Source organism: Thunnus maccoyii, chromosome 20 (genome assembly GCF_910596095.1).
Source record: "Thunnus maccoyii chromosome 20, fThuMac1.1, whole genome shotgun sequence".
NCBI lineage: Eukaryota > Metazoa > Chordata > Actinopteri > Scombriformes > Scombridae > Thunnus > Thunnus maccoyii.
The window spans coordinates 15,388,984-15,442,294 of NC_056552.1; the positions used below are offsets into that span (position 1 = coordinate 15,388,984).

Consider the following 53,311-nt stretch of genomic DNA (forward strand, 5'->3'; position numbering starts at 1 on the left):
ACTAGATATCAGGTTATTTATTTTTTACAAGAAACATTTCTTGTAATGACAACATATCACTTTATCTGATTAGAACACAAAACTTTCTCATCATTTCACAAAATGAATGTATCTCATTAAACATCTCTAGTTATAAGTTTGCAAGTTGTTTATAACAAGAAATTTCCATATGTCATTAAAACAAGAAAACAAGCCAGTTGGTGCCTAAAGAGACAATATTTTAGCCTACATGTGCTAGGTAAAGTGAAAATTACTGGCGATATAACAAGATTCTAACATAAGCATGCAAACATGCTCACAAAAACATGCTAACATACTAAAGTTTAGCAGGAACAATGTTTACCATGTTTGGCATCTTAGTTTAACGTGTTAGCATGCTAACATTTGCTAATTAGCACTCAAGAAAGTATTAAGGCTGATAGGAATGTCATTAATTTGACAAGTGTTTGGTCATAAACCAAAATATTGGATGGACAAATTAAAAATGTGACCTGATAATGGCACTAAGGCTAATGGATCACAAAAAGTTACAATGCATCCTGAAGTTAATACGAATGTGTGTACCAAATGTAATTGCCATTAGAGCCATACTACTAGCATGCATGCTCTGATTTAAGCTTATAACCAATTTGGTAAGTGTAGCGAAGGAGGGTTTCCACAATAGGTCACAACCGTGGTCTCCCAGACTTTGGACAACTGCACCAACCCTTCAGCCAAAGCCTCAACCCACTAGCCAAGGGCTGGAGCATCTAGTCATCCATGGTTATTACTCTCTAGAGGGCACGGGCCTGCACCATGACAGTAAGACAGTAAATGTCACATTGTCTTCACAGGAACATAAAACTAGCAATTCAATGCAAATACAATTATTACATCAAGTATTATTCTACTCATCCCTTTGACTGCCAATCAACACACTGTAGGAGACTGTCTGCATCTAGCACAAACATACTTGTTAAAGCATCATTGTCCCATAAGGATTTCTTTAATGTCCTAAATAAAGGATGATTGAAAATATTTCCAAGAGATCAGAAGCTGAAAGAGCAGCGAGGAAGTGAAAGACAGATTTGTTGCCATGTGGTGAAAAGTTAGCCAGATGGTTTGTCAGAGGTATTGACTGAGTTTGTTGAGAAGCCAAGTATGTGAGAGGTCTGGGTGGGCTGGGAGGTGAGATGTTAACCTCTCCTTGACCCTATAAGAAGAGGATTTGGACTTTAGGTGAGGAATCTATGTGAAAGGTGAGATATCTTTCTCTTTTTACCCGCTTTTTTCTTTAAATATACAAGGGGCCTCTCACCCATCAACAGTATGTGTGTGCTGAGACCATGGAGACTTTATGGACCTAAAGAGCCCACTAACAGTTTCCATCATATCACTCATTGCACAGACTACTCTGCGTCTTGAGCTGATGTAATTTCTGTCGTAAAGTCCATTCATAAATAAGAGTATAGTTCAGTCAGGATGCATGTTGAGCTCTCTGTAAAGTACATATTTACTCTTTACCAGACAGCTAATACTGAGTTTTTTGTTTTAATGTACTGAAGCATTTGACCAAAGTGCCTTTAAAAAATATTCTTAAAACCAAATACTGAACTAAACTGTGGCCTATTCAGAACTTTACATGTGCAATTTTATTTTTGTTGTGCTCTGTCATTGAGTTACAGTCATTTGAGTGATTTATTGCTGAAAGTATTTAAAGTATATTTACTTTAACCTGTCTGCAGTATATGTCTTTCCATAGTCTGGACTGTTCAGATGATTATTTTTCCTGTTTAAGGTTGTTTTCTTTGGATTACAGTGTGTTTGATGTTCTTATGTGAAGGTTATATATGTCATCCTCTCCTCTCCTCATCCTCTTATATTTGAGCCCATTTGAATAAATCAAAGTCTGTTTTTAGAACACATTTTATGCTTTGTGTTAGCCAACATCATCATAGCAAACTCCTTGATTTAAAATAATACATCGATTAATAAGCTGTATCAAATGTTTGAAGAATATATTTGTGAAAAGATGCTTTTATGGTGTGTGCAAACAATTTAAACTATGAGTGCAAAGCAGCTGTATCATCCTTTAATCCAGTTTGCGTGATGATGCACCGTTCCAGACTTCATCAGTCAACGTCCAATCTGATGAACTCCCTCTCTTTGCTTCTCTATCTCTCCCTTAAGTGTTAATGTACTTTAAGTGCCCAATTATTCAGTTAGTGTGTGTACACCTCGGGTGTCCCCTAACAAGGGGGGGTAGGATCTGGAGAACAGGAGCATCTACAGGACAACATGAGGTGGTAAGAGGAGGGGCGCCTCAGACCAGAGTGTATATTAGACCCTCACAATCAGGGTTCATTGCCCACTCCAGAACATCTGCTTCGCCCTCCTCATTCTCCTGCTGGGTCTAAAACATTCAGGTCCACTATGTTGGGACAATTACTACTTCGGAGTGCAGTGGTCCTTTGGCTGGCGCAGACGGCACACACAGGGGGTGAGTGTGAAGTGCGGATGTGAAGGCCACTGCTGAGAATCAGTCAAATATATCTAAAATAATGTGATAGCCATCAGCTCAGTGGTCAAATTAAGTTGTTTAAACTGGATTTACATTCATTTGTGAGACCACATTGTGTAAAAGAAGGGCAATTATGTGTTTTATTAGAATGAATGTAAATATATCAGGTGATAGAAAATTAGGATAGTTCACATAGGAATTGGATTTTTTGTTGTAATTCAGTATTTACCTGAAGTACTGGTACCTCATAGTTTACTGTGTAGGATACTATATCCTCTATGTTCTGCGGCATCTTTATGGTCAGTTATGTGTCTGCATGGTCTGCTGTTGGAAGAAAAGGTGAGATGCGATTGAGTTATAAGCTGACATGATGCGTAACAAGTGTGATGATGCTGTTGTCTGGCGCAGAGGAACTGCTTTCTGCAAAGAGATCTGTAATTCGAAGTCTTAACACTTGTAAAGCAACATATTTCATGATTTGATGTTCACAACAGAAATATTTTCTAGTTCAGTGAAAAATTGTGAGACAAAATAGTACAAAATAACCAAAAATACAGAATATCTAAACCTGAGACTGCTGTAATTTGATATTTTCTTTCTTTTTACATCTAGACAATATCTCAGGTCTATGTACCTTAGTGTGAGTAAAATATTTTGTCTTGAGTGATGGTTTCTAACATGTGGCTTTTGAATACTTTGAAATTAAACATGATCTAGATTTAAACCTATCCTCTAATAACAGATCAGAATTATTCAAGGTGCAGCCAGAATTTTAATGATTTGAACAGAGAAAAATGTGAAATTATTAAACATCTCCATGAATATATATAGAGTCTACTTGTATTTGTATATTCTGTATATTGTTGGCATTCTTGCATTCATCAAAGAATCCCAAACTATGTTAAAATGATGCATACTCCAGTCTGGCAGTGAAGAGTACAACCTGCTCCTGAAGAGATGAAGAGATGAAACAAATGTCTTTCAGGTGCTCGGGTTTGCCTGTCAAATTTCAAACGATCATGTTAAACTGAAGTCTCGGCAACCCTCCCTGTGTAGTTCTGAAGTTGTTCGGCCCTCTTCCAAGTTTTCTTGCAATGACGCGAAGCAGCTATATATTCTGTTTTCTCTTTACCAGCTGTCTCAGTTTTGTGAAATCAAAGGCAGCTCGGCTTTGGTGGCATCAGCAGTCTAAATTTAACATCCCTCTGTGAGAAGGGAAGAGAATAGTTTTACTACTTGTACACAGTCACTCCATTGAATTTCTGTTGAATCTAGACTCACAACTTCCCAAAAATGTTTCTGACTCACAAGACTGGATTTAATAAAATTTAGTGTGTAATTCTAATTTAGGGACTGTACAAAAAATATTGGAGTGGGGAGGGGTGTGAATCTTATGTTTAAATTTCTTTTTGTTTTTTTGACTCTGCCTTTGACTTAGAAAAAAAAGAGAGAAAAAAAAATATATATATATCAAAAAAATATAACTGAATTGGTACAATTAATTTCATAATAAATAATTAGAAAATGGTCAAGTGGAAGAATTTGTAATTGTAATTGTAAGACTGTATGCCCCAATTTAACCCTTTGTGGATAGAAAATTCACTTTAGCCACCAGAATAAAGCCCCTTATATAAACAGTTATTATTGTCACTGAATAAACTGTCAATCAACAGCTCTGTGCCTGCTCCAAACAATAAAATAATCAAAAAGCTTCTACCAATTAGTGGAGGCTGGTGTATAAACAGATTATGAATGAGAATATAAAGAAGTAAACACCATAAAATATCTCTTCATGGAAGAAGTTATAATTGTTGACAAATACTGTACATTAATAAACACTTAAAATGTTCCTCTATCCACTTATAACTACATTATAGTGTGTTATAATATATATATATATAATATATATATATATATATATGCCAAATAGGGCGACTTAAACTAAAGTATTACCAAAAAAATACATAAACCCCCAATTCTGATCCCCCCCATAGTTTTCATGCAGTCCCTTACAAACTCATGATGATGCAGGTTTCTAAATTGAAATGAGCATTTTTGTCAATCAGATGTTAAACCTGCAGTGCGGAACTTTTACATATAAATGAATGTCTGTTACATTCAAGCCCTTGACAAACAAGTTCACCACCAGATTAATTTGTCTGTATTTCACAGTACACAGAGTTTTTAAATCTCATGTTGGGCGCGACACTCCGTGCTGGCCATTTGGCTGTTAATCATGCGGTTCCTCTGGACTTTCCAAATGTTATCGGACCAAGTAGATCAAATTCTGAGAGTGAAACGAGCCACAACAGGTTACAGTCAGTGTATACTGGCCAGCAGGCATACTGGGACAAATCCTGATGGGCCAGTGGGCCGTCAAAATATCCGTTTTTATTTGGGGTGCACATAGAAGCATGCTGCATACCTGTGTCAGGCCGAGTGCCCCCCTTTAACTCTCACTGCCGGAGGGGGGAGACACTCCAGCTTTAATAAAAGCTATTGTGGTGGCCTCCAGGTGGATTCTATTCTTTGATATAAAACTGAAAAAGTATGGAGTTATTTGGTGTCAAGAGTCAGTTCAGTGGTTCAGTACCCACACACTTAATATCTTTTCCCCTCTTGATATGTTTGATATCATCTTGGACATTTGCATCTAAATAGACAGCTGTATTAAGTTATGTGAGATGATTGTTAGATAATTTTGTGAGGACTACAGATTTAACATCAGTGTTTTGATTCAAAGTCTGATTCTTAATCTGTGGAGTAAGACTTGATATGTCTTGTGGATATGTTGCTAAGCCAGATGATGATTTTGTTACTGAGAATTGCTGAAATCAAAGCATACCTTTACATTAAACGTGTTGTGTTCAAGGTTATGGTCCTGCACCTGGAGTATCCAATGGACAAGGGCCACAACCTAATGGTGAATCCATCACATTTTGTACACTTGTTAAACATGTAAATCATTGCATGTATGATAGTTTCAAACAAGCCAAAGCCTTTGTCACAGTTATGTCCTTTTTTTCTAGGAAAGAAACCTCAGAACGGTGGAGGTGTGGGAAGAATGCTCATACCATCAAAAGGTAAACTAACAGAAAATTTCTCCAGCCATGAATTTCTTTGTTTCTGAGAATTTTATATTTAGTCTTACTATTATTTTTTCTAAGGTGTGGGTCCAGTAATGGGTGCACAGAATGGATACGGTGGATACCCCACAAAAGGAGTAGGTCAGTGACTACAGGATGTGAATATGAAATAAATTTGCATGACTGGTTAACATGATTTTCAGTAATTTTCCTGACGTTTACACTCAGGCAATGGGCCAGCAGCTGGTGTTTCAACTGCAAATGGAGGAAAATCTAACGGTAAATCTCTTTCCACACTATTGAATACAAATTTAGAGCTTATTCTCATTACATACAACATTTCTTACCACATATATAATCTATTTAAGGCTATGGTGCAGCTGCTGGTGTGACCACTGGAGTAGGGATGAAAGGTAAATTCACCATGTACCTTTATTCATGATATTTAAACAAATCTTGTAGTTTATCACTGTGAAATCAAAGCTGATTAATATAAGAAATATGCAAATATCTTGTTATTTTTATGTTTTTCCATTTTGTCATTTAAGGCTATGGAGCAGCAGCTGGTGCAACCAATGGACAAGGTGGGAAACCACAAGGTAGGTATTCCAATGTGGACCAATCACAGCTAAAACGCTTTCAGCATATCAACATTTTTAGGTGAGTGAAATTCACACAGACACAGTGTGTCAATTTCTTAACAGCTTACATTCAGAACTCTGTGAGTTGACATGATGATGGTCTGACAGTCGTGAAAACTTCAATCAATAGATGGCAGCAAAAGCAAGATTTTAAGTCTCTGTTTGACCACTAAACTGATGCACAACAAATGGTCTTAAAAATAGGATGTTAAAAGTTAGTTGCTTTCCTCATTCATAGAGAGAAGTGGCTGTCATCAGCTTGGATTATATCAGTCATAATGTTCATAAAGAAACCACTCCAAACCAATCCCAAATCCTCAAATATGGTTTAATTATCCTAAATAGTTGAACACACTGCCTCTGGTAGAGCTTCAAAGGTAATTAAAGTTGAATATACTGCAAGAATTGAAATCTCTCTCATTCCCTTTATATGAAGGTCACTAACTCACCAGCAGCAATCAATGAGCAATGCAAAATGCCCTTAAAGGACAGGTTCACAATTTTTCAAGATTTTTTATGAAGGGATCCTCTAATGGTTTGTGTGAACAGGAAGGATTATTATGGCAAGAAAAACCTCTTTCAATGTTCATTTGGGCACCTGACTGTCAAGACAGACTTGAAAAATGGTGAACCTGTCCTTTAAACTTTGTCATTGAGTCCTGTACTTTATTTTAAAAAAAAACCCAACAGCATTAAGTTGTATTAGTGATGAACTATTGTTTTTGAAATTAACAACACAGAATGTTTAAACTCTGTATCAGGTCACTGCTTTCCACTAACCATCTTCCAATCTCCATATGCATTGTGTTTCTGATAGGAGGTAATCCAGCAGTTTTGCCCAGTGGAAATGGAGCTAAATCTAATGGTAAATGTCATGTCTTATGGTTTGCCTTCATGGTAGAAATAATTCTAATGTGACTTAATGATTGATTGTTATAATATAATAACATTGTGATCATTGTTGATATGGTGTTCAAGCCGGCCCGACCAATGGACAACAAATGAAAGGCAATGGTATGACACAAGTCTTCTCGATGAGGACACATGCATACTCTCACACACATTCACTGAGCAATAAAACCATTTAGTTTAAACTGTCTTTATGTTGCAGGTTACAGTGCTCAAGCTGGTGCATACGGTGGACAAGGAACTAAAGGCAATGGTATTTCAGATGTGATGATGTGATCATATTTGGGGTTGATATGCATATGTGTTCAATTGAATCATATACATCATAATTTCTATGCTATAAAAGCATCAAATTATACATTTAACCTCTAGGTTATGGAGCTCCTGCTGCTGTAGCACCCAACGGAAACAGAGGACATTTGAATGGTGAGTTGTCATCTTTTTTATTAGTTTGTATACAATTTGGTCCTCTAGAAAAATGCCAAATGTACAGAGAGATAAGAGTTAGTGCTGAAGTAGAATCTTATATTAATGCTAGCGATACAGTGAATCTGTTTGAGGTCATTTTGTAGTACTGCTGCAGTCCCAAACAGCAAAGCTAATGAGTCTCTTGTTTGATTCTGTTATCGGCTTTTAGGTTATGGTGCAGCAGCTGGTGGTCTAGGTGGAAATGGAGCTAAACCCAATGGTGAGTGAACATTGATAATGCTTTTTGTTCAATATCAAATGCCAGTGTTACAGTTCTTCATGTATTTATGTCAGAAACAGTATGATGCAGATTTTACATGAGATAAACTTCAATTTAGGTTTGCAATCAACAATTATGTCTCATTATAGATTATTTTTCTGATTAATAGATGAATCACTATAAAATGTAAATTAACAAAATTTTTAAAAAATATACTAGAGCCCAAAGTAATGTCTCAAAATGACAAGCAGCAAAAATAAGTAATTTTATGATAATTTCTGAAGCTGTAAGAGAATGGTTGATATTTTTCACCTGATAACAAAAGCAGTTATGACCAACTAAAGGCTCAGCTAATGATGGCATAAAATTGAATGTTTTTGCTTTTTAATGTTATGAACAAGGATAAAGTTTTGTATGTGTTTGTAGGTGGTGCTGCTGCACATGATGGATTTGCAACCAAAGGCAACGGTATGGCAGCTCTTACAGCATTGTTATTAAGTGTTCATGTTAAATGACTGGATGTTCACTATGCAGTCTAGTTGTGTGTGTGATGAAAACTCACATGTATACTAAGTTACACTGACTAAATGTTGGCACACAGACTTGCTAAAGGCCATACTAGTTCAGAGTTTTTTCTATCAGAGAAAACATGCAAACTCCACACAGAAAGCGTGACTTCAGTTTTCTCTGTTCAGAATCAAACCCAGAATGGAGACAACTAACCACCCAGCTTTAATCACAGAGTTGCTGTGAGTCTGGGGTGGAGTAGTCATACCCACCATGTACTTGAAGCATTCAAATAAAAACTATTATAAAATCTAAAAGGATTAAAATTCTAAAGAATCAACAGATTCTTATGTATAAACAGTTAAAGGAAACAACCACAAGGAGCTAAAAGTGATCTTGTTACAGCACCAACATGTTGCAAAGAGTTCAAATACTACTTTATGCTAAATAAATGAAGTTTAATTCCTCTGTTTGCCAGGATATGGTGCTACATCTGGTGTACCAAATGGAAATGGGGCTAAAACCAACGGTAATGTCTGCAAAAGCAGAACTTTTAACATATTTAGATTAAATTATTTAGTACAGAAGAAGGTGTTACATATTTGAATGTAAGTAATTGTTTTTTTGGTCTTTAGGTCAAAAAGCCACAGCAGGTCCTTCTGGTGGAAATGGGGCAAGGCCCAATGGTGAGAGATGTAAAATGGTCAAATAGGAATAGACGGCATGATATTTTTCTGAGTTTCTGTTTGTTTGTTTGTTCTTTAACTTGAACATGTCTCTGTATTTAACAGGCCAGGGGGGAGCTGGAAGTAAACCCATGAAAGGATATGGCCGACCACCTTATGGGGCAGGTAATTAATGTTCTGCCACCTTGTTGTTCAGATCGTAACATTCACTTTCACACCACATTGTTTCATCTGTATTTCTTTGATAAAAGGTCCAAGTGTGGGGATGGGAGCCTCCAGAGGTCTGGGAGTACCTCAGCTTGCCAGGAACCAAGGGACAGGTGAGTGAAGGCCATTACACAGAACTGAGGTCACCACCTAATACATCAGTAACAATGTCTTTATTTGTTCTTCCAGCATATGGCAGTAATGGTTATAATGGTTATGGCACTCAGCCAATGGGAGGTGAGTCATACACCAGTTAGTCCTTACTGAATACAATGATGAATATAATATAAAGTGTATTTTTAATATATACGTGTATTCTGTATTTACAAGGCTACAACGGTGGTTATGGCAATGCTGGTTTTGCTCTGGGACCTCGGTTTGGAAATGGAGGAATGAAGGGACCGAAGCAAGGTAGGAATATCCTCACTGTTTAGTGAAAATTATATATCTACAATTTTGATGATCTTCGTGTTTTTAGATTCCATGTTCAACAAGCACAATTCCCTGAGCTCATGATATAATATTACAACTTCAGGCTATGGTACCTCAGCTGGTGTGCCCAATGGACAAGGTGCAAAACCCAGTGGTAAACCTATAAATGATATCTAATGCAATGTATCACATCCAGTAAAAACAATTGTCAGACATCTTTTAAATCACTGTGTTTTAAAATTAAGGTTATGCTGGAGCCAGAGCACCTAACGGGAATGGAGCTGTGCCAAATGGTGGGTCAGCATACTATATATTTGTTATTCTTAATCTTATTACATATACAGTACAAGGTTAATTATTTTTTTCTGTTTCTGATACTATTTAGGTTATGGATACCCCAATGGTGGAGCCACTAGACCAGCAAAACCAGGTATCTGTGTGGCCACATTTCTGGATATACATACAGTATTCACTTCCTAGCACTTTGCCAAGATTCATAGTCAGGTGAGGTCATTAGTTTTGAAGAATATTTAAAGCAGAAACCACTTTTTGAACCAAGAGGGAATGTTTGTCTGAGATGGAAAAACAAAAAAACATAATTTCACTAAATAATTTTAGTTCAAATTGTACATTGTTGGAGTCATACATCACTCAAACATGTGGCATAGGCGTACAGGATGCAGGACATGTACTATTATGTTCTCAGAGCCATGAGACTTGAGTAAAATTTAATATTTAATAAAATATTTAATTTAAATATTTAATAAATCAAATAATCTTAGTTCAGTGCTTGTAGGCACAGATATTAGTCTTAGTCATGTTGCATACTTGCCTGGAAATGTTAGAAAATTACTATGTTGTTGGATAAGTGTTGTTATTAATGTGTTAACAGAATTTTATTGTATGTTTAGTATATTTTAGTCAGCAAACTAACTCACTAACTATCAGTGGATCTCTTTAGATGAAGCACAAAATAAGGTCTCTTTACTCTGATTTATTATTTTCAGGGTATGGTGGTATTCCAAATGGATATGGTGCCAAACCCAACGGTAAAACTGTCACTGCTTTTTTCAAATCTATTTATAATTCAAAATACTGTTTTATGTTGATGACATCTCCATCAGATTATAAAGTAATTTGCTTCCATGAATCCTTAACAGGATATGGACCCACCAGAGGAGGTGCTATGAGACCCCAACCAGGTACAACTTGTACTGTAAAAATGTGTCACAAAATTTAGTTCTAACACAATGAAAAGTTCAGATATAAAATGGATCTTTTCGTCATGATGTATTTTTAATCTGAAGGTTATGGAAATGGAGCTGTTCCCAACGGATATGGAGCTAAACCCAATGGTAAATGATCATATTTAGTGTTACAGTGCTACAAATGTTCCTCATACACAAGAATTTCCCTCTGGTTCAGTGTGATGGTGCATTCATGTGGTTGTTATGTTTGACCCGAGGCTATGGAGCTGCAGCTGGAGCCGGAGCTCCCAAAGGATACGGAGCCAAACCCAATGGTGACATCCTATTAATATGCACCCTACACAGTAAAACATAGTTTACTGCTATTACCAGCTTTGCTTATTTCTTGTTACATTTTCTCACAAGGTCATGAAGTTAGAAATGGTGCTGCACTTGGTGGATATGGAGGTAAACTGAATGGTACGCTCCAGCTATCCAATGTCAAATTTATTTTTGAAATTTAAGAAGAGTTATTCATGAATGAGCTCTGAATCTAATTTGTCAAAGTTGATGTTGTGAGTTTTTTTGTGATGTGTCATTGTAATCACATTGTGAAATTTATAAACTGTGCAGGATACGGAGGGCCAAGCAGAGGTTCAAAACCTCCATCTACCAAAGGAGTTGGAGCAGTTTCCCCCGGAGAAGGTGCAAAATCACTTGGCAATGGTGAGAATTCTTCACTGTGTATTAAATACAATTCATTGAATGTTTTTGATACACAAACTGGAGCAAACTGAGCTGAAAAACTTTCCGCAATGTGCAGAAACCAAATTATTTTTTCTCCAGTTTCCCTTTTTTGTATAACTCAGACATTCTGCAGTGGTAATGTGATTTATAAATTACAATTGTTACAACAATTGTTTTTGAAAATGTTGTGTTTCACAGGCTATGGTGGTCCTGCTGCTGTACCAAATGGACAGCCTAAAGTAGCCAATACTGGTAAATACTTGTTTGTCCTAACCTAAATGATAATACTGAAACATGCGTTCTTCAGTAGACAAATGTACATGTGATGATTTAATGATTTTTGAGAGTGTTTTCGCCTCTGCATGTGCATTTTATGTTTTAGGTTTAACTGTATGTTGTTTGAAGTCTAGTTCCATCTTTCAAATGATGAGTGGTTCAAATGATGTTTGGGTTTGGTTTTTGCCCACATATATATCTCTATTTGGTTCTCAGGTTACGGCATGATGCCAAATGGGAAGGGTACAAAGAGTGCAGGTGCGTCCAATGGAAAGGGCCTTAAAGGTGAAGTTCTCGCTCCCGAACAGCCGAGTGCAGCACCAGAGCAAGAGGTTGCGATTACTCAAGGCGTAGCACCTGCTGCCCCGGAGCCGACCAGCGGTATCCTTGTTATGGTGACACAAGAGAAATATCAAAAACTGCCCCCACCTGTACCTCAAGGAAAAAGCTACAAACCAGTGCCTCAAGCTACGCCAGAACCATTACCAGTGTTACCTCAAGGCCAAGACCCAACGCCTGCACCTGAACCCACACCTGAACCAGCATTCATGGATCCACAGGGCAAGAGTCCAAAGGTAGTCACATCTGAACCTGCACCAGTTGTTCCCCAGAGTAACCCAGCACCAGAGCCGGCACCGGTCCTTCCTCAAGGCAAGTACCCTAAACCAGTACCCTAAACCAGAGCTTCTGTGGAGGGAAAAATCCAGAACACATCATTGGCTCCACAGTTAGCGGCATCACTGATTTCACTGTTAGCGTATTCTAACAACTATTAAAAGTATCGGTGGAGCTTTGATCTCATCGTGTTACTTAAAGTCATTTTTTCCAACAAAATCAAAAAATAATTTTTGAATCATTTTTGGATTGACATTATTCTCAAGTGATTGCCTTCATATAGAAGCACAGAAACATAATTGGCTTTGTTAGATAAAGCCATATATTGTATTTTACTGTATATTAAACCAGACATGTCAATGAGTGTACCATAGTTACTATAATAGTATTAAAAAAACAAACAAACAAAAAAAACAACTAAAAATGTAGTAAATACAAACAACAATGAAATCTTTGTTGCCAATGGTGCAATTTATTATTATTACCTGGTCTTCACAGCAATGTAACCTCCAGAATAAACTGTGTATAATGATATTTTTCCAGCTTTGTATTCCCATATAAACATGCATGTTCTGAGTTACTTCTGTGCTTAATATTATAACATACAGTAAAATTACAGTACAAACGATTGTATGTTCAACTGTTTTATATAAAATTGTTGTTAAGATTGCACTTTTGATGGATTTTATAGTTCTCAGTGTCTTAGATGATCATTTTAAAGGACATCTGAAGTCACTTGAATTTGTTTATTTATTTTAAGCAGAGTTGTAAAGTTTAAAAAAAAGTCTGCTATAATTGCTTTGTATCCAAGAAACTGTTGCAGTAATATTTACCTTTGATATCCACTTATTGAGTAACTACCATTAGTATCGGGCTTGCATTGCTACGCATGTTTTGGAAAAATGAATTGTCTTTTGTTTTGCTACCTCAGGTTTGTCAGTACACTGTCACCAAGTGTGCAACTAATGGAATTACATAGTACACATATATATTTACTGGTAACAATAAGAATATATAATAAGAAAGCACACTGATGACTCTGTCGTCTGCTGCTGAAGGGGATGTGCCCTGTGGACAAAAGCCCAACTTGCCAATATTAAGATTTGGTAATTTGGGAGGAATAAATAGGCAAAGATACATGTATATATAGATATAGTTCTGAAAACATACAACAAATGATGTTATGGCTACCATAATTTCCATAATGACTACCATAATTAATCTTTGGAAAATTACAAGTACAAGCTGGTGCCGTTGACTGTACGCCAGCAGTTTTCAGTCAATTGCAACTAAAACTGTCATCAACAGCATTTAGCTCTGTCTGTTTCCAATGCAAGAATTTGAAGTAGCCTCTCATATGAGTCAATATGTCAATTTACTGTTTCTTAATAGGTTGCTTTTGAATTTGTACTTTGTAGTTTCACTGTATATGCATACTGTAAATGCAACTAAAATATTGTTAGTGAGAACAAAGATATTTCATTTGAAGGCTTTTAATGTTGTTTTTCTATAGATGTGTGTATTCTGTGTTTATTCATGTACAGCAAGGGGATATTAACAGTAATGATTTAACAAAATAATATATATAACAATTGATGAAATGTATGGCCTCTAGGTTATGTGACTGGAAGTGCTGTGCCTGAGCAAAAAAGTGCAGAGGCAGACGTTCTTTTGGGGGAAGGCGGCAACAGTGAAGGGGATGCTGCCCCTGAAAGCACCAAACCCCTGAAAACCAAAGCTGTTCCTGAAACAGTGGCAGCTAAAAGTACAGGGAGCATCGCCCCTGAAGAAACACTGACTGTGGGTGTACCTGAGATTGTACCTGAGGAAGCAAACATCAGGAGTCAGCCTGAGGCAGGACCCGACAGGCTTGGGGTCAAAGGTCTCCCTGCAGGGGAGAGTGGGGCAACTGGTAAACTAAATCTTGATTTGGGCGTGTTTACTGGTGTGTTTACTAGTGTATTGCGTGTGTAAATGTTGACTGACTCCCGTGTTTGTCCTAAGTCTGTTGATGACAATCACTCTAAGTGTCTTTTGTCACCCTGCAAAATTTGTGTTGTTTTAATGGCTTGGATTCAGTCTAAATGGCACTCTAAATATACATATTTACAGAATATCTAGAACCATAAATGTGATTTTTTTTTAAAAATAAAATAGTACATGACATGTACAGATAGAGAAATGTTACAGTATTAACTTGAGAGTGAATCCTAGCCAGTGCTCATGGTTATGTATTATATTGTATTTCTGTGTTGCATGCAATCTTCAAAGTCATCTCAGCATATTTCCAATAGCATATGTGTTTATCTCTAATGTTTCACTGTTGAAACCTTATCCAACTTTGTCATATTTAAATAATCACGTGTCACCCTTAAAACAATAGTTTGACATTTTCGTAAATACGCAAATACGATGAGAAAATTGATACTGCTCTTATAAAACTCCAATCGGTCATTCTTCTCATCTGACTCTTGACAAGAAAGTGAACCAGTGTATTTCCCAAAATGTCCAAACTATACCTTTAACATTTAGGGCAGGTTCAGAATTAACCAATTTACAACACTGTATGTGTATTAGTAGACTAAAAGTGTGATGTGTGTTACTTTGTTGTCTGTTCCTTGTGATATTTTTACATTTTGTTTCAAACAGTTTCAATTGGGTGCATTCTGTACATGATGTGAATTTTAAGTTTGTCACACTGATTACCATTGTTGTTTAATGATGTTGCAATCATAACAGTTAAAGAGGAGATTGTAGAAAGATCATTTCCAGCCACATGTAAGCCCTGATCTGTCTATCTGTCCCTCTAACTTTCAGAGAATGGAGGAGGAGCTTCGATCTCCAAGGGGCAGGGCACTAAACCAGCCAAACCTGGTAAACATTTGTCTACTTTCTGGGATTAATATGCTGTTACATAAAGTACACATTACATTACAGTTTGGTGGTTAATTGCTTGGGTATATGTACATATCTCTGTGTGTGTTTTGCCTTAAATTTTAGGATTATGTTTGTAATACCTCTTTACATGGTTATTCTAGACTGTGGACCATCAGGAGTACCAAACGGACAATGGATGAAAATACCTAGACCTGGTAAACATATACGTATCATTTTATTAATACTGGTGATATGTATGGCTTTTAAGAAACATATGAGGTAATTACCATAGCGGTCTAATGGTGCTTGCATGTTCATATGTGTATTTTTTCCTTTTACCACGTGTACAATGTATTTAAGTTAATTGGGATAGTTTTTTAAGTGGTTTAGTGAAATATTAGAGGAGTTAGACTATCTGTACACCAAGCTGATTAGCACATATTTAAAACACTACATTTGCTTGGTCACTACCTTCAATTGAATATTAAACACTGAGAGTCAAACTGATGATGAAAACTAAGTGTACACATTGTTTTCTCATTGTCATTTAATTTAAGGTTATAATGCAGGTGCTGGAGCTTCAGCTGGCACAAAAACCAAAGGTACTTGTACAAATTGACTCAGTTAATGGCATAATACAGTGTAGTTTTTCTCGAAACAAGATTTAATTATAAACTATTTTGATATTTTTCAGTTCATATGAGTTATTCTTCACACTCTAAAATGATGCTCTGTTTTGCTCTCAGGTTATGGAGCAGGAGCAGGTGCTCCAAACAGATTTGGGGCTAAATCCAACGGTAAATTGACTTTATTCTTCATTCTCAATACTCATGTGTATAAAATGTTCACAATGGAGCACTTTGCTTATAATAATTGAAGCCTGCTGCAGGTTTGATCATTATATAAATGTAGAAATGACAGATAATAGTGATATTGTGTCTTTGTTCAGGATATGGTGCCGGTGCAGCAGGATATTTAAATGGAGGAGGCGCTAAAGCATCTGAACCAAGTAAGGAATCTAAGTCCAAGATTTTGTAACAAATACATAAAAAATTAAAAAATGTTACCCTCTTGATTTTTGGACTGTGTTTTTTGTGTCTCAAAAACAACTTCAAAACATTGTTCAGAGTTTGGATGAGGTCTTCTTTTATCGTAGGTGATGACGATCTTGATGAAATTTTTTGTTTTAAAAACGTTCTGAGAATGTTACATGTAATGTTATAATAATGTTTTCAGCGGGTAGTTTTTTTTTGGTTCCAGGAATGTTCTAGGATAACATTCTCTAGAAACATCCTAATAATGTAAATTGATAACATTGTCAGAGCATTATGCCCAAATGTTCCTTAAAACATTTTCAGTAGGAAGTTTTTTTTTGGTTCTCAGGATGTTCTAGGATAACGTTCTCTAAAAACATCCTAAAAATGTTTGGTGACAACCTTCTTAAAATGTTTAGTGATAACATTATTAGAACATTATGCCCTAACATTCTCAAAACATTTTCCGAATGTTTTAGTCAGAATGTTCTTCCTTTGGTATCATGTAACATTGTGGGAATGTTTTATAAAAGACCATTCTATAATATGTTACCTCAACATCATCCTCAAAACATCCTCAGAAGAGCAGTTAAAACATTATGTCATTTTAGCTGTAGGAACACTATTTGAAATGATAAACATCCGCAAAACGTTCTTTGAACATTACATTAAAACGTTTTCTTTAAAACATTATTAGAACTTGTAGGTAATGTTAGTCAATGTTGTGGGAACATTATTGTCACATTTAAGAGACATGTCAATCTCAACAAGATGCAGAGCAGACGATGATGTCTTTTTGACCTAATTGGACTGTAAGGTGTTCATAGATTTTGAGACAAGGGTCAGCACCTTCATGTTTCAGGTCTTAGTTATTCCCTGCACATTGTGGACTGGTCCATTCAGATAAAAATTACAGAAATTGCCCTAAGTGGAGTTCATATCCAAGAGATTAATTTGACATTTTAGCAAATATGCTTATTGGCTTTCTTGATTACAGTTAGATGCAAGATTGAAACCACTCTCATGTCTGCAGCGGGTTAGCTTATCTTAGCATGTGTGTATCTCAATAAAGTTTTGTTTATCCAAAGGTTATGGAGCAGGAGGCTATACTGCCCCTGGACACAGCAATGGATATGGAGCTGGTAATATTTACTGTCAATATACAAAAACAGTAAAGAATGTGCTTGTCCAGCCTTATTCTTTGATTTTCTTTCTTGGTTTTCTGTTTCACTTCGAGTAAAATTAGACATGATTCATAGAGGTACTTTTGGTTTTCTCTGTGCAGGCCTTGGATATCCTTATGCAGGGAAACCTAAACAACCTGGTGAGTGAAAATATCTAATTAGCCAAAAGCAATTAATTGCACTGATTACAACTACAGAGGACATAGGAATAATTATAATCTGAAGAGTGGAATGCATTTTGATAATTGTTCTGTGTCTTCTCAGGTTATGGACAAGGAGCTTATCTTGGAGCTGGATATGGAAATGGAAATTCCTATGGAGGTGCACTTTCAAAGGATAAGCTTTAAACATTAGCTTTTAATTCAACCTGTATGTTGATGATAAGTTAGGCCTACAGTAGCTTTATAAACTGACGCTGAATTTGGACCTCTGAGTTGTTCTAGTGCACAGTTCAGACAAACAGATTTTTGCTTAAATTCTGACATTTTTCTCAGGAAATGCCGGTTTGGGTCAAGCAAAGTCTAAATCAGGTATGCTTCAATGTTAACATTAATTTTGTTTAAGCACTGAATCCATGTGTTATTGCAGACCTTTAAACTTAGACTTCTAGTCTGTTCTGTACACTGAGGTAGTTTCTGATATCTTTTTTGCAGGGTATGGAAATGGCTATGGTGCTGGTGTACAGCCTGACTATGCAAGTAGGTAACATTAGATGTTCTACTTTTTCAGATAGAAAAAGTAGAGAAATGTATTTTGGTTGGCTACATAACTAGACAATTTGTTTAAAATCGATTGCTTTCTGTGTGGATTACAGCAAAAGTCAATATTTCTCTTTTTTTCCAGGTCTTGGCCAAGGTGTACCTACTGCTGATGGCAAATCAGGTATGACATGATTGGCAAGTGAGGATTCAGTTGAAGATGAGTCTAACATAAGACTGAAGTAAATTAGTTCTACAATGACTCTAACAGTGATAATCCATTATTGTGCAATTTGCTACTGATGCTACAGGTGGAGGCAGACAGATTCCTTACAACGGAGCTCCAGTGGTTCCTGCTGGACTAGATGGTAAGATCATGCCATCATGTAAAGTTTTAGAGGGTTTTTTTTTACAGCTTATGGTGATTTCTGAGACGTCTTGGTTTGAAAACTGTGTGCATGTTAGCAGCATGAACATAATTTAGGGTGTAAAGTCAGTAGATATGAATAAAAATAGCCTGTGTTCTCATGCAGGAATGAGTCAGTTTGAGCCTCAGTCAGCTGGCTTTGGTCCAAATGGAAAATTAGGCAGCACGTATGGTGGTATGTATAACTTTAATAACATTCATTCATTCAAATCTTTATAAACACCATAAAACTCTTTTTTAAGGAAACCCTGTCAAGATAACGTACACCTCTCTATGTATGTAACACGGTCTTAAGAAACATTTTTTCCAACACGCTAGAACCAAAAGTTTTCTTTTTTCCAATGTTACAGGAATGGGCGGCTTGCCTTTTGGTGGCCAGACTCTTGGAATGGGTGCAGAGAAATCAAACACCAAGTATGGTGAGTCCTTGTTGGTCATATACTATCACTCCACTAAAATGTAGCTATGAAAGAAAAAAAATGTTTTATTTATGGCTTTATGAGTTCATGATTAATATAATTCTGCCTCATTTTGATGCACTGACGTAACTCTTACAATCTTAAACCCCTAAAAGAAGTTTTTTATCATTTTTCAGTGTTAATGTTGTTCTTTGTTCTCTCGCTTCCTTTCTCACCTGTATTCAGGCATTGGAGGGTTGCAATTTGGTGGCAACCCCCTCAGTACAGGAAATAATGGCGCAGGAAAGTATGGTATGTCAATGTTATTATTGCTGTTTATTTGGACACTGCATGTACATCTTAACACTTAACACTTCATAATCCACATGTGCTAAATGCCAAAGCATCTGCTAATAAGTGTCATTGTAGCCCACAAAGAATCAATACAAGCATGCATGTACAGCCTAATGAGTCCATGAGTGTCCAGTATTTTTTCTGCTTCTGAACTGTTTGTCTCATTTCTATCCAGGTTATGGTGCAAGCCCCTATGGGCCTGCTGGTGATGGGAAATCATCTGGAAAATATGGTGAGAACATATTTGTCTTTTATAATAATAATATTAATAACTTTATTTATATAGCACTTTTCAAAACACAGTCACAAAGTGCTTCATAATAAAAACAGAACACATTTAACATGAAAACACAAACTGAAAGCCATACAAACTGAGCACATTTATAAAAATACAAATGGAGTAAAATGTATTAAAATGTCATAAAATATAAGATCACAGAAAAGCAATTTTAAACAAGTGATTTAAAAGATGAGACAGAGGTGGCAGCCCTGATCTCCTCAGGCAGGTCATTCCAAAGTCTAGGAGCCCTGACTGCAAAGGCTCTGTCCCCTTTATGTATCAATATGGACCTTGGAACAACTAGAAGTGATGCATCCAATGATCTTAGGGAGTGGGAAGGGACATAGGGCAATAAGAGATCTGATAGTTAGGTTGGGACAAGGCCTCTCAGGGCTTTGTAAGTAATCAATACAATCTTAAAAGATCAAGATCAGTGAAATGTGATCATGTTTCCTAGACTGAGTTAAAATCCTGGCAGCAGAGTTTTGGATGAGCTGGAGGCGGGAGAGGGATTTTTTGCTGATGCCAGAGAGCAGGGAATTACCGTAGTCCAATCGACTGGTTATGAAAGCGTGAATGATAGTTTCCAGATTTTTGGCAGAAGGAAATGGTCTAATCCTTGAAACATTTCTGAGATGATAAAAACAGGATTGAACTACTGAATTGCCATGTTTATCAAGAGTGAGGTTTTGATCAAAAATGACACCAAGGTTTCTGCAATGCGGAGCTATTGAATGAGATAGTGAACCAAGACTGTTTGAAATTTGGTTGTTTGTACTTTCTTGTATCATCTCCTATTTGTACTATCTTGACCTATGATTAATATCTCTGATCTATGTCCTATCAGTGTTTAGCTAAAGGAAATTTTGTGACATCCACGTGTGGATGTTGACAGTTCAGCAGGTTATTGTTCTGATAGTTGTTTCAGGGTCACAGTTTAGATAGATCTGACTATCGTCTGAGTAGAAATGGAAACTGATATTATGTCTGTGTATAAGGTAGCCAGAGGGATCATGTAAATGGAAAAGAGAATTGGACCTAGCACTGAGCCTTAGGGCACCCCACAGTGAAAACCCCTAATAAGTCATTAACGACTTTGAGAAGGGTGGTTTCAGTGCTATGGTTTTTTCTAAAACCAGATTGGAACTACTCAAGAATATTATTTTCATGAATAAAAGCAAGCAGTTGATCTGCTACAATCTTGTCTAAAACCTTGGCTAAAAATGGGAGCTTAGAAATAGGTCTAAAATTGTTAAGATCTGAAGGATCAAGAGATGGCTTTTTTTAAAGTGGCTGAACAAGGGCAGTTTTAAAAAATTCAGGAACAGAACCTGTTGACAGAAAGGAGTTTAAAATTTGCAGAATAGAGGGGGAAACTATAATAAAAACATAATTTAGAAATGTTACAGGAAGAATATCTTAAGGACAAGCTGAGGGTTTCATTTTCATTATCATATCAGTCAGTGAGGATGGAGAAATTGGATTGAATGAGCAGAGGGAAACTGCACAGGGCTTCTCAACAGTAATGGGAGAATCAGGGAGATATGCAATTTCTAATAACTGAGACCTGCGTAAAGAAGGAAAGAAATTCATTGCATTTCTCAGGAGTGGAATCTATTATTTGTCATCTGGTTCTTATTTCAAATCATCTATCTCAAAATAATGTGCAGTAATATGATGACTTTTTATTGCGTTTCTCCAAAGTGGGAAGAAAACTGCTAATCCTGGCATGTGTTGATGCATGCTGTGTCCCCTGAGTGATGCATTTCTTGTATCTTACTTCAGATGATATTAATTCAACATTCTTGCAGGTGGTGTTGGTGCCAGCATGGGAGGGGATCCTGCACTCACAAAATACGGTCAGTGTGATGTGACAAAAGGGCTTCTCCTGTGACTAATAATAATTTTGTCCTCACTATGCTGGTTTCGATATTCTGGACATAAAGACAGGCAGATGACATTAAATACACAGTCTACACTGGAGTGAGAAAATATCTCCTAATGTGGGACCATTTTAAGAGGTCAGGTGATCATTTTTCCCCTCTCTCTGCTCAGGATATGGTGGCTTCCCCAATGGTGGGCAACTTCTTGGTCTTGGCAGTAATGGAAATGCAGGCGGCAAATATGGTGAGTAATTAGCTCTATTGTGACACACACATAAAATCTCAGTCATGGTCATGTAAAAGTTACACGATTAATCTTTTATTATTTCTCTTCTTCCTCTGTTTCTCCTCTTCTACAGGTTATGGAAGGATGCCTTATGAAGCTCAACCAGTTGGACTGAGTCCTGAAGCCAAATCTACTGGCAAATATGGTAAAAAAAAAAATCCATGTGCTTATCCATAAAAATGTGAATTATGAAAAAAAGAGGAAATACAAAAAGTGCCGCATTGAAGATTTGTTAGAGAGCAGCTGTAGCCAGTGTACACAGCACCAATGCATTTGTTATTTTACTGTGTTTCATTTATTTATTTATATATATATATATATATATATATATATTGCAGGTACGGCTGCGTCACAATATCAGCCTGAACCTCTTGGATTTGGACATAATGGCAAATATGGTGAGATTTAGCAAATATGACAGGTACACCCTCTAAATGTCATTTATTTCTTAATTTGGTTTAACTCATCTCTATGTGGTTGCTAAGGTGGCAGTGAAGTTCCCTATGCACCACAAGCTCTTGGTTTTGGTGGTGAAGCAAAATCTCCTGGGCAATATGGTATGTGCTTATTTGTTTTGCAGTTCATTTCATACAAATCATTATTTTTCTCTCTATTTTTTACCATGTTTACTAAATAGTTTTACTTCAACAACCTCTCAACAGATAATCAGGGACTGTTTCAGCCACAGCCCCTTGAATCTGCATCTGAAGGCAAATCTGGTGGAGAATATGGTATTTTGTCATTATTGCTACTCAGTTATCTAACTAGTCAGGTTAGAATTACACAAACAAATTGTACATTTACCTGTTTGTTTGTTTTTTTGTTGTTGTTGTATTAAACAGTTAGAGCTAGTTTACCTCATGAGCCCCTGCCTCTTGAGCCAGGTACAGCTGGAAAATCTTACAGTGTGTGTCCCATTAGGGAAAGAGGTTTCTTTTTGAGAGATTCACAACATAAATATACTGTAGACCCCAATATGTCTTTCTTATATCTGTTTCTTTTTCTCCTGATCTCTTAGTGAAGGGAGAAGTACCAACGCCAGCAATTGCAGCTGAAGGCGAAGACATGGCGATTGATAGATACGGTAAGTATAGCGATTTTTCTGCATATGCCTAGTTGTCTGTTCTGCTCCAGTGCATTTATTTAGCTGTTTTTTTGTCAATTTCAGAAAATGTGGGCTACATAAACGGACAAGTGCAGCCAGAAGGTAAAACTAGGAACACCAGTTTCATCCCAAAATCTTAATTACATACATAAAGCACAGACAATAAAGAGAACATTGAAACTTAAGTTTACAATGACACCACTCACCTCTTTGTTTTTTCTCTATATTTCTGCTCTCCCTCTCTAGTTGTTGCATTTCCTGCAGTTCCCACTCCAGGTCCCACCCTGGCCTACCCTACTGTTCCATCCTATCTGCCTGTGGAGTCCTCCCTCATGCCTGATGTGGTGCATGGAGCTGGTGCGGAGGACCTGCCTGACCCCGTGAACACTGCCAGCCTCACCCTTGATTCTGCACCCGCCACAGAAACGCAGGCCGCAGCTCAGGCGCCTGAACAACCCGATGATGTGCCCCCACAACAGCTTCCACGTCAGATACACATTCAGCAGCACCTCAAACTGCATTTTCACCCACAAGGCAAGTGCGGGGGATGTAAAAGCACTGCGAGTTAGATTATCTAGATTCCAACAAAATGGTTGGGTGGTTCTGGAAATATTTCATAATCTAAGGATACAGTAATGTATGAAAAAATAAAAAGATGAAGTAAGAAGGCTGTATCCTGAGCAATATATAAAATTTGGACTTTAGAGTTTTCCCAGCTTGTTGCCTTTAAATACATTTTTTGCTGTTTACATGATGTGGATGCCTTGCTTGCTGAAAAACTAGCATACAAAACTCCCACTGTATGATTCTTACAAGTTTGCATTTTGTAAAGCAATAGTTGGACATTTTGGGAAATGCACTTTTTTGCTGAGTTAGATGAGAAGATGGATATCATACCACTCTCATATTTTTACATTAAACATGCTCTACAGCCGGCAGCCAGTTAGCTTAGCTTAACACATAAACAGAAAATAACACAATATTAGGTTATATCTTGTGTGTTTCATTCATACAAAAACCAAAGTGCAAAAAGACAAGTTGGTGTTTCACAGTGTACTGGACTAATTCTTGGTCTTTTCTGGTCGTGGTTCTTTTTTGCTTTCTCAAGTCTTTATTGCTAAGCTAAGCTAACTGCTGGCTCCAGCTACATATTTACCATACAGACATGACAGTGGTATCAACCTTCTCATCTAACTTTCGGCAAGAAAGGAAATAAGCATATTTCCCCAAATGTGGAATTGTCCTGTTAAGTATGAGGCTATACAGCCAGCAGCAGGTTATATAACATAAAGACTGGAAACAGAGAAACAGCTAACATAGCTAAAAGTGACAAAATCTCAATGAGTAGTAGTAGAATAGTCTGGCACATAACCCTGTAAAACCACAACTTCTCATTTGTACACTCTGGTTTTTGTAACGTTACTGGTTAAACAAACAAGATATATCATATTAATTAATGAGCTTGAGAGGTAACCTTTGGAAAGCACCAGGCTAGCTGTTTTCCCCGTGTTTCCAGTCTTTATGCTAAATTAAGCTAAGCTAACTGCTGCTGGTGGGGTCAGTCCTATGTTCCCTCAGCCCTATGTTCCCTCAGCATTGGAGCCAACCCTTCCATAATATGCGAAATGAGCTGTTGGGGTCCCCCTAAGGGCAGGGGTTAGGGTTAGGGTTAGGGTAAGACAGACAGACAAACAACCAAACAAACAAACAAACAGGGGCGAAAACATTACCTCATTGTCAGAGGTACTGATCTGAGGGAACATAGTATGCTCCCCCTCTGGCTGCAAACCTGTATTTAACAGAACAAAATGAGTGGTATTGTTTTCCATGCCAAACATCTAAATCCAGGCAAAGGCTAGAAACTTACTTTATATTTATATGTAAACAATGTAAATAACATTCTACGATAGAGATCATTTGGAAACCTCTGAGTAAACTTTGCATTGTTTCTTTTCTTTGTCTTCAGGAGCAAAGAATGGCAAATACGATTTGAACGGCTTCTTTGGGAATAGTGGCTATCAAGGTAAGAAGACAGACTCAAACAAAAAAATTATAAGTTTTAATGCTCTGAACGCAGTATTTTTCTCAACAATTCTGCTCATCTTTACACTGCATTCTGTTTGTTTCCTACACAGGTTAACCCTGCTGACAACGACAAGTATAACCTCTTTTTCAGCCATTGTATATTACTTTTGATTGTTTCCTAATTGTATATTAGTTTTATTTTCTCCTGTCCATCTAATAGTCCAGGGAGTCATATTTTTGTGTTTGTTTTGTAAGTCTAGAGATAACACAACATTTAAAGATTTTGAGTTGTTAGGTTTTTCTGTTTTATTGTATATTTTTTACCTTTTGTCCTGCACTTACTGCTCACTGTACATGCAAAGAAATGGTTGTTTGAGAAATGGAGTTTGTTTTCTGCATATCAGCCAGTTTTGCCTTTATTTTATCAGCTCAAAATATTTCTATAAAACCTAATTCAGTCTAATTTATTTTGCATGGGAAAGGGGTTTTTTACTACTTGCGGCAAGCATCTGTTTATTATTGTACAGTATTTGATTGATTAAAACCATCAAAGAATCCCAAAAGTGGAAAATGTGTCTTCAGTCATCTATGTGTGTGTGTTTATATGCATATTGTATGTTACAGAATGAGCAAAACCCATTTACTATGTGTAAATCTACATGATAAGGAATTAGCAGTGCCAGTGAATTAGTGTCATTAAGAAAAACAACCTTCTGATAAAGTGTTGTAATCCCCAGATCTTCCTTACTGCAGCACAGTTGTAGATGAGCATGGGGAATAGGAACATGTGTGCAGTCTAGAATAAGGGAACCACAGAATATTTCTATGTTCACGATGAAGCTGAAGTGAAGTGTCAGTTATGAGCCATGACAAGTAGCAGCTGCGGTAGTGCACATGGCTTTTTGTGAGGATTACCCCAGCTTTATCTCTAGGAATAAGAGCCCTTTGCTGATTGGTCCAACTGAAAGCATGCCACTTGGCCGGCTCAACAGGTTACTTGCCTGGAATTACACCTGTCCAATGATGGGTCTCAAGGACCAGAAGCAGTCATGACTGTGCCTGAGAGTCCTGTGTGTGGCATCGCTTAGGATGTAAATGTTGAGGAACCTGCGCTATCAACTAAATGTAAGGGCATTGACTGCATGAAGTCGTTATGGTGCTTTACAAAGGACCGCGGCTGTTGGACTTTACAAAGACTCCTTCGCACCTTCAGTTCAACAAATATGTCCTGACGGGTTACCGGCCAGTGTCCACTGCTCAAGAGTGCCTCAGGAGCCTCTTCTACATGCACAATGAGCTGGGGAACATTTACACACATGGTAAGTCCTGAAATTAACTGTGCATTGCCTATGTTGGTATTCTTTGCTTAGGTATCCACTCCAATCACTGCCATTCTGGACTAACGGTAAAACTGTAGTGCATCTGAATTACCATGAAGTTCTACATTTTGATAGTTAAATATATAGAGCAAGCCCTTTCCTCTTTATATCCACTTAAACCATACAGGGGATGTACAAACAAAAAAGGTCACAGATGTCCACTACTCTCACTTATGAGCAGTTAGAAGCATACTTGACAAGTGTGTAATGAGGATATGGGGTATTAGCTGTAATCTGCCCCAGGAATCCCTGTCCTGGAAATATCCTGCTGTTAACAAGGTCTTTAAAGATGTGTAGTTGGCTAACACTTCTTACCTGTAATAAAAACATTTTACGTGTGTCTTTAGCAACACATGCAGGAGACAATTTTGTAAATTTTGGGAACAGTTATAGAATACATTTTCTAATCTGTGCTTCTGATTAAACACTTTAATACTGACTTGAGTTGTGCAAACACAAGTGAAGACAGAAATCAACTAGGCATGAGCTAAAACTCTCAGAGCCTTGAACTTCCAATGGCATCTTCTTCATGATCCATTTTCTCCTTGACCATCCTGTAAGTTCATTAAGACTAACACTCTTACTGAGGGGAAGTGAAGGGCATTAGTATTAGAGTGTTGCTCACGTTTCTCTCTGCATGTAGCCAACAACCAAATCTTTCATATTATTCACCGTAAAAACAAACAGAGGAACCACTCAGACCATTAAATTCCTCATTTTGTTCTCCATTAGGTGATATTTGATTGCATCTGCTGTGATTACAATGTCAGGCTTCAAATATCACTGTAAACAACAATGCCATTAACTTTAACAACAAAGGCATCAACCCTGCAAACCTCAATTAAGAGGTTTCAAGCGATTTTCATTTTCATTTCTTCCTTTTATCTCATCTCATCAAATTTCTCCTCTTTCCCTTTTACAACTTCTCCTGTCACTCCAGGCATCCCTTTCTTCCTTTTTTTGGTGCTGCTGCCTTATAGTATCCCATGGATGGAGGTGGAGAGTGTCTGGATCTGCGTGGTCCACTACCTGGCCTGCCTCTGCCCCACTGTAGGTTCAGTGGTCTACCATGTGTTCATGAACCATGTGGGAGGGGAACATGTGTACGACACCCTGCTGTCCCTGGACATGTTTGGGGTCTGCCTCGTTAACACTCTGGGTAGGTCGTTGAGAGGGAGTGAAGATCACCTCACTCAAAATGTACTTGATGCAAATTGGCTCTGCTGTCTATGATCTGAATTCTTACATTTCTCAGTCTCAAATCAAATCTTTAGGCCTCAAGTCTAAATTTTTGCTAAATCTAACTCCAGTCCAAGTCTTAAGTCTCCACATTTGATTAATAATAACCCTGACAATAACCAAGTCAATCATTCCTGACTTAGTTTTAGTGATACTGCCTTTTATTCACCACTACATCTTCCCTCTTGTCACCAGGTGCGCTACCCATCATCCACATCACCCTTCTTTGCTATCCAACCATGCAACAGACTGCCTTGCTGGCCTACATCCTCCTATCAGCCTATGGCATCTACTGTGCCACCACAGCCCGCACTAACGTCCTGCGCCTGCGGGCTTTTGTCTGGCAGGCCCTGTTCCGCTTCTGCCTCTTCTTGTTCCGGGTGTACGGCAGCGGCGTGGGCAGCCCAAACTCACTGCGACTCTTTGTCATCATGGACTCTTTAGCTGTACTGGGAGGGTTGGTCAATGTCATCCAGATCCCTGAGCGCTTCAGCCCAGGCCTGTTTGACAATTGGGGCAACAGCCACCAGATTATGCATGTCATGGTTATTTGCTCGATTATCTTCCTCCACTGGGGCACACTGGAGGATTTAGACTGGATTAAGACCTACCAGTGTCCTATTGAATGATGCCAAGTGCATCTAGTACACGCACTCAAGGCTGCGCTTATAGGATCGAGACTTAGGATTCAACGAGGCAGGAAGAGTAAAGTATGAAGAGATGAGAAGCAATTTGTTTTAAAATGCACTTTAGTCCTAGCTGCTGACAATGAGTTTGTTCACTGTGATTAATTCACTTTATTATTTGACATTTTTCCAGAGAAGAGTAAGAGGAACTTACAGTGTTGTAACTGTGGAACTCAAATGTCACTTATATCAAATTAACAATCCTGCATACTTGATTTTTAGTTTGTTGAAATGCAGTAGTTTTGGGTTATAATACCCATAACCAAAATAGTTATTTTTAAATGGAAAATGAGATTATTGTATGTAATAATTTATATATTTTTTATATCTTGTTCCAATGTGTATTTCATTCATGCATGATGAGAATGGTTCATGTGAAAAAGTGAAATAACACAAATGGTTGAATGCTTCTGTTGTTTAATTGCAAGAAAGATATACTGTATATACACTTGGCAAGAAAAATGAAATCTGGTTTTTTGCTATTGCTAAATGTCACTCAGAATTTGAACTGTTTTTATGTGGACTTGGCAAAGTTAGTTACATTCCTCTTCACTGGCATTCTTAGGAGCTGCAGATACTGTCACCTTCAAACCAAAAGCATCAAAGCACCAAAAACTGCATCAAATTATGTAAAATTATGGCCACTAGGAGTAAAACGTGTGTAAATTTGATTTTTAAAGAGGTGTGGATGTTGCAGAAGAGGAGTACATAAACCCTGACACAGCAGCTTTGTATTTTTGCAACACACACCGAGTCATTCTTTTGTTATCTGCAACACTGGACAACCTTCTTCTTCTTCGCTACCAATAAGATCTCTCTGGTCAGTTTCTGGGATCAATCTTCTTCTGAGCTGCTATCGTCCTCAGCTTCTGATAGGTCAGCGATGGGAAACCTCAAGATGGCTGCCACTCCACTCAACTGAGTCAGTTCTGAGGAGACGGTAAAGAAAAGATATATCTATAGTTGACAGTACACAGTTAGCACTTCTCAGCAAGCTGTTGGCTGATTATGTCTGAGTACAGGAGTGAAAGGAGCACATTTGTTGTTAAGCAAATATTTCTGTCCATTCTTGGCTTCTTAAACTGGGGACTTTATCAATAAAAGAGCAAGTCAGGACATCAGTATTCAGTCATCAAACATCTATAGTGAAGATCTTAAAATATGTTGCTGTTATGTTAATCATACTGGTCAGTACATGTTAAGCAGTTGTAACAAAAACCTATGAGTTGTTGAGTTGTACTCAATTACAACACAAGGTACCTTGTGGATTTTTTGACCACAAGTAGCGCTGTGGAGCAATGTTTATAGGAGTGGATCTCCATTCTGTTTGTATCATGCTCAAGGACACAAATGTATGCGTGCAAGACAATGTACATTATTCTGCTGATTGACAGTAGGTAATGTGCTAAGAAGAGTAGCAATGCCCCGATAAAATCAGTAAAGAAGAGGACTGCAAGCTAGTAAACATGGATGCAACAATGAAAGTTTCAAATCATTCAAAAAAAATCTGCTCTGCAGATGTTTTATGAGGAGCAAAATACATCCAATGTGTTTGTTAGGCCTAAAGAATTCACATAATGAGTTTTGGTGGGCAACACTGAGTAAAAACATGACTTTGTTTACAAGTAAACTCCACAGGGTACCTTTCAGCAATAAGACACAAGATTATGCTTGATTAATGATTTTGTCAAATTAATGCTGCAGATATGTTTATAACAAACATCTCATCTCATTTTTTTCTCTCTTTTAACATATAATTCATAAAAATCTGAATGGTTTTATAACTTACGTTCACCAGACACATGAAGGCTTGAGAATATTCTGCATGAAAAAAAGAGACAGGAGGCTGTCATTAGCTGGATGCTTGGCAAGGGACGTCCAATTCTGCCAAATCCTGGTGTATGCAAACATAAACAACTATGCACAAGATTTTTCAAAGATAACTTGATACCTGACGTTGCCTCCATTGTCTCTCACGCTGTCCACCAACCGAACGTAACGAGCCCTCGTAGGGACATCCTGATGCCTGGATGTACACAAGAAGACACACAAAATATTATATTGATACACAGAGAAATTTTGATTGCCCTGACTCCTGTTGAAATCACAAGCAACCCCTTGTATAGTTAGTGTAAAACCAATAGGTAAAGGAATATGTGTGGAATTTTCATGTGATTATAGTATTTTTCAAATTATTCTGATTTCACAAGTTTTTGTTTGTGAAAGAAACACTGTGTGTGTCTCTCAGTACGTGCATACCTGAACAGCTTATCACTTATCAACAAGGTGTCAATGGCGAGAGCGTCAGCAGCTTTCTCCACATGGGCCAATCTGTGACGATGCAAAGATACAAAGGTTGTTGATAATCTGTGTTAATGAATGAGATAACAGCCTGTTAAGTGTTCTGGTCACGTCACTCACCCGTAGAAGGCTCTGTCAGGCTCATGCTGCAGCATCTTATAGAAGTCTTCCAGGGCTTTCACCTCTCCTGCTGCCTGAAAGTTATAAATAAACACCAGTAAACACATTGATTTGTGTCTTATATAGTAACATTTTCTGGATTCCTGCAAAACAAACTGACAAAGCATAGATGCATATTCACCTTGGTGTCAGAAAGCCTGCTTGTCACAGTGGGATCAGAGAGGATTTCTACGAAAACAAACATTTAAGTAAGTTTTTACCCTGAAATAAGATTTGACTGTTGTATACTCATAACCCATCAGCTCCTACCTTTGAGTGAGTACTTATGACCTGATGATGAGTGGACCAGCATGAATTTGGGCCGATTCTCCAGGAGGATCTTGTTGTCCTGCCGCACCGCCTCTCTAAATAGGTAGGTGATGAACTGGTCCTTCACAAACCCTGGACTAGCCACCAAGATGCACTTCACCACTAGTACATGGCAGTGAGGAGAAATCAAAATCAAAAAGTTTCTAATGTTTAATTTAATTTTCTTGAATCAGAAACAAAAAAAAAAAAGAAAACAATTAAGATTATACAGCAACAATGATAAACCATAATAGAACCATAAAAACGACATACAGTACAATGGAAAAGAAGCAATCAGCAAACAAACAAACGTGATAGGAACAACAAATTAAAAAAGGGGAAGTGTGCAACACAAAACAGGAACATAGTTGTGTGAGTAACCTACCATCAAAATTGATGTGGCGAAGAATTGCCTGCATCACAGCCTCATAAAACCTCTCCAGCGCCTGCACACAAAGAGATGGACAGACTGACATCAAACAAACACAATACATGACAAATACAATAGGTCGCAATACTGAGGAACTGGGACGACTAACAGGGGTAGTTACCGAATTTGTCTGAATATAAGACAATGACAATGTTTTTGTTTTTAAATCACTTTATAAAGCGGAATTGTCTTACACAAATGACTGGACATAAATGTTATGTAATATGCATCCAACACACTCTCTGTCTCTTTTAGACAGTCAATGTGGTTACTTTTATAGATTTATTTTGCTTTTATTGGTTTATTCTATTTTATATACTGAATATGTGAAAATACATTTAAAACATGTTAAATATATCTGCCTACCTTGTTTCATTTAGAGTTATTCTTACCTTCAAGACGTTTTTTTTTTTCAAAAATAGGTGTCACAAATGGAGGTCGCCTCATATTCAGGGTTGTCAGGCCACTTCACTACCTACAGGTGACCTGCTGACTTCATTCTTCCATAAGCCTATCCAGTATCCGTTCAACTGCCTATCTTCATATTTCAATCTTCTCCGGCATTTAACACTGATATTCTCTTTCTTCGTCTTCGCTCTGAAAGTCCTGAGCTCATTACAGCTGTGCACTTAGAGAAAGCTGACCTACCTTTTCGTGCTGGGTGCAGCTTCCCCTTCTCTTGCGAGGAATGGTGACCTCCACTTTTGCGCGAAGCAGAGTCATGGCAGGGGTCACCAGCACCAGGTTGGCAAGACCCTCCTGCATCACCACAGCTGCCACGTCTGCCTTCTGGGTCGCATCACAGGCTTGCTCTGAAGGGTAGAAAACGATAAATGCATCGTCTGAGGATTAATGAAGTTATCGACAAATATGTTACTATTAATTATTGTATTTTTTTTTACCATTTATTGCGTTTTACTGGTAAAAGAATTGGTATTTATTGGTCATTCTTCTTAAATATAAGTTTTTGTGGTGAAAATTACAGAGGAGACAGGCATGTGTAATGACAGACCTTCACTCCTGCAAATAACATGAACCCCGTCTGTCAGCTAGGAGCTTCCCTCCTGTTTCTCCTATTCTGTTCCCATGGCAACGCTCTCTCTTTCGTACATTTTATTTAAAACAAAACCTGTTATAATGTCACCCTGTTAATCAGACATTACAGTCAGAATAAGCTTTTGATATATTTAATTAATTTGTGATTACTTCTATCTGGAATGAGCTACAAAAGCCTACAGATAGAAAAGCATGTGTAAGACAGATGAAGAAAGGTAAATTAAAAGCATTAATTGTTGTATAGAGTCCAACAGCCTATTTCTACCCTGTGAAAGGGATTTAAAAAGCTTGTTAAACAGCTGATTCTCATCACTGGGCACCTTCAACATGATTCGACGCATGAAATATATTCCAGGAAGTCCAGTTTGCGTAACAGATTTGTGAATTTGAAGGTTTATTGTGTCTGCACAGTGGTTTGTAAAACTCAGAGGCAGATATTTTATTCTTTGTCAAGACGATCTTGAGGTAAAACAGCAGAAATACGGCTTTCATGTTACAAAGTAATCCACTAGGAATGTGCTTGCTGACGTCACGTTGCTTTGTGGCAAAAGTTGAGCCTGGTTCAAATTTTTTACCAGACAACCATGTGTTTTTTCCCCAGGTGCCCTGTGTGTTGGTACCCCTGCTGCGTCAACGGACTTCCCACGTTCAATGATGGAGAGAGTGCTGTTGTTGTTTTAATGCAGTGCTGTTGTCCTTACATCTGTAAATAATTTTTAAAATTTGGACTCCCTGTGTCATTTTAACCATGTTCGCTCACTTTACTTGGGAGGTCTGTGTTTTGACAGGGTGAAAACAACGGCGTGACGTGCAAGTGCGAGCTTAAACCAACCACAAAAATGAGACAAAGTGAAGTTTTACTCTGTTGTTGAGATCGAACAAAACAAATTGAAATTGTGATCACAATAGCACCTGCTTACCGATTCTGTCCAGCACAACACTGTCCCAGCTCTTTTTAGCAAGTGTGAACTTCCTGTTGAGCTCCAGCTCAATAGTGTGGTAAGCCCCCATCTGATTAGTGAAGAAGAGAACACAAACACACAAGAATCACAACCACTTCTCATTTCAAACAAGAGTACATTTACACTCTACAGATCTTTATGGAGGAAAAACAATAAATTATACTGCTGTTATTCTTTAATGTGAATTTGCTTATGTTAGTAAATACAAATAAGTACATATTGATTGAGTTGCTGATTGATTAGTGTAACAACAAGCCCAACTAAAAATTACATTAAAATAAACTTTACATGTTGAACCTATAAAACATAAAACTGAAAGGTGTGTCGCTTTAAAATGTAAAGTAGACATGCATTATACACAAACAACATGTGTAATGATCTTTAACTGCTATTAAACTTGTCATTTAAAGCCTTGCCTTGACTTGCCCGCTTGATCACTCTACACCACATTAAAACTTCTATAAATGTGACAAGGCTGCAACTGTCAAGTCGCTTGTAAATCTCAGACCTTGACATACTGGTTCTCCTCTAAGTTCGTGCCCTTTACTCTCAGCTGGCAGGCCTGGGAGTCGAAGTCGATAGTCTCCACGCATAAGGTGAGAGTAGTTCGAACTCTGGAGCTGCCCACACTTCCGGTAGTGGACTCTGTCTGCACCTTCCTGTGGGACCAGAGGAAAGGGATTTTAGTTGTGACTGCAATGACAAGTTTGCTGTGTATTTGAGACCAAAACACGGCATGATACACAAAGACACAGATAGAAAGAGCAGAAGAGGAGAAGAAGATTTTAATTATGTAAAGCCAAGCTGGATACTGAACCTAAGAGCTGGACACTGTACATAACTATAGTTGCATTTGTGTAACAGCAGAGAATTGAGGTTGAGCTACATTGTTTACTGGCTCAAAAAGGCACATTCTGCAATACTGCAATACTGCAAAGCCAACATCTTTCTCTACAGGGCTGGAAAACTGTCACATGTTTGGCAGGACTTTAGCTGTTATTTACCTCTCCCAGTCAATTTACAGTTTGAATTAGAGCTGCTGCGATTAGTTGATTAATCAATCAACAGAAAATCAATTGCCAACTATTTTGATAATTGAGTGATCATTTTGGGTCATTTTTTTTTTTTAAAAAGGCAAAAATTCTCTGATTAGAGCTTCTAAAATGTGAATATTTTCTGGTTCTTTATTCTTCAATGATAGTAAACTAATTATTAACTAATTAATTAACAGTGATCGACATTTTTCAGCATTTTCAAGCATTTTATAGACCAAACAATCAAATCGATGGAAATAATCCACAGATTAATTGATAGTGAAAATAATCGTTAGTTGCAGCCCTGGTTTGAACGTAACATTCAAGGATTCAAGGATCATTTATTTGCCAAGTATAGAAATACAAGGAATTTGCCTTCGTTCAGCTTTCAAAACACGCAAAGACATTTATATTCAGTAAAAAATCTAACAAATAACAGACACGTTATGCTGGGTGGGTTCAATAAAATATCTAACGAATAAATAAAAATCGAACAATAACTAGGTGGAGGGAGGGTTTAAAGTGCAGGGGCAGATAGCAGCAGGTCTGTAGGATGAGGGGGGAGTTTTAGGCTGGAAGAGAAGCATGGAGGATTGCTGGGTGGTTCTGGGGTGTGAAGTGGAAGGCAGGGGGATGGGGGAGCAGGCTGAGACTCATACTGAGAGGTGATGAATCTATTGTAGATTAAGTTGAGGTCATATGCAAATTGATAACTGTCCAAGTGGTGAAGGGGTTTTTCTTTTTGTAGTTTGTGACGGCCTGCAGTCCTCTCCAGATGGCAGCTGGGTTGTTAGATGCAAATTTTTCTTTCAGGTCTTTTGAGTGTTTCTGTTTGGCCACCCTGATGGCCTTCTGAAATGTGTATTTGGCCTGTTTGTACTCATCTGTGTTCCCACTGGTAGAGGTAGCCTCTTTGTTTTTGCGAAGCTGCCTGAGTTCAGCTGAGAACAAGAGCTTGGTATTATTGTATTTGATTGTAGTTTTAGAGGGGATACATAAATCCTCTCAAAAACTTATGTATGATGTAACAGTGTCCGTATACTCATCCAGGTCAGCTGCATCATCCTGAATATGTCCCAGTCAGTGCAATCCAGACAGGCCTGTAGATCCTGTGTGGCTGTGGTGGTCCATTTCTTTGCAGTAGACACTAAAGGCTTTGCATATTTTAGTTTCTGCCTGTAGGTTGGAATCAGGTGATTCAGGGGGATCCAGAGCAGCGCAGGGTGCAGAGTGTTACGCACTTTTTATGGTGGTGTAGTAGTGGTGCAGTATTCTCTCCTCTCTAGTAGCACACGTGATGTGCTGGGTTATTTGGGACGGTCCTGTGAGAGGTTTGTGTTGTTAAAATTGCCAAGTATGACAAGAAATCAGTCCGGGTATTTTCTCTCCATCTTAGTTATCTGTTCTGCAAGAAGCTGCTGCGCTTCTTTCACGCAGGCCCGCAGGGGGATGTAAATGCCAACCAGGATAAATGAGGAAAATTCACAGGGGGAGTAAATAGGTTTGCTCTTACCTGATAGTGGACGCTCTCAAGCTGTCTCCCACTTGCAGCAAGTTGTAAGTGTGCCACATGTCTTCCGCCTCCTCTGGCATCAGAGTCACCTGACTGAAGAGGTTTATGCAAAAAATGAGCCACCTTCTGAGTTTACGTCACTCATAAACAGGTAATCAGTTGTGGTTCACGTCACCACTCAATTGAATTGTGGATATGATTTTACTTTTAGGATGTCAAGACATTATTGAGGGAAATGTTGCAGGAGCATCCATGCTGCCATGCATATAGAGTATACATCAATCATAACACAATCGATGTTTGTTTTGTACTAAGTCAATAAAGCTATAGCCACATCTACAAAGTGCTACAATCTATGCACATATGTGTCCTGTCATGTCCTAAGTTATTACACATTAACTGCAAAAGTTAATATTTTCGTACTAATCCCAAATCTCTCCATGTCTGTGCTGGTAAATGTAAATCACATATGGACTTTTATTACCACGGATAAATTGACACAAGTACAGTCAGCTGCTATTTAGCATGCTGGCTAGCCTGCTAACATTAGTTATCGCCAGTCACTCACCCGGCATTATCTTTTTCTATGTCTTTGTGGAGGAGCTTCATGGTCGGACGGTCGTATGATATATAAAGAGAATTATTCGTTAAAACTAGATAGGTTGACGTTTTTTCCGAGTTATTAGAGTCATGTTTATATTACTGTGCATTAGCTTCTGAATGAATCACTCGCTGCGTGTTGCCAGAAGCTGGGACGTTATGCCCATGCCAACATACGTAATGACGTCTTCCCACCTTTTGTCACTTCCGTGGGTGTCGCTTTACTTGCACAACAAAAAAACCAAAAAGCGATACAAACACGAATAGTTGGGTACATGTAGACGATACACGCGGTGTATCAAGCATCGTTTGATAAACTCTCCCAATTAAACCCAGAAACAACGCCAGATATATCGGAGAATGGTTGTCCTTTTTTCACATTCTGGTTTGAGATAAGCAAAATGCTGAAAGACGTTGAAAAGCAGCCAATCAGCGTAGATTTTGAATCCCACAAAGCCCCGCCTTCTAGAAAAACTGACCAATGGCACCACTTCCGTTCAAGCCTCGCTTTAAGCTAACGCTCATCTTGGCTCTTTTTTTGTGTCGATGGCATGGTGCTAGTAGCTTCGGCAGAAACGGCGTTGTCGAAGAAAAGACGATTATTAAGTGAATTCGGACACCTAATGGAAATTAGTTGACTGATGCGGATTTTTTTAAGTACACGCCAGCCGTTGCATCTTGAACAAATCAGTCAAATTTTGAGGTTTCCAGTTCTGCCCCAAGGTGAGCTAGCTAGCCGATTAACAGCTAACGGTCACTAACTCAGCAGCCATTACATCGTTACTACGTCTTTGGCTTGTAGGAGTTGTTAGAAACCGACCAGAATAAGAGGAATAGCATGGCAGAAGCCGACAAACTGAACATCGACTCCATTATACAGCGTCTGCTGGAAGGTAAGACTCCGTTTTTCACTCGATATTTATTCACCGAGGTAGCCATTTTAGCTAACTACGCTAACAGAGACTAGACAACGATAACCAGCTCTGCTATGTCAGCCGGTTAAACTCGTCTTTGCCTTTTCGCTTTGTTAGCGTCAGTTTATGTTTTGTTAGTTGCATCCTTATCGGAGCAAATTAAAGCTTTAATCTGAACGCATTTTAACGCTTTACTTAGGTCACTTTATATATTTAGTTATGTGATACTTTGTCCAAGAAAGTAACCACATTTTAGAAATGTTTGGAGATGGTGTGGTTAACCTAGAATTATCACTTTAAAAAGATAGATATAGATATATAATGTACAAAATTCGATTATGAAATGATGCTAATTATAAATGCTGTATTTGCAATATTTTGTACGGTTACAGAGCGAGTTTGGAGTTTAATAACTGTGACTACTGATATAATCAGAGACCACTTTTCTTGGGCTGAGAGCTAATACTACTTGGCTCTAAAACAGAATGCTAAAGATAGATAGATGGATAGATAATTTATTGATCCCAAAGGGAAATTAAAATGTTACAGCAGCCAAGCAAATGCAATTAAAGGTTAAATGATATGCAATAACTTAAGAAACTAATTCAAAATATAAATAAAAAGAAATAGAATAGAAAGGTCAAGTGGATATTGCTACTGTAGGTGCATGATTGTCTATAGATGTCAGAATTATGAGTACTAAATATTGATGGCTGAAGATTCTACACAATATATTTTGATACTTGAATTATCTACACAAAATATATACATATTACAGCAGCATATACCCAAAGTATAAATATGAAATACAAGATATGTGATGGACAATGTAATAATGAAATATGTCCAGGTGAGCAGTCTTCACTGTCGGAGGGTTTTTTCATCTTTTTGTAAATTTGCAATTCATAATGTAAGTTGCTTCTGTTTAAATTGGTTATATGACAAAATGTACTTGTTGCTGACCGAATGCTTATGGATAGAAAGGTCAAAATGTATAAACACTGTCCATAATCTCAAAATGTAAAACATTAAAGTATAAATGCATTACTGTATGTCATTTTTAATTCACCTCCATAAACATTAAAATACTTATTATCTCTGTGGTCCTGTTGGATTTTTGCTTGATATTTACATTCAAACCAGTTTTGTTTGAATGGCAGGCTCTGAAATGTAATTGATAAATTGCTCCATATTCCATTGAAAACACCCTTGGTGCTATTAGAAAGGCTCATGAATTACACCAATATTTACTAACTATGGGGCAGGTTCAGGGTTTCTCTCTAAATGATAAAACTTCAGTCTGTTTTTGGGACAAGTAGAATATTTAGCACACCCTAAAAGATAAAATGGAACTGAGCATCATGCATTTTAATGTCTGACTTTTGCAGAATTCAGATTTTTATCGTAGAAATAAGATTAAGTTGTAGAATCAATCGGCCTTTTTCTCCAGACTTCAATATTTTAATCATTTTATATAAACATGATGGTTCTGATGGTGGGGGCAAGAGTTCATGATTGAAAAGTGAACAGTGTGCACACTACAAATGAACTTGTGTTAATTCTGCATGGAAGTTTTTTCCTTTTTTGCACAGAATACATGAATTGTAGTTTAGGATGTATTTTCCAACTAAAGAATAAAATGCAATATCTCATTTGACTGTTCTTTTAAAGATACTGATACATTTTAAACATATTTATTGCACAATATTAAATTATTGAATATTTTTGAATAGTATAGTTTTATGCTCTACTCCCTGTAAAATCTGCTTATAAAATGATACTAATTATAAATCATGTATTTACAATATTTTGTTCAGTTACAGAACAAGTTTGGAGTTTAATAACTGTGACCACTTTTCTTGGGCTAAGAGCTAATACTACTTGGCTCTCAAACAGAATACTAAAGATAGATAATTGGATAGATACTTTATTAATCCCAAAGGGAAATTAAAATGTTACAGCAGCCAACAGTGAGGTAAAAACAATGAGGTTATAAAGGTAAAAGAAACAAATGCAATTAAAGGCTAAATTGTATACAATAACCAAATAAACTAACTCAAAATATAAATAAAAATAAACAGATCAGAAAGAATAGAAAGGTCAAGAGGATACTGCTACGGTAGTAAGGTGCATGATTGTCTGTGGATGTCAGATTTGAGTGTACTAAATATTGACGCCTATATATGTACCTGTACAATAACTCATTTGACTGTTCTTTCAAAGATACTGATATTTTCAACCTATTTTTTGCACATTATTTAATTATTGAATACTTTTGAACAGTTTAATTCTCTATTCCCTGTAAAATTAGTAGGAACAATAAACTCAGTTGTTTATGGTCTGTTGTTTCCAGTCTGCCATTTCTCACTCTTGTTCCCTTCCTCTTGCAGTGAAAGGCTCCAGACCTGGCAAAAATGTTCAGCTGACAGAGAATGAAATCCGTGGTCTCTGCCTCAAATCCAGGGAGATCTTCCTCAGCCAGCCAATCCTGCTCGAACTTGAGGCGCCCCTCAAGATTTGTGGTGAGGCTTAGTTGTGTTCTTTAGAGTCGAGGGAATTCTCAAGTGTGGTCAGCCACAGTATTTACAAACACTGTGAAATGGCTGTTTAAACTTAGTGTGCTGGACTATTATGAGAAGGCTTACACTGGAGTTATGCTATGCAGTCTTATTTGTCTGATGCTGATGAGTTTCAAATGGCAGTTAATTAAAGAAATTGTATTTAAAACCAGTTGAAAAGCTCAGGACTATAAAAGCGCTTGGCTGCGTCCTTGCCACATAATTACAGAACCGGAGGGATAAACTGATAACACTGACTTGCCAGCACAGTGCTGTTTTGCACTTGGTCTCACTGGATTTGGCCTCCTGTGTCAAAGCGCTGATGCCACTAAATGAACAATGCCAGTTTAAAGGAACAGTCTGCAAGTTTCAGGAACTGGATAAGTTTTCATTGCAGTGAGAATCACCAGTTTTCTCACATTGCAAGCTTGCACATTCGGTCAGTTGTCTCAACATCACAAAAAACAAGTCGGGCAACAATAAGTGTTCATTTAAAATAATGCATGGCCAGTCACGGTTGAAGTGTTGTTGTTAATCTGCAAGGCGCCACTGCCAAGTGTTGTTGTACCTCTATCCATCTCCCTTACTTTTTTGTTGTGCACATACACACGGCATCATAATCACACCTCTGACCAACATTGCTGCTTCCTCTCTTACACTTCTTTTTTTTCACCAGGTGATGTTCACGGGCAGTACTATGATCTTCTGAGGCTCTTTGAATATGGGGGCTTTCCACCAGAGAGCAACTACCTGTTCCTGGGAGACTATGTAGACAGAGGCAAGCAGTCTCTGGAGACCATCTGCCTGTTGCTGGCATACAAGATCAAATACCCAGAAAACTTCTTTCTGCTGAGAGGAAACCACGAGTGCGCCTCCATTAACAGAATATATGGCTTCTACGATGAGTGTAAGTCACATAGCATGCATAACAGATGACATTTATCCTCCCAATCTGTTTTAGAGAAGTGTTGATTTATTTTTGGAGGCTGTCATTTGTGGTGAACATTATTGGATTTATTGCAGGGCCGTTTTATCTTGTACCTAATAATAATCTGATAAGTGAGTATAGATCTAAAGACTGTTTGGTTTCTTTAACGGCAAGTTGCTGTCGATCTTAAGAAATGGCCAGCGTTAACTTAATATCCTTCCCAGTGTGCATCAGCTCTGTTTTCAGTTTGTTAGACACTCATCAAGTAAAATTTAGCACTTCATGTGGAAATTAGTTTACACTCTCCACAGAGAAAATGTAAACAATTTGAATAAATCATGAATCCGAGTTGGAGCTATTCTCTTAAACCGAAAGCTAAAACTGTCTTTTTAGTGGTAACAGCAGCCACACATACAAACCTCTCAGTACACTCAGGCTTTGGGCTAAGGAGCGTGATCAAGCAGTAAAGGCATAAAATCACATGCTTTTCTTTGCTATTTACAGCCTGGATTATGATCGTTTCTAACGTGATGCAAGAGGCAGAGCCGCTGAGATTTAAGCACGTCTCAATGTTAGAGTGTGACCAAATAATTGTGGTTTCTTCCCACAGGTAAGAGGCGATACAACATAAAGCTGTGGAAGACCTTCACCGACTGCTTCAACTGTTTGCCTGTTGCAGCCATTGTTGATGAGAAGATCTTCTGTTGCCATGGAGGTAGCCTCATCAAACAGTTCATTTGGCGTCTATACAGAGTGCACACACAAACTCGCCTCTGCTCTGTTTTTACTGTCAACATAATGGTCAAAGACCTGCAGGGCTGTGTGCCATCTTAATTTCTTGTTTGAGTATATTTATATATCCGTGCCCCGTATCGGCACACATGGCTACAGAGCACTTTTTCTTTCTTATTTTTAATCACGATGACTCCTAACAGGTAGATAATTAAACTGATATACAGTTAACTCTTTAAAAGATTGTGCTTATGACGGACACTGCTGGACTAAATGTGTATCAAGTTACTATAGGCAAAACCTTCTGCTCAGTACTTTTAGTAGTTTCTAATCATGTATGCTATTACACAGTTCAAGTCTTACAAAATAATATACTGTGTGTGAGCTGGCCTTGGTCTTAAACAATTGAACATTTAAAAAAAAAAAGAGGTCAGATACTGTCAAAATGCTCATCTCAGAAAGTACAAAATCTCTGTGCAGCACTCTTGGCAATTTAAATAATGTGTATTAAAAGAGACTTGTTTCTTTTTCTTGACCCCAACTATTTTGGCACCTATTTGAACTAGTTAGGCAGTACTTATAATACAAATAACAGCATGATAAAGTGGGCTTTAGAGTTCAGACATGATACTAACAGCCAGTCACGGCTATCTCATGTCTAAACCAGCGAGACCCACAGCGCAAAATATGTAAACAGGCACTGATAACCATGAGGGTAAACACCACCTCCCTCTTCAATGCTGTAAAGTTACATAAGACAGAACACACAGAAAGGATATTGTATGTTTTCTAGAGTTATTCATTTGTAGGACATAGTTTCGATTACATAATGTTTGATATACATATGCAATTGAAAAGTTTCTCATTGAGTAAATAAATCCATTGTGTTCCAGCTGATGATAATTAACATACATTCAGTTTTTCTTCTGTTTACAAATATTACTGAAAACTACATTTAGTTCTATAGTTTGAGTGATTCTTTTAATAACACTAATCAATTTTGGAGTGATTGCAGGTCTGATTATTATTTGGAAAAATATGTGATTTTTGCAAACACTTTCCAAACAGACACCAGGTTCACTAGCTTTTCTTCCCGTCTTAACTTTCTTCTTTCTTCTAACTTTTCTTCTCCAGGCCTATCTCCAGACCTCCAGTCTATGGAGCAGGTCCGAAGGGTTATGCGCCCCACTGATGTGCCTGACCAGGGTCTCCTCTGCGACCTGCTCTGGGCCGATCCGGACAAGGATGTGCTGGGCTGGGGGGAGAACGACCGTGGTGTCTCCTTCACTTTTGGCGCTGACGTGGTCACAAAGTTCCTCCATAAACACGACATGGACCTCATTTGTCGGGCCCATCAGGTCAGTGCAAGACTTTGATTCTAAGGTTATAAATTTAAAGGCTGACAGGTGATTTTAATAATAGTGTCTGATCAGATGTTGTCTGAGGGCGGTGTGGGTGTGAACAGTCTGTGTTTGATAACTTCTCCATGACTCTCCTGAGAGGGTTGTTCCACCTGTTTGGGCGGCACAAATTACACCTTTATCATTCATTTCAAGTTTGATGACCTCATGTAATTCCAGCAAAGCTTTATCCACCTTCAACCTGAGCAGACGTCTAATTAGACACAATGACAGAACACACCCGTTCAAGCTGACAGGGGAAATGTAGAGCAGTTAATATTACATAAGTGATGAAAGATAAGATCCGTATTCTTGTTCTGTGCATCTTTCCTCCTCCTGTTTAAACTGGCACTTTTTAAAGTGTATGTTAAGTTCGGACTTTCATCAAACCTCGTCCAGCTGTTAGTGAATATTTGAAGAGAAGTCAGGGAGAACTGCTGGAGTACTTGGATAGCACCTGGCCACTCCAGCTCAGTTGGATTTCAGCACAGTTTGACTGATAACCAGGTAGGCAGTGCAAGCGATAGACCTGCATTTATGATGTACCTTCATGCCATATAAGTTATTCATAAATGTAACACCCAAGATGAGTTACAATCTTATGGTTCTGTTTTGTGCCTGATTTATTTCATACTGGTGAGAAGCAAAATGTTTGAAACGACCTTCATTCCTCAAAAACGGCTTGTTAATCTGTCGTGTCTGTTTTCAGGTGGTTGAGGACGGCTATGAGTTCTTTGCAAAGAGGCAGCTGGTGACGCTGTTCTCAGCCCCAAACTACTGCGGTGAGTTCGACAACGCCGGAGCCATGATGAGCGTAGACGAGACCCTCATGTGCTCATTCCAGGTAAGCAAGAGACATAACAAGACCTTTTTAGAAAATTCACAATCTGCTAAAACTTTTCTTCCAAATCGTTTTAAAATGGCAACATGACATTGTTTTTGTTGTCTTCGCTTCATTATTTTTCTGTTTCTCTATTTTAACAGATTCTCAAACCTGCAGACAAGAAGCTGTTCTATGGTGGCGGAGGGGGCATGGGCTCTGGCCGCCCAGTCACTCCTCCAAGGAAAGCTAAGAAATGACACCAGTAGTTTGCCCTCGACCTCCGACCCATCCCTCCTGCCCTCTCTACCTCTCTTCTCCTTTCTTTCACCAAACAGCCAGAAATCAAACCTATACCCAGGGCTTTTTTCCTTTTTTATCTGTACTTCTTAAAACATTTAATGTTATGAATTGTCTGAGTGAGTGCGTGCGTGCGCAGATGACAAATGCGTCCCATCTGCCAGTGAGCATTAAAATCATGTGTGCACATGTACATTTTGTGTGAGAGTATTAGAGATTTATACTTTCCCCTCTCTCTTGCCACTCTTCCCGTGGAAAGGTTGAAACCACAGTGTCTGTCTGTACAGTAATTTTGACTGAAAAAGCAGGGTTTGGGAGAAAGCGGGAGATTGCTGGCATGATAAATTTAGCAGCAAACCCCTGCCAGCAGGTGGTGTGTGTGTACTTATGGAGGGGGGAAGTATTTTGTTTTCCCTGTCCTCTGTACTGTAAAATCTCAAACACAGGTGTGTGCATGTGTGTGTGCGTGTGTGTGCACGCTGCGTCTTGCCCAGCTGAGTGTGACGTCTCAGAATCCTTTTAACAGGAACGAGCAAGCGCACGCTGACTCACACACACACACTCACACATGCATATGACTCTTCAGATTCATATGAGCCAGAGCTGTAAAAAACCCATACAGTTTAGGTTTGTACAGATTTGATTACTTGAAAGAGATTTTTTGTGAATTCGTTTTGTAGTCTTTCATCAAGTTGACCAATAAAGCGAGAATCTGAGCTACCTTGTCTACTGGATGCTTTTATTTTAATCCTGTATCTATGTTTAATGAAAAATCCTCATGTTTATATCAATCTATTATTTACCAGTTCATCACTGTACTAGCAGTCATCAGTTCTGTTCCTCATTTTACTACTGAAATAGATAAATGACCTTATCAAACATGTAATATGCATTTATACATATGTTTAGGTTTGAGCAATTTATAGGATTAAATTGTCAAAACTCAGATAATTTGTTTTTAGTGTTTTTCATTCTGCCTCTTTTCACTATAGTTTATTGTAGATTTTATTCCATTACAATTTGAAATAAAAACTGCTGGAATTAAAAACTCAAAATAACATTTCCTAATATTAGGCTTAGTTTAAAAATGTATCTGATTATTTCACAATTTCATGTTTATAATGTAGATTTTAAAGTATTCCGTTCTGGCCTTTAATACACTAGATGTGCCCTTTGATAGATTGTTAGTTGAATAGTCTGGATTTGTTTGTGATCATCGGTTATAATTGAAAAATGTAATTTTGCAGGGTTTTTTTGGTGACCATTTTCAGTAGAAGCTTTGGTAGCGGCTCATAAATCAATCAATTATTTGTGCTGTCTTTGATCTGAAGGTTGGCTTTCATGGTCCTCCAGCTGTTTCTCTTCTGAGCTTTTCTCTTGAGTTGTTCTTATCCTCTTTCTCCGCTCCATCTCTTTATGTCATCGAGTCACATTATGCGTTATCTTCCCACTCCTCATTTCCCTTCATTCATATCTCCAAAACCCTTGTTATCAGCCTCCACTGAACCCTCTCAGAATGTGCCCTGAAAATTCAAACTTTCTCTCTGCAATCTTCACAAAATACCCATCTTGTCCTACCAGTTCTAACATTTGACATAAATCTTCTCCAGCTGATCTTGAGCATTCTCCTGTAGCAGCATATCTCAGATGCATTTATCCTTCTTTTTGCTTCCTCTGTCAATGTCCACATCTCTGATCCATATGTAAGAACAGAAAAGATACAGGTTTCAATGATCTTTACTGTGATGATGATGTTGCTTCTCAGAAGTTCTCTGTTCTCCAAGAAAGCTATTTTTGCTTGTCCAAAACTACATTTAATTTCCTCCAGACATCTTCCATCTTCGTAGATCTAACTTCACAAGTATTTGTATTTGTGCACTTGCTCTAATTCTGAAAAAAAAATCATTAAAAAAAAAAGGCGTAATTTCTAATTTAATCCTAATGACAGATAAGCCAAGCAATTAACTACAAGACCCTATCATGCACAAAGGGTAATATTTAGGCTGAACTGAATCAAACCTTACTTAAATAGAACAGATTCAGAATTAATATTCAATCAATATTCTTTAATAACATCAAAAAAGAAAGTTACTGTAGTTGCTGTCATGTTAATGTACAGTATGTCTGGTTATGTTCAGCTGTCATCCACATGGAGGTGCTGTTGAGCTCGTTTAACTTCTCTAGTCATAAGAGCCATATAAATACCGTATTAGACAAAAATGGACAACAGAACTTTGGTTAAGAAAATGCTAATTGATTACCAACTTCCACAAGGAAGGTTAACATTAACATAACTGCTGTACTGCCAAAAAGGAGCTCTTGTGGTCTGCTGTTGGTGAAGTCGGAACATTTTGTGTAAAGTCCTGTTGCCATTAACAAGTTACTGTAAACTTAAATCTTTTTTTTTTTTTTATATAAGCATGATATTCACCTTCTGTCGCTATGCCGCGGCTCTGTTGAAAACTCCTGGATCTCTATCTTGCGTTCCTCGTTCTATTTTTATCAAAAAAGGATCCCGTTTCTTTCTTCGGCATTTCTCAGGCTCTTTTTGCATTCATCCGTCTTCCTGTCATCAACACCCTTCTTCAAGACGCTCTGTCTATCATTTTGCCTTCCTTTTACAGGACCAATGGGGTGAGAGGTGAAGGCTACTGCTGAGGGGGGTTGAGCTTGGATTTAAAAAAGAATAACTTATTTATGCAAATTGATTTTCTGTAATTCACTCTGTCCTGTGGCTTGAAATGAAAATTGTTTTTCAAACTTTAATAAGTCCAGTGAGGTGAGAGGTGAAGCATACAGCACGTTTTACAGAAAAGCATTTCATAAGAGTTCAGAAAAAGGAAAAATATGAAATTGTTACCTGCTTATTCCATAATATCCTGATACAGAAACACTTGTAACCTACATTATAATATGGTTAAAACTTAGATGTTTATGAAGCTGGAATAAGTTGTAACTGCACTGCCTCTGATAGAAACCACACAGTTGTTCTATTACAAAGTTGCTCTGATATCTGTTGGTCATTGGGTTTCCAGCCTCAGTCTGCCTCAGGCTTACAGTCCTCTGCACGCTTATAGTGATAAAACTACAAGACGAAAGACTTTGACACTTAAAGTAACTCATAGTCTTCACAGTTTGTCGCTGGCTGTGTTGTCTCAAATTCTCACTGCAGCGCCTCCACTGGACTGTGTTTCTAAATTCTGTGTTGGTCAGTGAGTCTCGACTCAGATGTGACCTTGTTCTTGAGGCAGGACACATTATTAAACATTAGTAGAAAAAGGGTGTAAATAAATCCAGTCAGTTTTTCGAGGCTGCAAAATTCCCATCAGTCATTGCAATCACCCCCCTAATACTGTCTTGATTGAGTAAGAGTACTCAAAATAGACAAGACATTGAAGATGTAGTATATTTCCAAGTGTTCATCTTTCAGACGATGCCAAATACTGAACATAGTAGTTCATACAGCTATGCTGGCCTGGATACTAAGCTGTTTAATTTATGACCTCTGTTAGGAAACTCCAGGAGGATTCTGTTTATATACATCCTCCAGTTTATAGGCATCCCCAAAACAAAAAACTGCAACCTGCAGCGAAACACACTTTTAAGTTTGCAGTATGATTTGCCATACACGCATTAATCTACCGACTGTAAAGTTTGTGGTATGTTTGTTAAAGGTTTGATAGATGGAGCTGTGCTAGTAACTTAATTTGTAAGGCGTGGTCCACATAATAACATAATGGTCACTGTTTGTTTATTCAGCACATATACATCTAATGTTTCTGTAATGTATGACAGAATTTGCTGTAATATTTTTTGTGTAGCTTCTCTGGAATTTTATTGAACAGTAAATGACTTAAATTGACCAACTCAGGGCAGCAACGTCTAATCTCACCCAGTGAGGCTAACGGGATGCTGTGCTCGATTCTGCAGACCTCGACTTCCCCCAATAAAAAGTCTTTGCCATAGTGATTAAAAACGCACCTCTAAAAAAATGCAGAGCCAGCCAAGTAAATGACACTTCACCGGTAAAATGAAGGCCACTTTTGATCAACAGGCTCACTTTTCCTGCCGGCTCCCCCGTGGGCTTATATAGTGCAGCTATAAGTGTGTGGAATGGTGTGAACAACCCGGAACTCTTGGGCCCAATGCACCACATGGATACTGATGACACGATGGGGTCCACTGTGTCCTCCAACATCCTATGTCATTTTCTCTCAATAGATGAAAGTTAGATTTTAGGAGGTTGAACTTAAGGTCCAGCATTCTGAAATAAAAAAGCCGCAAAGCTGTCGTGGTGCCATGCCCAGCAGCACAGTGTCACCTGCTCTATTTATATCTTGACAGGAATTCTGGATTCAGACACTCAGCTGCCACTTCTATTATTACTATTAGCTAATGCTGTAACAAGTACCCAGCTAACACCGACGCTGCAGCTCCTTTATCCATTGCCTTATTGCTCAGTACTAATTATGTCCTCACAGTCAGTACCACACGTGTCCCGTGTTATTACATTTGTGTGGTTGGTCAGTAACTTTTTGGTATTTTGCATCAAAGAAACCATAAGTTTATGGATGCAATCAGGTCTATGTGCAGTTAGAGGATAAGTTCACAATTTTTCAAATCTGTTCTAATGCATTAGTCAAATGCCTGTAAGAGCATTGAAACAGTACCATAGACCAGTAGAAGATCTCTTCTGAATGCACTTTCAGTGTAAGTGTTGGGGGACAAAATTCACGGTCCTTGTTTTGTGCAAAAAGTTTATCTGAGGCATATATGAATCTTCAGACGTCCAAATTAGTCAAATCAAGTGAATAATATATCAAAATTCCTTCTTTGTGTTTCCCTGTTGAGCAGCTGTGAAAGAATAGAAACAAAAAGAGGGAAATTTGTGCTAAAATGGCTAAAACCTTTGAAGATATCCACTTAATTTGACTAATTTGGACATCTGAAGCCCCCACATGAGCTTCAGATAAACTTCTGAACACATTTTTGCTTGCAAAAAAGACTGGAATTTGTGCCCCATCACTTGAAAACACCTGAGGAAGGGATATTTTAATTGCCAGAATGAACAGGAGGAATGATTACAGCAAGAAAAACATATTTCAATGTTCATTTGGGAATCTGACTGTTTTAGGACAGACTTGGAAAAATTGTGAACTTGTCCTTTAAGATGCTGCTTTTACGTATTACACCGCCGGGCTGACACATGAGTCTGGGTCGTATATCATAAAACTAGATCAATTAAAGTGGGTTTCTGGCTCTTTCACTTCATTATACCCCCACAAATGGATGCTGTTAATCAGTTGGACAGCATATGTGCAACCCACAGAATGTACTGTTAATGACAATAACCTTCTTTAGGAAATATGTCAGTCTATCCCGGCTCCACGTCTTTAAGTGATAAATGTCGCCTTGTCCCCTCTCACTTTGCTTGTGCCGTGCAAGTCAGCAGAGACAGACTTAGTTGCATAACATAGCCGTGCGTACAGCTGCACCACCGCAGTACTTAACACTTGTGCAGAACTGGGAACATGTATTGAGTTCACAAACGAAGGAGGGAGGGCTGGACGGGTTAAGGCGGCACATGGTGATCCCTCAGCCTGGCAAGAGGGGCGTGGCGTGTTAGCACCACGGAGGGAGCTGGAGGTGATGGGTGTCCCAGCTTGCAGGGGTTTACACTGTAGTAGGCTCCGCACACACACAGGCTACTGACACCTCACCGATAGACAGAGGCGGAAGATGGAGGGGAGGCGAGGGAGAAACCTTATCCTTCTGGGATATTGAGTTAAATGTCACTGCTCTGCCCTGAGGGAGACACTGACAGGCCGACCCCTATCACAGCCCCCAAATCTCAGAGGTCAAAACGGCTGTACAACAGCTGAGGCCTGGGGAGCGGGTGGGTGAAACAGAGATGGGAACGTTGGCAGAACAGAAAAAGAATAAAATGTTTTAGCAACATGTCTGAAGAACTAAAAAGTTAATTCAACATAAATCTCATGCCAACTGTTTGTCTGCCTTCTTACTTTTAGAAGTTGAGCAATGATCAACTTCACCCCTTGAGGTTTTGAAAGTTCAGCATGTAGCACGCACGTTTGGATGGTGTGAAGATATCTTGTTAAATACGGTATACATTACACACACTATAAAACTGTTTTTAGAGGGGAAGGAATGTTTAGATTTGGTCATTTTTAGTGCTTTACTGAGCAAAATTCTGCTGCAACTTGTACATTAAACTAAGCGCTTCAGTTTCGTGTTAGTTGCTGCCTTTCTACATCATGGATAATTTACTCTACCTTTTGGTAATGGAATTGCGCCTCACCAGCAGGCCAGAGGGCTGGGTCAGTTGGTCTCCAGCAGCTGATTGGAAACTTGAAAGCCACCACAAAAACAACCCCCTATTTTAGAAATTCACTGTGGAGGAGCAGCATGTTTGTTTTATGAATAGACAAATACTGTATATACTGTAAACTCCTAGTTATATTGTGTATTAAGAGTAAACATTTATTCAGAAACACACTCACTTACTCATAATAACTGCATACAAATTACGCTCATGAGCAATTAGGTGCTGTAATACAACATTATACAATATTCTTACTATTGCATTCAATAATTGTATAGATGTTTCTCTTTGACGCAAAAAGAATTGTTTTAAGACTTTTCATAAGTTCAAGCCTCCATCAATGGAAGAATCCACGTTTCTGAAGTGTATTTGAGATTTTATTTTTCGTTTTTTATTTTAATTTTCCGTATACATACAATATCAATCACCATACTTTCATTCATATTGTATAAAACACCTCAGTACAGGGGACATTCCTTTATGTATCTTGAATAAAATGGATATTTTGTTCTCTCAGTATCATAAAAACACTAAAAAGCACTATTTTTTGATAATTTAACTATTCACTGGACTGTTTAAGAATTAAAGATGTTTAAACATTTACTGAAGAGGCTTTATCAGTACTGCTGTCTGACATCGTGGTTCACGTCATAAAATAAGTTATTGTTTAAACTTTGGTCACAAGTCAGTCACAAGAGTCATCACGAGACCTGAAGTGTAAAACTGTCATGGATTCTAAATTAATCCCAATTATAAAATACAAAGATGGATCATAGAAGAGTGAAATTAACAATGTTTGTTAGATATAAAGGACAAATATGAAGAGAGTAAATATTTGTGCTGCAGAACTTCTCGAATGTTTTAAAGGACAGCCACAGTGTTGATATTACACTCAAATACAGTAATCATGCTGTGGGTGTAATTCTGTCAAAACTCTGTGGAGTTGGGTGGACAAAAACAGGACATCACAAAGATTCACATTGTTATTTTCATTGACTTTGAAGTACATCTCCAGTCAGCTAAATTACACAACACCATGTCCCTTCTACAAATCATGACTCTGAAAGGGGAATAAACTGTATCTAATGTCTATGCTTGATGGCCACTCTGACACTCAAATGAAATATGACACAGTAAAATCAAACACCGACATATTACGCAGGTCACGGCGGATACTGAAAGCAGTTAAACTTTTTATCAGTGCAGTTTAACTAAAGACAAACTTTACTGAATGCAACTTGTTATGCATTAGCTGTCCAAAAAAAAAAATGCATTTTGAGAGTAAAATCTATTGCACGCTGAAAACAAATTGACCTTTAAGTCTGTATGTCACAAGTGACGCTTCGCAACAAAATAATGCAGAAAATAGATTGCGGCAAAAATGCGTCCTGTAGCTGTCAGACGTGCTGAGCAGTGACCACTGCTGCTCTCACAGGAACACCTGTCAGTTTATTGATTAGCAACAGCAACTTGAATTCCTGCCCACAGAGGACTCTGCACCACCCAGCTGCCTGTTTATTACTGCTGTTAAAACAAATAGTAAATCAACAGGCACTGCGCTCAACCTAATGTACTGTACTGAATCTTCAAGGTAGTGCAAACATTTTCATTATGTGGCATTTTGTGGCGGTGTAGCTGTCAGGAAAACCAGACATTTTCAGAGAAAAATCAAATCCTGGGTTACTAGACTGATTTAAGCATAAAAATCAAAAAGAGTTAAGCCTGAAAATCCGAGTTTACAAAATGAATCATGCAAATTCAGTCATTCGGTCACTTGCTCTGTCATATCATGCAGACTCAATAACAAATTCAGTACTCTGAACCCACTACAAGAGGCCACTGTGTCTCGCTGAACGGCAATTTGTGGCCGGTTCATCTGTTGCACATCTACTTAAGCCATGCCATATCTCCCCACCGCCTTCCCTTCCTCATAAAAAAAGAGAAATAAAACTTGATCCTCCTGTATCTGCAGCCGAGGCTTCTGCTCCGCAGTGCGATAGTATGACACTGGTTGGCTGTCCTCTTGGCATTCCTGTCTCCCTGCAATCATTCCTCTACTACATACTCACTTTCTTCTTTCCTCTATCATTCCCATGTGTTACTTAACTCAGTTTATCATCATGTTTGGTGTGTCTGTTATAATGAGTGGTTATTGGCACTGCAAAAAAAAGCGTGTTGGTGACATGAGATGATGCAGTTCTGCTGCACAAAGTTCTCGTTTGAGTTTTTGTTTTCCTGTGATTGAGAACTTCATCTGTCAATGTGTGCACGTCAAACACATTCTCCCTGTAAAAATGCAAGCTAATTCTTGTAATAAATTATGTGTCTACGATCTCTCCCTTCTTCAGTGCGTCACTCCTCTCTCTCTGGCTTGGCCACCTTCCTCAGCAGAAACCAGTTGAGCCGTCACTCAATGCCCCCCCCCCCCCTCCTCCCCTGTGGATGATCTCCTGTCTCACTCTCTCACCTTCTCCCTTCGTCTTATTCCACTGACCATGCATGTTCCAAAAACAGATCTCATTTTCATCCACGGTACGACACCCCCCCACCACCACCACCACCACCCCCTCCTCCCCTCCAGCCCTTGCACCACCACTCTCCTGCATTACCTCCTTT

General features: G+C 38.1%; 4 protein-coding genes across 6 annotated transcripts; 3 read left to right on the plus strand and 1 right to left on the minus strand.

Moving 5' to 3' along the window:
- Positions 1-2,160: 2,160 nt before the first annotated feature.
- cmn (calymmin) lies at positions 2,161-25,584 on the plus strand. The gene is made up of 58 exons (XM_042396314.1): positions 2,161-2,479; positions 5,373-5,423; positions 5,530-5,583; positions 5,668-5,727; positions 5,815-5,865; positions 5,955-5,999; positions 6,135-6,185; positions 7,045-7,092; positions 7,191-7,241; positions 7,339-7,389; positions 7,509-7,562; positions 7,774-7,824; positions 8,251-8,292; positions 8,810-8,860; positions 8,967-9,017; positions 9,123-9,182; positions 9,269-9,337; positions 9,414-9,461; positions 9,555-9,635; positions 9,760-9,810; positions 9,902-9,949; positions 10,042-10,086; positions 10,664-10,705; positions 10,817-10,858; positions 10,964-11,011; positions 11,122-11,178; positions 11,270-11,323; positions 11,477-11,569; positions 11,789-11,842; positions 12,083-12,517; positions 15,299-15,355; positions 15,520-15,573; positions 15,916-15,960; positions 16,105-16,155; positions 16,308-16,367; positions 17,481-17,534; positions 17,678-17,716; positions 17,841-17,897; positions 18,071-18,106; positions 18,230-18,274; positions 18,420-18,458; positions 18,586-18,642; positions 18,808-18,876; positions 19,052-19,120; positions 19,346-19,411; positions 19,629-19,685; positions 21,545-21,592; positions 21,789-21,860; positions 21,976-22,047; positions 22,241-22,300; positions 22,388-22,459; positions 22,565-22,633; positions 22,745-22,786; positions 22,921-22,986; positions 23,071-23,109; positions 23,254-23,541; positions 24,974-25,030; positions 25,143-25,584. The coding sequence occupies exons 1-58, from the start codon at positions 2,413-2,415 to the stop codon at positions 25,145-25,147; spliced, it is 3,750 nt and encodes a 1,249-aa protein (XP_042252248.1). The 5' UTR covers positions 2,161-2,412; the 3' UTR covers positions 25,148-25,584.
- A 601-nt stretch (positions 25,585-26,185) lies between these two features.
- Positions 26,186-28,365, plus strand: LOC121887508 (progestin and adipoQ receptor family member 4). The gene is made up of 3 exons (XM_042398306.1): positions 26,186-26,351; positions 27,352-27,570; positions 27,846-28,365. Exons 1-3 carry the CDS (start codon positions 26,186-26,188, stop codon positions 28,277-28,279), a joined length of 819 nt encoding a protein of 272 aa, XP_042254240.1. The 3' UTR covers positions 28,280-28,365.
- Positions 28,366-28,736: 371 nt separating this feature from the next.
- Positions 28,737-37,092, minus strand: pelo (pelota mRNA surveillance and ribosome rescue factor). Its single transcript, XM_042396857.1, has 13 exons — positions 36,669-37,092; positions 36,101-36,193; positions 34,062-34,212; positions 33,512-33,602; positions 32,184-32,347; positions 31,491-31,551; positions 31,067-31,228; positions 30,939-30,985; positions 30,758-30,831; positions 30,596-30,667; positions 30,288-30,362; positions 30,126-30,157; positions 28,737-29,265 (listed from the first exon to the last, which is right to left on the minus strand). Exons 1-13 carry the CDS (start codon positions 36,707-36,709, stop codon positions 29,171-29,173), a joined length of 1,158 nt encoding a protein of 385 aa, XP_042252791.1. The 5' UTR covers positions 36,710-37,092; the 3' UTR covers positions 28,737-29,170.
- A 133-nt stretch (positions 37,093-37,225) lies between these two features.
- Positions 37,226-45,072, plus strand: ppp1cab (protein phosphatase 1, catalytic subunit, alpha isozyme b). 3 transcript variants are annotated; one of them, XM_042396859.1, is made up of 8 exons: positions 37,232-37,423; positions 37,503-37,593; positions 40,005-40,136; positions 40,849-41,079; positions 41,711-41,815; positions 42,967-43,190; positions 43,942-44,076; positions 44,217-45,072. In XM_042396859.1, the coding sequence occupies exons 2-8, from the start codon at positions 37,539-37,541 to the stop codon at positions 44,310-44,312; spliced, it is 978 nt and encodes a 325-aa protein (XP_042252793.1). In that variant the 5' UTR covers positions 37,232-37,423; positions 37,503-37,538; the 3' UTR covers positions 44,313-45,072. The 3 variants fall into 3 exon arrangements, 2 of the variants coding, with proteins under 2 accessions (XP_042252793.1, XP_042252792.1); XR_006092807.1 differs by lacking the exon at positions 44,217-45,072 and adding an exon at positions 43,594-43,739 and having other exon boundaries at positions 37,226-37,593; positions 43,942-44,033; XM_042396858.1 differs by having other exon boundaries at positions 37,232-37,593.
- Positions 45,073-53,311: the final 8,239 nt, after the last annotated feature.

What these genes read in the sequence shown, in the direction of transcription:
- cmn (XM_042396314.1), top strand. Translation starts at nt 2,413, where the DNA reads ATGTTGGGACAATTACTACTTCGGAGTGCAGTGGTCCTTTGGCTGGCG. An exon ending in TGCCAGGAACCAAGGGACAG is followed by an intron (nt 9,338 to 9,413) that starts GTGAGTGAAGGC and finishes TTGTTCTTCCAG; the next exon opens with CATATGGCAGTAATGGTTAT. An exon ending in TACTGCTGATGGCAAATCAG is followed by an intron (nt 18,459 to 18,585) that starts GTATGACATGAT and finishes CTGATGCTACAG; the next exon opens with GTGGAGGCAGACAGATTCCT.
- LOC121887508 (XM_042398306.1), top strand. Translation starts at nt 26,186, where the DNA reads ATGGTGCTTTACAAAGGACCGCGGCTGTTGGACTTTACAAAGACTCCT. An exon ending in GGGGAACATTTACACACATG is followed by an intron (nt 26,352 to 27,351) that starts GTAAGTCCTGAA and finishes CTGTCACTCCAG; the next exon opens with GCATCCCTTTCTTCCTTTTT. An exon ending in CTGCCTCGTTAACACTCTGG is followed by an intron (nt 27,571 to 27,845) that starts GTAGGTCGTTGA and finishes TCTTGTCACCAG; the next exon opens with GTGCGCTACCCATCATCCAC.
- pelo (XM_042396857.1), bottom strand. Translation starts at nt 36,709, where the DNA reads ATGAAGCTCCTCCACAAAGACATAGAAAAAGATAATGCCGG. An exon ending in CCTGACAGAGCCTTCTACGG is followed by an intron (nt 30,668 to 30,757) that starts GTGAGTGACGTG and finishes GCATCGTCACAG; the next exon opens with ATTGGCCCATGTGGAGAAAG. An exon ending in ATAAGTGATAAGCTGTTCAG is followed by an intron (nt 30,363 to 30,595) that starts GTATGCACGTAC and finishes GTGTACATCCAG; the next exon opens with GCATCAGGATGTCCCTACGA.
- ppp1cab (XM_042396858.1), top strand. Translation starts at nt 37,539, where the DNA reads ATGGCAGAAGCCGACAAACTGAACATCGACTCCATTATACAGCGTCTG. An exon ending in GATCTTCTGTTGCCATGGAG is followed by an intron (nt 41,816 to 42,966) that starts GTAGCCTCATCA and finishes TTTCTTCTCCAG; the next exon opens with GCCTATCTCCAGACCTCCAG. An exon ending in TCATTTGTCGGGCCCATCAG is followed by an intron (nt 43,191 to 43,941) that starts GTCAGTGCAAGA and finishes GTCTGTTTTCAG; the next exon opens with GTGGTTGAGGACGGCTATGA.